General features: G+C 46.7%; 3 protein-coding genes, 2 long non-coding RNA genes and 1 pseudogene across 17 annotated transcripts; 2 read left to right on the forward strand and 4 right to left on the reverse strand.

The window, feature by feature from the left end:
• Positions 1–9,253: 9,253 nt before the first annotated feature.
• LOC120703832 (cytochrome P450 734A4-like) lies at positions 9,254–11,849 on the forward strand. The gene is made up of 5 exons (XM_039988020.1): positions 9,254–9,561; positions 9,630–9,853; positions 9,995–10,242; positions 10,337–10,739; positions 10,890–11,849. Exons 1-5 carry the CDS (start codon positions 9,285–9,287, stop codon positions 11,382–11,384), a joined length of 1,647 nt encoding a protein of 548 aa, XP_039843954.1. The 5' UTR covers positions 9,254–9,284; the 3' UTR covers positions 11,385–11,849.
• Positions 11,850–22,176: 10,327 nt separating this feature from the next.
• Positions 22,177–23,207, reverse strand: LOC120702186 (annotated as a pseudogene).
• A 2,070-nt stretch (positions 23,208–25,277) lies between these two features.
• Positions 25,278–27,864, reverse strand: LOC120703833. Of its 3 annotated transcripts, none has more exons than XR_005687270.1 (5): positions 27,269–27,864; positions 26,979–27,175; positions 26,089–26,125; positions 25,569–26,009; positions 25,278–25,332 (listed from the first exon to the last, which is right to left on the reverse strand). It is a non-coding gene; the product is annotated as an uncharacterized LOC120703833 (long non-coding RNA). The 3 variants fall into 3 exon arrangements; XR_005687272.1 differs by lacking the exon at positions 25,278–25,332 and having other exon boundaries at positions 25,552–26,009; positions 26,979–27,042; positions 27,113–27,175; XR_005687269.1 differs by lacking the exon at positions 25,278–25,332 and having other exon boundaries at positions 25,552–26,009.
• A 250-nt stretch (positions 27,865–28,114) lies between these two features.
• Positions 28,115–31,272, forward strand: LOC120703834. 5 transcript variants are annotated; one of them, XR_005687274.1, is made up of 4 exons: positions 28,115–28,967; positions 29,056–29,786; positions 30,031–30,121; positions 30,876–31,272. It is a non-coding gene; the product is annotated as an uncharacterized LOC120703834 (long non-coding RNA). The 5 variants fall into 5 exon arrangements; XR_005687275.1 differs by having other exon boundaries at positions 28,116–29,151; positions 29,249–29,786; XR_005687276.1 differs by having other exon boundaries at positions 28,117–29,441; positions 29,581–29,786.
• Positions 31,273–33,151: 1,879 nt separating this feature from the next.
• Positions 33,152–35,938, reverse strand: LOC120703835 (BURP domain-containing protein 12-like). Of its 3 annotated transcripts, none has more exons than XM_039988022.1 (3): positions 33,926–35,938; positions 33,700–33,737; positions 33,152–33,613 (listed from the first exon to the last, which is right to left on the reverse strand). In XM_039988022.1, exon 1 carries the CDS (start codon positions 35,849–35,851, stop codon positions 33,947–33,949), a length of 1,905 nt encoding a protein of 634 aa, XP_039843956.1. In that variant the 5' UTR covers positions 35,852–35,938; the 3' UTR covers positions 33,152–33,613; positions 33,700–33,737; positions 33,926–33,946. The 3 variants fall into 3 exon arrangements, with proteins under 3 accessions (XP_039843956.1, XP_039843957.1, XP_039843955.1); XM_039988023.1 differs by having other exon boundaries at positions 33,901–35,938; XM_039988021.1 differs by having other exon boundaries at positions 33,896–35,938.
• A 366-nt stretch (positions 35,939–36,304) lies between these two features.
• Positions 36,305–42,573, reverse strand: LOC120703837. 5 transcript variants are annotated; one of them, XR_005687280.1, is made up of 6 exons: positions 42,051–42,161; positions 41,310–41,728; positions 40,626–40,889; positions 39,385–39,506; positions 39,026–39,170; positions 36,305–38,380 (listed from the first exon to the last, which is right to left on the reverse strand). XR_005687280.1 is itself a non-coding variant. In XM_039988027.1 (5 exons), the coding sequence occupies exons 1-5, from the start codon at positions 42,073–42,075 to the stop codon at positions 39,137–39,139; spliced, it is 855 nt and encodes a 284-aa protein (XP_039843961.1). In that variant the 5' UTR covers positions 42,076–42,161; the 3' UTR covers positions 36,305–39,136. The 5 variants fall into 5 exon arrangements, 4 of the variants coding, with proteins under 4 accessions (XP_039843961.1, XP_039843960.1, XP_039843959.1 ...); XM_039988027.1 differs by having other exon boundaries at positions 36,305–39,161; XM_039988026.1 differs by having other exon boundaries at positions 36,305–39,170.
• Between the last annotated feature and the right edge of the window lie 8,929 nt (positions 42,574–51,502).

The raw sequence follows: 51,502 nt of genomic DNA on the forward strand, positions 1-51,502 counted from the left end.
CTGCGAGTGATGGGCATCCCTCTTCGAGGGGCCTGTGGCGACACCGGACCTCCTCCCAAGCAGGAGGTGGGCCCGGGGCCAGACGTGTGATGATGTAGAGTTCGGACGGCCGGAGTTGGCAAAATAGTACGGGGAGCAGTGCCGGGCACGCTCCATCCCGCGTCGCAGGTCCCACAGTATCGCCACAGTGCCCGGGATGGCGGAGCAGTGACCGGAGTTGGCGGATGGGATTTCGGTCACAGCCATCGTGGAAAATGGCGGTCTGACACCGTCTGTCCTGAGCATTGTGGAGGAGTGGTTGGCACTTAAAGCCTCCGTACGACGGGAGGGTGAGCAGCAGGGCTATTTGTCCCTTGCACCGAGGGGTGGCCTCGAGCGAAGCGGAGATGAGTTACTCCCTCGAGGGTAGGTTCGCTACCCTTGAGCGAGGCGGAGATGTGCCGCCCGCTCGAGGGTAGGTCCGCTACCCTCGAGCGAGGCGGAGATGTGGGGCACAGTCGTGGAGTCTCGACGGGAGCCCTCGAGTGAGGCGGAAACCACCCCGCGGTCCGAGGGGAGCGTGGATGGGCCGCACCGTGTCGGTGGGCCGCGTGTTTGGGCTTCTTTGAGTCCTTTCCTTTCTTCCGGATCGGAGGGAGGCCGTGGGACTTCGTGGGCCCAGTCGCTCTAATATGTGTTTGCGTTTTAAAGCGATCTTAGTACCCCGATTAGGGTATCCCTAATCGTGGTACCCGACAGTACTAACGACCTGCACAGTAGTAGAGACTCACAGGTACCTATGGAAATACATGCGTACTAAGGTTTCATACAACTCCTATAAACGTAATGAACAAATACTTAGATAAACACGGAATACTGAAAGTAAGGGTTATGCTTCGGGGCTTGTCTGGGATTAACACTAAGTCAGTGTTAGTACTATCAAGGTCTTGGGCCCTTCCGACCTTGGACTGGGTCTTCGGTTGCTTCAGCTGGTCCTTCTCTCTTCAGGATGCGTCCATCCAACACCGTCTTGTGGTTCGGTTCGGTTAGCACGTGCTCCACGTCCACGCGTTGTACATCTAGCGTACCTAAATGAGATGCACCAAGGCGGATGTCTGAATGCATGGAAGTGCAGTAGACGATACATAAAAAAAAGGCAAGCAGGGCAGGCACAAAGTCACGCTTGCATGGGCACGAACATGATGCAATGCAATGCGATACGATTAAGAAGAAAGACATGACTGGGCAATCATTTATCGAGTGAACACAACAAACAAGCTCAAAAAGCAAATAAGTTGGTGCTGCAGTACGAGGGTTCATTCAATTTAATTTAGCCTGAAGTGTTTCCTTCAAGAAGCATAACCAAACTTATTTAGAAAAGTTAAGCAAAGGCATAACAAGAAGGAGCAACTATAGAAAGATTTATTTCACTAACACGCAGACTCAAGCAAGTTAAATAAAAGCAACCCACATTCTGATCATTACAGAGTTAACATTATTTACACATGAACAAAAACTTAGAAACTAAATTTACCATGCACAAAAGCATTTATTAGCAACAACACAAAAGATAAACTATAGCTAGGAACTAAACAAAGGCAAAAACATAACTTGTAGGCATGATTTGGTAACAAAAAGTTACCAGCAAGACAAGCTAGTGATAACGCATGCAATAAAAAAATTACCAATAATTATTGATAACAGAAAGCATTTATTCTAGCCTCAACAATACAAACTGAACAAAAATTGATTTACAACATGCACATAGCTTCTGAATCTAAAATTTTTACAGTGAACTAAACATGCAAAGAGTAAGCTACAGCATAAATTTCATAATTTTTGAACATCCAGAACTGCATATATTAATTAAATAAGATAAAATAAGCATTAACCATGATTAAATCAATACATCACAAAAAATTATCCAAACAGAAGATTTAACATTTTTCCTATACATGACATGTCAAAACAAAGCTAACCCAACTGGTTTTATATTTTTCTCATGCTCCTAACTCCCCCGCCACGGCGATGAGCAGCAGCGCCAGCAGGAGGCGCGGGGTAGAGGTCCCCCACCCCCCGCCCCTTTTCTCCCTCACCACCGGCGGAGCGGCCGAGGAGGTCGGACCTTCGCCTCCTCGCCGCGCCCCTCCATCGACGGAGGCGGGGGCCGGAGCCGGGCGCCGGGACGAAGCAGTGGCGGAGGTCCGCGGCGGCGAGCGCGTGGCGGCAAGATCCGCGCCCTCAACCTCCTCGACACCGGCCATGGCAGGCCTTGCGGCGGCGCGTTCCATCATCCGCCCATCCCCTCCATCCCCCTCCCCCCTCCTCTGCCCGGCCGTCCGCGCCCACCTCGGCTCCTCCGCCGGTGAGGTGCGGTTGCCGGGCGGCGGCGGGCGGAGCTGCTGCGGGCGATGGGGACGACGCCGGTGGCGGGCGAGCGCGTGGCGGCGCGCCGCGCGCCGCGGCGGCGGCGAAGTCGGCGCGGCGGCGGAGGCTTTGGCAGAGGGCGGGCGCTTCGGCAGGGCGGGGCGGCAGCCGCTTTGGCACGCAGATGGGGCGCAGGGTGGGTGGGGCGCGGGGAGATAGGGTTGGCCGTGGGCCCCACACAGAAAAAAGTGTGGGCCCCACACGATAAGTGGCGACTTATAAGTTTTAAGCTGGGGTGGAGCTGCTTATTGCTTATAAGTTGGGGTAACTTGTAAGATAGGGATATTTGGCAAAATAAATCATTTTTTGCACTTTTTGACTTATAAGTTAGTGACTTATTTGAAACCAAACAGGCCCTTATTTCTTATAAGTTGGGGTGACTTATAAGCTAGAGATGTTTGGCAAAATAAGTCATTTTTTGTACTTTTTGACTTATAAGTTGGTGACTTATTATGAACCAAACAGCCGTGGAACAGGAGTAAAGAAGAATCTATCCGACTGCGTGATGACTCTTCTGAAAACTTCAGCTCGTCAGCTGCAATGGTTCAGAAGAGTTCAGAACAGATCAGTTCGAGCCAAGAACACGACACACTACCATCACTCTGACGACGATCCTTACATCACCGGCCTCAGTACTAGCTAAAAAGAACATCCTGTTGCACTGCTATTTCTGACGTAAAAAAACCCATACTGTATTGTTCTTCGACCTAGCTGGCACTGGATTGTTGCACTGTGCGCGTACGTTGTGGTTCCTTCAGCGTGTTGCCTTGTGACGATCTCTTTCAGTCTGCTGCTGTGGCGGTGCGTGAAGACGCCGACCGACGACGGACACACGCAGTGGTTGGGCGCACTTTTTACGGGGTGTTTTTTTAGTCTGAATAAAGGCGTCGCGTTTTGACTGATTTCAGGTGGATGGTTCGTCGTCGAGCTTTCATCACGACGCAGGGGATGGAGAAAAACCAAGCCAACCAATTCCTCCGTCCTTTCGCTTTACACGGAAGGGCGGTCTGGCGGCCGGCGCTGAAAAAGCAGACGCGAAATCGCGTCGGCACTCGGCATACGCACTCGCAGCTTGACCCAGCTGCAGCCTGCAGAGTGCCGTCCGGAGCCAGCAGAGATCGACCGCTTCTTCGCTTACTTTGTCAGTGTACTTTGCTTAGCTAATCCTCCAAGATGCATAAGCATGATTACGCTACTATATATAACCGAAAGTTTGCGGCCTTTCTGAAAGTTGCTTTCAGAACCGCGCACTAGAAATTCCCACAGAAAATGGGACATCCTATCATCGATTTGGTGGACTCAATTAATCATCGTTGCCGTTAAAGGCAACCGCCAATGTATCTTGACTGAGTAGGTAATAAGGAGCAGGTCTAGACGGTAGACGAATAAAAAAAAGTTTTCTTCCCTTCAACATGTACATGTTAAACACACCTATAGCAATTGCTCGTGTTGGGGAGAGAGAGAAATGGAGGAGCTAGAAAGATTTAATCATTTTCTATTCTTACTACCAGGCCACAGGCTTATGATCTGGTAGCAGTTACTACCTACTTTCACAATCCTTACAATCTGATCAAAGGGTTGCATTTATTGCCTATTGCCTGCTTTTTTACCCTATTGCGGGTGCCCTAACAAGCATACTAGGCTATAAATTTTCCACATACATATACCGTTGTGAGAAGATTAACCCAAAAGTAGTCACGATCTGCTTCTAAATTTATCATATGTTACATTATGAAAAAAAAATCATCTATGTTGTGAATGACTGACGGTTCCACAGGCACTGGATGGGTCCTAGACTTCATGAAAGATCAATTATAGATTAAACTGAAGATATTGAAACCGGGTCAATCATGCGAGTACAAAGAGCCAACTTTAACGGTATAAATTAAAATGTACCAAAAAAATCCATAAAACATCATGTAATAAAAGAAAGAGAGGAAGGACAGCAATCAATTTATCAGGCGCATATATAATTGGAGTGCCGATAGCTTGGCACGCAGCACTTGCATGATCTATGAATGTAGATAGTGATCCGTTTTAAACTTTGTATGCAAGGACCAGTAGGACAGTTTTTTTTTTCTGGGGTTAATAATAGGACAGATTTACATGCTAATGCTAGCGTGGAACTCCACTCAACTCTGCAGTGCGGGTCCCGAGATTCAATGCGGCCGGCCGGTCGACCTTAAAAGATGAACGATGCGATGCGTATCTCTACTTGTCTACCGCGACACGACGTTACGCGATCATCGGTCTTGACCTACACTAGTTGTAGTGTTCCACAAGCGAAGTGGCGCGGCAATAATGTGTCACCCTCAAGATACTGGATTTGACGCACGTAGTAGCCAGTTGTGTGTACAGATGCAAATTGGTTTCCTTTAAGTGCACTTCCGATTTTTTTAGTTCAAATATTTATACTGCTTCTTCAAAATGATCTTACTATAAAAAAGTAGTAAAAATATTTGAACTAAAGAGGATTAGTGGTGCACCTAGATCACCAAGTTACACCCGTAATTGCACGCGCGTACGTATTTAGTTTCCGAAAAAGGAAAAGAAAGCCTGAACTATCCTTGTTATTCATTTAGCACCCCTCCCCCCCACCCACCCAACAAATTTTGACTCGATCAACTTTCTCAAACTAGTCGTCTAATCTTACCTTCCAATAAGATTTATCTTTCTTTTCCTTTCTCTACATACTTGTTGAATTTTAAGTTCAAATTCGGTGGGTCGTAGGGACACTATAAGTTATGTTAAAAACTCTATCAAGATTTTTTTTATGAATAATTTTATATGTTAGGACCATCTACTTGTTGGAGGAATGCTCTATGATGAGACAAAAACTTGCCTAAAACTCAATTTGTAGAGAAACAACAAAAAAAAGCATATTCCGTTGGGGCTTAGATTGAACCAATTAAAATAGTTTAATTGTTGAGGAGTGAATTAAGCGAAAAGATTATTCGGGGCTAAGTTCGGTTGTTCAGTGTAGTTAAATTGACACTTTTTTATTTAGTTTTGCAGGTTGCCGCTTTCCACTTTAAATGGATATAAGAAACCAAAAAAAAGTACTTAACTAGTAGAAGGCTAATTTCAGTTCGAGCCATCCGAACGAAGTATACACGTGACCCTGTCGATGATTGAACCGTTTGAGGCGTCGCCGGAACTGGTTCCTTGCCATAGGAGGCAGCAGGGCGCGGTGAGCACGATGGCGGCCTCGTTGGCAACGAGATGCGTGTGCGTCAGGGCAAGGTCCTGGACGCGAGGCGACGAACGTGTGTGTGCTTGAGCACGACATGGCCGAGATCGACCGGGCGGCGGGGGACTGACCGATGAGCGGCCATTGTTAAAGATCAGTTCGAGATCTCTCTGCCGCCGATGTCGTGAATAGGCCATTTTCAGTGGGGATTTTATAAGAGTTTTATAGGTACTGTCACGTCAACAAAATTGTTGATATGGCAGGAACATTATGAGAAGTGAGGAAGGGAAGCTTCGTACCATGAGATTCGTTCCGATAATACTCAACTCGGTTACCAAGTAAGCTGTGGTAACTGTACAGTAAAACTGCACTGAGATTAGATCCTGTCTGACACAATGACACATACACCGACTGGTGGCAAAAATACCATTCACTCCTCCAATCCGTTGGGCCCCCAACATCGACAGGCATGCATGAACCCTAGCTAAAGGTAGATCAACGCCTGTACTTAACTTCATCCGAGGCCGAGTACGACAAGCCAAGAGCCCCGTGGTGTCCCGTGCCAACGGGCGACCACGCGCGCACAGGAATGTTCCTCGCAGCAGGCATGCCGGCCGCGCCAGGCCACCGGCGGTGGCAGCGGCAAGCAACCGTCGCCGCGGGGTCCGCGCGCCGAGGCCCGCTCCGAACCCCCAGCGTCGTGCTCCGCCCGCGCCCGGCACCGTCCCGCGCGACGCGGCCCGGCCGGCCTCGCGCCGGGCCGCCGCCGCCGTCTCCAAGCGCCCGCGCGCCAACGTGCGTGCCGCGACGCTACGGGACGTGCCGGCGACACGGCGCCTGTCTTTCCGCGCGCGCCCACCTCGTTTCACGCCGGGTCCGGCGCGGCCGCTGGCTGATCCGTGCGTCGTGATCCGGCCGCAGCGGCACCCCAAAGCCATCGCGCGCGCCACGTCGGCTGGCAGGTGGCAGCACGGGCGGCGACGTGTCACCCGGACCTCCCAAAAGGAGATGCCGCCGCGCCGCCGCATGCGTCAGCGTCGTCCTTGCGAGCTCCGATCATGGCGTGCGAGTACCGGACACTGCTGGCTTCGCAAGCTAGCTATCTCGGTGATCCACTGATCCAGCATTATGGACGGAACGTGATCGATCCCGGCAGTTGGGCGCGGCGCCAACGCGGACTCCATGTGGCGCGGCGCGCGCGCGGCAGCGGCGCCGGCCGGCCGGTCGCCATCTGCCGCCGCCGCGCGCAACCGCCCTGCCCCGGCCGGGCCGGGAAAACCTACCGTTGGGTCTCGCTGTCGTCGTACTTGTTTTCCCTTAGATCCTGTACTTGGACCTTGACATGCCACCTCCGGTTGAGTAACGATGTCGCCTAACAGATTTTCTTCGCAGGATCAGGAAAACCAACTTGGATTATTGATAAGCACGATTAGGCCAACGTAATAATCTGGGCATACATTGTGCGTGTGAAGTTCAGAAAAAGCCTTGTATTTGTAGTAGGTGGCAACTTATTTCTGAAGCTCATTTTACCACTGTGTTATGAGAACGACATTTGGATAGAGTTTGATTTGTTTTTTTTTTCTGAAACGCCATGTATTTGACGGCTGAGGACATTTTGTTTGTTCATACTGCAACTACATATCACACGTAATGCTAATGCCAAGTTGGTTTCTTTTGTAGCAGTAGGCGACCTTGTTTAGTTCTCCTGGTAAATTTTTTGAAATGGAATCTTTTCATATTTGAAGTATTAAACATAAACTAATTATAAAACTAATTGTGGACTAATTAATCCATCATTAGCATATGTTTACTATAGCACTTTATTGTCTAATTGTGGACTAATTATATTCAAAAGATTCGTCTCGTAATTTACAGGCAATCTGTGAAAACCGATTTTTTGGTCTATATTTAATACATCATGCATGTGTCCAAATATTGATGTGATTGATGTGTAAAATTTTTGACGGAAAACTAAACAAAGCCGAGAATTTCTTCTGGTTTGTGACCACAAGAAAGCAAAGGCCATTGTACGAGCTTAGCGTGACTTGGACGACATAACGAGGTGGAGATGTGGGCTCTCGTAGGGGATTGCTTCTTGGTACTTCTGACTTTTGACAAAGATCTGTTCGTCCTTTACCCAAAAAGTTGATAATTGACATGCATATTCTAGGAGTATCTGGCTAGACAAGGAACCGCGAATGTAACGATGTCTCTGGCCTTTGTCTTCGAGTTTACTGCTTTTTTCCCCGTAGTGGTCTAGTGGAACACTTGTACCGCAGCAAAACGGACGTACAAAAGGTCTCACAAGTTTCTAAGACAAGGACTTTCAGTGGTATTGTTATTATGGGATAAAAAGATAGGGCTTTCGGTGATTTTAATTTTCCCCTTTTTATCTTGTGATGATGATGATGTGGAACGTGCTAAAACACAGTAGGACATTCAATCGCTTGGGCAACTGTTGTTTTCTTGTACTAAAACACAAATCGTCCTAGTTCAGTGTAGCAAATGCAAAAAGCGAGAGAAAGAAATCCTTTTTTATATGTTGGATTAATGTATATTCCGGTTTGCTTTCAAATTAAAATTAAACTATTTGTATTTCATCAAAATCGTACCACAAATCAGAGGCTAACTGGTTGCAGACATGCTGGACACATTTCTTTGTCAGATGTCGACCAACTGATGGACATGGTTGAGACGCCAACACCTGGAGATTCTGAAATCAGTTGCGTATCAGTGCCCAAGTACAACTAACCGCTCGCCCTCCTGATTTCAACGAGATAAACGGTCATCAGGTCCGGGCGTTCCCAACCAACACGCTAATCCAAACCCCTCTTTCATCATTAGCAGGTGATGACAATCATCAGGCGCCCCTGACAAAACCACACCAGGATTTTTTTTTTTGCGAAATAAACCACACCAGGATTGGTAGGTCGGAGGAAGACAACTTGTCCATGGCAGGTCAGGTCATCACCACCTTTACCTGCTCTCTCTCTCTCTCTCTCCCCTAGCTCGTCGTCTCGCCTGAGCATTCCACGTCAGCAGGCTGACATGGTCAAGTGCATGCAGGAAGAAGGGCTCTGTTTGGATGTGCTAGGAAACTAGCACGCACACAATCCAAAAAAAGAATCTCGCATGCATGAAGCACTAAATGAAGTCTATTTGCAAAACCTTTTCAGGGATGGGTGTAATTTTTCGCGACGAATCTAATGGCGGTAATTAATCGATAATTTGCTACAGTGATGCTACAGTAACCATCATCTAATCGCGCGGTCAAAGACCTCGTTAGATTCTTCAGGGTCTCTAGCGCGGGGGTTCTGAAGTTGGTTTTATAAACTGACTTTGTTTGACACCGTAATTAGTGGTCAAAATTTACTATTCCTAGCACCTGAACCGAACCAAACAAGGCCGTGCCGAGCAGGCGCAAGCAAGCAAGCCCACATCGTTGACTCCTCCCCGTGTGTGGGGGCCACCGCCGGCAGCTCTGCTATATAACGGCCTCCGGCTTCCCGCCCTCCTGCTTGACTGCTCATCGTCATCGCCTCCAAACAAAACAGCTCTGCTGCGGTGGCCGGGACACGCACCCGCGAAAGCAGGCGCCGTGTTCCCTTCCCTCCTCCTCCTGCACGAGGGGACCGCGAAAGCTCTGCTGCTCATCGGTTTCCGGAAGCAGGGGAGGCGAGCGCGATCGATGGGGGCGGCAGCGGCGGCGGGGGCGTGCCTGCTCCTCCTCCTCCTGCACGTGGCGGCGAGGGTGGCGGACGCGCTCTGGTGGCGCCCGCGGCGGCTGGAGGCGCACTTCGCGCGGCAGGGCGTGCGGGGCCCGCCATACCGGCTCCTCCTCGGCTGCGTCACGGAGATGGTCGCGCTCATGGCGGAGGCCGCCGCCAAGCCCATGTCGCCGCCGGACTCGCACGACGCGCTCCCCCGGGTGCTCGCCTTCTACCACTACTGGAGGAAGATCTACGGTAACGAACGATTCGCTTGCTTGTCCAGCTTCGGAGTGGTGATCGATCGATTAATGGCGGCGGTGCAGGGCCGATGTTCCTGATCTGGTTCGGGCCGACGCCGCGGCTGACGGTGGCGGACCCGGAGCTGGTGCGCGAGATCCTCCTGACGCGCGCGGACGCGTTCGACCGCTACGAGGCGCACCCCGTGGTCCGGCAGCTCGAGGGCGACGGCCTCGTCAGCCTCCACGGTGACAAGTGGGCGCTCCACCGCCGCGTCCTCGCCCCGGCCTTCTTCCCCGACAACCTCAACGTACGCGCACGCCGCGCTATCTCCTCTCTCTCCCCTCCTCCCGCTCCCGGTTGCTTGCTTTTCATCCGATCGCTGTCGGCAATCAATGGCCGCGCGCGCGCGACACTGACACGTGCCATGTTCCTTCCCCTCCGTTCGCAGCGGCTGGCGCCGCACGTCGGCAGGTCGGTGGTGGCGCTTGCCGAGCGGTGGCGGGCGATGGCGGCCGCCGCCGCCGGCGAGGTGGAGGTGGACGTGGCCGAGTGGTTCCAGGCGGTGGCCGAGGAGGCCATCACGCGAGCCACGTTCGGGCGCAGCTACGACTCCGGCCGCGTCGTCTTCCGCATGCAGGCGCGCCTCATGGCCTTCGCCTCCGAGGCCTTCCGCAAGGTCCTCGTCCCCGGCTACCGGTACGTCGGCGGCGTCGCCATTAACCGGAACCGTGACATCACCCACAGGCTGTCTCAATTTCTTTGCTCCGCGACTCGAATCGATTCGCATCAGGTTCCTGCCGACCAAGAAGAACCGGCTGTCGTGGAGCCTGGACAGGGAGATCCGGCGGGGGCTCGTCGCCCTCATCGGCCGCCGCAGCGACGAGGCCGAGGAGGACGAAGACGATGGCGTGGGCCTCACCGACAAGGGGAGCAGCGGCTTCCGGGACCTGCTGGGGCTCATGATCAATGCCGGCGGCAAGAAGGCGCCGGCGGCGATACCCGTGTCGGACATGCTGGAGGAGTGCAAGACCTTCTTCTTCGCCGGCAAGCAGACGACCACCAACCTCCTCACCTGGGCGACCGTGCTCCTCGCCATGCACCCGGACTGGCAGGAGCGCGCCCGCCGGGAGGTCCTCGCCGTGTGCGGCGCCGACGAGCTCCCGTCCAAGGACCACCTCCCCAAGCTCAAGACGGTACACACCCATTTCTTTTTCCCCAAATCAAACCACCAACAAACCGGACGCATCTGCCGTCCCTTTCATTCCCCGAGGGCATTTCGGTAACTCCGCTACGACAAAAAGTCTCACTTTGTTGTGTTGCTCCGTCCCTCCCTGTCCCTGCAGCTGGGCATGATCCTGAACGAGACGCTCCGCCTGTACCCGCCGGCGGTGGCCACCATCCGGCGAGCGACGCGCGACGTCGTCCTCGGCGGCGGCGGCGGCCAGCCCGTATCCGTCCCGCGGGGCACCGAACTGCTCATCCCGATCATGGCGATGCACCACGACGCCGCGCTCTGGGGCCCCGGCGCCGCGCGGTTCGACCCGGGCCGCTTCGCCGGCGGCGCGGCGAGGGCGGCGGCGCACCCGCTGGCGTTCGTCCCCTTCGGGCTGGGGCCCCGGATGTGCATCGGCCAGAACCTGGCGCTCCTCGAGGCCAAGCTCACGCTGGCCGTCCTGCTCCGCCGCTTCGAGCTCGCGCGCTCGCCCAACTACGTGCACGCGCCGACGGTGCTGATGCTCCTCTACCCGCAGCACGGCGCGCCGGTGATCTTCCGGCCGGTGGCCCCGCCGCCCCCGGCCGGCGACGGGGATGGCAGCTTGGTGGCAGGAGGAAGATGACCCCCCGATGTGCATACGAGTAGCAGCACTGACTAGTGAATAGTGATAGACAGAAGAGCCAAGGAAAATTTGAACCGCTAACAAAAGCTTGTCCTGCCGTGTCGTGGCGTGGCGTGGCATGGCCGGCGGCCGGACCTCCATGCCTGGCTCTGGGGCCGGCCGGCTGGTTGCCGGAAATGCCCCCCGTTGGTAGACCAGACCGGACTCCGGAGCAGGAGAGTGGCAGCAACTTTTGGACCTGACGAAGGCTTGGAGCAAACCAACTAACCCCACATCTGCTGTCGGGTCGGTTCCATTTGTTGGCTTCTCCTTCCCCGGATTCTTTCTTTCTCATGAGTGTGTATAGTAGTATGCAGCAGCTGTGTTTGTACAGGTTTATTTGTTCGTTTATTTATATATATATAGGCCGTGTTTAGTTCCCGTGAGATGTAAACGCAAAAATTTTTTGCGACGGAATCTTGCTAATTTAAAGTACTAAATGAAGTTTATTTACAAAACTTTTGCACAGATGTGTTGTAAATCGCGAGACGAATCTAATGATGCTAATTAATAATTAGTAAATGGTTACTGTAGCATCACTATTACAAATTATAGATTAAGTAGGCTCATTAGATTCGTCTCGCGATTTACAACCTATCTATCCAAAAGTTTTATAAATAGCCTTCATTTAGTACTTTAAATTAGCAAAATTCCTTTGCAAAATTTTGCGTTTTTGCGTTTACGGGGTGGAAACTAAACAGGGTCATATTTACAAAAGTTTTGTGCAGTGTATAAGTGTATATATGGGATTGATTGGAAGGAGAAAGTCCGTCCAGCGCAAAAGGAAATGGGGACGGGATCGATCGATCTTTGTTTTCCGTTGCGTTGCACGCGGTATTCCGTTCCGGCCAGCCCTGTGTCTCGTCTACTTTTTTCGCGTGTGGTTGGCGGCGGTCCGGTGCGTGTCGGGTGTGGGCTCCCGTGACCGCTGCTGGCCCCGCCGTGCTGTGCAGACACGTTGGGTTCTTGCCGAACTCGACTGTAGCCGGCGCATCCGTACGCCACCATCCCGCGGTGTCGGGTCTCTTGTCGCCGGCATCGTCTCTGACGCTGATACGCGCTCTCACGTCTCGCGTCAACTTGTGGCCACTCTCTCCGGGCTGCCTTGCAACTGTAGACTTGTTTAGCCCGGCAGTCTCGCTAGCTAGTGAACCCTCACCCTGATCGTCTATTGATCTCGGTGGTGGGTGGATTGGCCTACGACAAGGACGAAGAAACATTGACCATGGAACACGTCAGGATTTTTTTTTAAAAAAAAAACACCACGCAGATGAAAATTTGAGAATTGGCTAATCTTTTTGTGACAACAGTCACGGGAAACCAAACTATTGTACAATTTATAGGTGATCCGTTAAGATGAGATATAGTTTAAAAATTTATAGCCCAATATTATATTGGCTCAGCAGCATACATCTCTGCCATCTAGCAACCTTCAGCCATCATAGCGAAAGGATCTCTAGCTGGCTTGGTTAGATTGCTCTAATGACACTTCTTAAGTCCTGGGTTCGACTCCTGGTGGGAACGAATTTCAAAATAAAGTTAAAAAAATCCCCTCACCGGCTAGAGAAATCAGGGTGGAGTTTTCTCGGTCAGAAAGCCGAAATCGCGCCTTCTTGATACAATACCGTGGGGGGCCGTCAAAACCCTCCGGTCGAGTTTTTCTTTTTCTTTTTTACCTCCAGTCACCATGTTTCTAGCTGCTGCATGGGGGAGTGTAGCTGCGCGAGATGGTTCATCTTGTTCTCCTTTATTCAGCCCTCCTTCATCCCATGCCACTCCTTCTGCCTCTTCTGTTTCCTTCCTCGCTTCCTCTTCGTGGCGCTCCGGTGCGCAAGCAAGCAAACAAGCTCCGTCTTGGCCACTTCATTTCCACCGGAGAAAAAAGGTCGAGAGACGTACGGAGCGCAGGAGACAGGACGTCAGGTACGGCGGGGGGCGCCAGGTCGGCTCTGGAATCCCCCCAATCGGGCAGCCTGCTGACAACGCAGCCGTGACCGGTAAAATCCGCAGGCCGGCGGCCGCGCGGTTACGGACCGGTGGCCCGTCCCTGCCCGTCCCCGTGCGCGTCCAGAAACCAGCCAGCCGGAGCCGGCCCCAGCCGCGCGCGGCAGCCTTTGTTACGGTGCCGGAGGCGTAGCGAGACCGCTCCGGCGGGCGACGGGACGCGACGGCGCGCGATATAGCGGCCAGCCACAGCCACCCAGGGGCGTGCACGCAGCACGTTCCGGTGGATTGACCGTCTACTTCTTGTCGGCGATGACGACTGACGACCACTGCGTGACCCGAGACAACGACGAACGTCGCCGGCCTGCTGGCCGGTCGCCGCCGTGACCGGCTGCTCGCCGGGCTTTCCGAGGTCGTTGCTGCGTCCGATGACCGACCGGCATGCGGCGCGCCAACGGTAGGCGGAAAAAATTGGGAAACACGAAATCTATCGATCGACGGAGAAGAAGAGCGTGCAGAAAACGGGCAGAAAGGTTGCGCCAAAGCGGAGGGGACTGGCGTTCAGTCTTGACCTGCCAGTGCCCAGTAGCGCATTCAGCGAGCGATGCGGAAACGGCGCGTGATCCAGGGGACCGGCGCGGAAACAGCGAGCGAATCCGTTGCGACAGCCGGCGTTGAATTCCGATCCGTCTCCGTCCCCGCTGCAGACCGACGACCAGTCGATCGAGTTCTTCCCGGGTCGACGCTGAGCGCGACCGGTTGCGGTTTGCTGCATCCGCACAAGTCAATGCAGGGAAGAAAAATTTTGGCGTGCGTATTCCGACAAGCAGGGCAGGTCGATCACGTTGTGCGACCGGCATATGAGTACGCTGATGCATCAAGATATAATGACAGCAATGTGCAAGAATAACGACGAAGAAAAAAAAAAGATGTTCTGATGATAAGCAGCGCTTTCACCGTGGTTGCTGAGTCTAGTCACTTGTTACTCCAAATAATGTTTACCAGAGATCGTGTAAAAACCAGACTGGCTAGGGCCATGGCCCTTGGAACAGGTAGCTCTAAACGTGGTACTGGCCACAATACGAGGTCGACGACGACGTCTATTCAATTCCCAAGCTACGTACTCTCTACATCCAGAATTCCAGATCTCCGACGACTCGACTACGGCCAGTCTCGGTGGGAGTTTCATGGACACAGTTACCTAGACTGAGAACTAGATAACCGTGCCAGATGAGTTTCATGGTGATGAAACTCTCCTCACATCTCATGAAACTTCATCCTTCTCTCTTCTTGTCATGTCAGCAAAAGTAGTGGTATTTAATGTCATGAAATCCTCTATGAAACTCCTATTGAGACTGACCTACTACGTACAACAACAGGAAGCTACGGCGTAGAGCGCAGAGAGAGGACTACTAGGCTGCTAGCCTGCTACGAGACGGACGGTCCCGAAGACATCAGCGCCTGCCGTCACCAGCACGCATGCCGGGCGCCCCGCGGCAGCCACCAAGCCTGCCCGGCCGGCCATGGCCGGAGATCGAGTAGAACCTAGCACTAGCACTAGCAGCAGCAGCAGCCAGCAGCGCACGGAAAAGGCGCGCGTCCTCACGCTCGCCGCCAGATCGCTGGTCCATCCTTGATCCTTCCGGGCATCAATGATTGACCGGCCGGGCAGGGCAGGCAGCAGGCCAGAGAGCGCCCCACTGCATGCAGTGCCAGGAAGAGTACTGCAGCCAGCGTCGCGCCACTGCCCACTCTGGGATCGATCGATGATCGACCAGCAGCGTTCTTTCGGCATGCAAATCCTGTATCTGCATGATTGGCAACGCGTTGTTCAGTTGTAACTTGTAACATGCAGGTGCAGCAAGTGCACAGCGAGGGTGCCAGCAAAAGCCTCATCCATGTCTGGACGGAGGGAGGTTAATTATTTATCCAATCATTTTATTTTACCACCGGTGGTTTTAGCCTTTATTTGGTAGGTCGCAGAGCAGAGAAGTGCTATATCCATGTCCGAGATGGGCATGCAGCGTTTCCTCGGCATGTGTCCTTCAATGGCTATGGTCCCCTAGCTAGAGGGCTTGGGGAGGCATGTGCTATAGTAGAAGCAGGATGAGTTCTTTGGCCCTATTTGGATACCAGGGTTAGAGTTAGAGTTGGTTTTTTGGAGCTCATCTAATCCTGAAATATCCAAACAGGAGGGCTAGAGTTGTTTAGATGCATCTAACCCACAAAAAAAAACTATCCCCTCCAAGGGGTGCTTATTTGGGTTAGATTAGATGGAGCCCACCTTTTCTCCTCTCTCTCTCTTGCTAGAAAGAGGCAAAATGATTGAAAAAGTGCATTTATTGTCAATCTAACCCTTCTATCCAAACAACTCTTTGGTTAGAGTTAGTTCATGAATACTCATGATTTAGATACTAACTCTAACCTCTAACTTAGTTAGAGTATCCAAACAGGACCTTTGTTGGCTGTTGCTTCAATTCCTGAGCAATAGTGCTTCCTATCCATAAACTAGAGAGCGATCGAGCCCTTGTGACTCAATTCCGTGATAGATACGACTAATTAATAAGGCCTTGTTTGGATCCAAGTGCTAATGGGTGAAAATGCTAAACTTTAGGAGTTAGGACTAGCTCATCCAAATGGAAAGTGCTAATGGAGTGGGCAAAAATTTAGTCTAGATTTAAAAAATTTAGCACGTGTATGAGTGCTACTAATATGGAGTACGTGCTAAAGTTTAGCGCTCAACTTTATAGCTCCTCCAAACAGGGTCTAACACATTTGCGAAGACTGACGTAGAGCGTTCAGCAAATCTTAGGTGCGTGAGATTCGAATTTGAATTATCTTCCTTTTGTGTAGTGGTTATCTGAAAGAGGCATTCGTTTCAGTTCCTAGGATGGTAGCCACCACATTCCTTGTTTTCGAAGGACGAACAGACTTATGGCTCAAACATGGCGTGAGCTGCGTAGTGCGTAGGAGCAGCAGCAAATTAGCTAGCTCAAGTTGGTCAGACTTTTCCTTTCAGCAAAAGACCTGGGCGACTCAAGTTGATCGGACTTAGTGGTGGAGATCGATATGGGTTTCAAGCTAGCTAGGACTGAAATTAGCCCTGCAATCAAGGAAGACATGCATGCATGTCAGGTAGGAAGCTAGAGAGTGATGAGTAGCGACCCCTTTTAAATTTGGTGGCTCTCACAAGCAGCAGCTCTCACGTCATGTTTAGTGCTCTCCTTTCCATTCCGATGTCTGAAGCAATGCCTGCAAATTACACCACCCTAGCTACAAGTGTGCCGAGGAAACATCACGTGGTCCTTTGAGAGTTCAACAACTGTAAGATGATGGGATGTGATCGATGCTATCGTCGCATGATATCATTGTTCTAGTTCGCCTGTCACAGTTCCAATTGTAAAGTTTTAGGTTTGCAATGAAACATAGCGCATATGCAAAGCTGATCAGCATGCATATAGAAGAGTATCTGCCTGACTCTCATGAATAAAGGAAGTATTCAGAGTGATGAGCTACCTTTCATGATAAACCAACACTGGCGCATGACTCTGAAAACAAGGCTGAATGAAAAACCAATCCCCCTCTAGTGACTGTGCAATAATGATTCGCATACCGCCATGGATTGAATACGCTAGGGGATGCTACGGATGAAGATGAGAACAAACTTGGACCAAACAACTGCTCTTACTTCTCAAGCAGACGCCCCATTCCCTTCTGCATCTGGATCATCTGGCGGTCCAACAAACTTGCAAGACGTGGCATATCATCGATCATGTGCAGTTAACTAAGGGGTTGGTTGTCCTCCGCATCGGTTCTGAATTCTGAATCCCAGCACGTACATGCATGCAATCATCTGTGATTCAGTGAAAGAAACTCATGGTGCAATCATGAGGATGAATTAAGCAGATGCGTGCATTGGGAAGTAGCAATGATGAAGTACATGTTGCCGGGAGAGGCATGCTTCTTGAGCACTAAGAAATGCCATCTACACCAAAACAAGGACAACTTGGTACTACTAAATGTACTAACTGACTATTCCCCAGCTACCAAACAGTCCAGACACAAAAACTGACAAAATTAAGGGGTTACTGGCCCGTGATCCAAAGGACAACTATTTATCTTGCGTGTTCTTATTTTAAGTTATCATCAGCACATGACAGAGAACAAAATTAGCTGTAGCCTTGTAGGCATGACAAGTCCTGAAATAGTGACACTAACTACTCGAACACAGTGGCACACTGGCACTAACTACTACCAAAGTAAGGGCTTAGGGCTGGATGGAGCTGGCCGGCATATATGGGTTAACCGACAGAATGGTGGTTGACCATGGTTTTAACTTATTGGGTAATTAAACTGCAGTATCAAGATCACCATGCATGCCGGCCACTGCTTGCTGTACTTCATAAATCCAGTAATAGGGCACATGAACAATTAGCTAGTTGGTACTACAATACAACTTGATTGATTGATAACATGCATGACTCGTGGTTCAGTTGTTTTGTTTACTGGTAATGATTCCATAGCCGCCTATGGTGGGCCAGCTGACCGATTAATTACCTCTGGGCTGCCCCCTAGATTCTTTCTAATCTTTCACCAGCTAACACACATGCTGCGTTGACAAGAAATTAATCTCACACGTGGGCGGTATTATATGCATACACTCTGAGCTAAACACAATGTGCATGCTATGGCCACGAGACTATGAGTCGGATGAATCATATAGTCAGTACGTGTGGTATCACAAGAACATGTAGGGGTATCAAGCCTTTGCATACCTGCTTGTAACTTGTCAATTTCTTTTTTGGGAAACCATCAGTAAATTTTCATAAAAATATTTTTTTACGGCTTAGTTAGCTCATTGTCTACACATGAACTGGCCTTAACTGAAACCCAGCTCCATTACTCCCGTTGCCGGATGACCAATCTTCCGTTATCCGTCAGCATCAGAGCCCCAGCAGAACACACTGAAAATCCGCGGCTTCTGAAGAGATGTCACTCTCTACTGCTACTGCTAGCGTCTGCGTCGCGCACCCATGTGACACAACACAATCAACACTCGGAAAGCGATCAGCTGACCCGACTCACAAAGGATCAGTCGGACAACGAGTGCCATGGCTTACGCGACCCGCAAACTTTATTTCCCAATCAAGTGCCTAATCATGCCGGCAGCATCATCAGCCTCTCGAGCATCACATGCCGGGCACATGGCAAGACAGGGACGGACGGGCTCGATCGACCGTCAGAAACATGAGCTGCTCCAAACGGACAGGTGAAGTGGAGCTGCCTTATCATGGATGTAGGCTATCTACTCTAGGAGCGAAAGGTACAGGCACATCCCCATGAACTCGATTGCTGGCTGCTTGTGTTCCAGCGGCAGGAGCGAGCAATCCCCGGGTCACCTGGCATGAGACTGGGTGATGGATCAAGGATTAGTTTTACGGCCGGTGTTGCCAGCCACATTCTTGCCTGCGGAGTACTGACACGGAGTGGACTCTGCATGTGCTGCAGAGTAGCAGAAGGATATTGCGCAGAAGCCTTTACAGTGATGCTTCTGTTGGGCCTTGTTTAGATGATTTTTTTTTGATGTAAAACATTATAGCACTTTCGTTTGTATTTGATAATTATTGTTCCATCATGAATTAACTAGGCTCAAAAAATTCGTCTCGCAAATTACAGATAAACTATGTAATTAGTTATTTTATTTAGCTACATTTAATATTTTATGCATGTATTGAAAAATTCGATGCGATGGAAAATCTTGTAAAATTTTAGAATTTTGAAGGGAATTAAACAAGAAGACCTTGGTCAGAAGGAGTTGCCCCGGAGGAGCACAACGGACGCATCAGCAGCTAGCCGAGCAAGCCATCCCAGGCAGGCCCATGACGCGCTGCGGCTGCAGAGGCGGCACGGGGTCAGAGAGCAGAGCACTGAGGAGTTCGTTAGGGTGGTGCGTGGCAGCAACACACCGATGATCATTATGGCTGACGGCGACGTTGTTTGTCGTCGGCGGCGGCGAGCGCAGATGGGCACCACCGGGACCGGCTGGCCGGATCGGAGCGGCAGCCTGGTCCCCGGCGCGCCGGCCGGTCGCGCCGCTGTCGCCTGATCCCCGCACCGGCGCGGCCCCAGCTTTTCTCTGAACCTGCCTGCCGGGCGACGAGATATGCTTGTCAGCTTGTGGAGATGGCTTGGCTCATTGATGATTGATCGATCTCACATGCAGGCTGCAGAGCGCAGAGGAGGCAGCCTTCCCGGATAGAGCTGGGACTTAAGCCGTGCCGTGCCGTGCGGGCCCGGCCCGGTTCTACTGTGCTTCGTACCGTGTCGGATTTAGATTTTTAGACACGATCGGCATATCGTGCCGTGCCGTGCTGGCACGATAAGTCTATTATCAAGCCTAAGCATGGCCCATGGCACGCCGGCACGCCTTCGTGCCGTGCCGGCCCAAGCACGGTCCTCCGAATACTTGCAATTGGATTTATATGCATTGATACATAAATATTACTATTATAATTAGAAAGCACATAAACTATCGATGGTATGAAAATTATATGATTTTTTTGAATTAATAATATTTTCTTTCATGATTATTATTAATTAGAAAGAAAGATTAACTGTCATAAGGGGTTACGTACTGATCGATGGGTTGTTTTCGTGCCGTGTCGGTCCAAACACAACCTAAAATGCGGATCGTGCCATACAGCCCATCGTGCTAAGATTCTAGGCACGGCATGGCCCTCGAGTTCATGTCGTGCCGGCATAGTCCAAAATATTTCGTGTCGTGCCGTGCTTTAGGCCGTGCCAAACAATCGTGCCGCGGTCCGTCCAAAAATGCCACGGCCCAAGTCCCAGCTCTATTCCCGGAACAGGCCGGCCGGGCTTTCTTCCACTTGGCTCGTTGCCTCGTTTACTGGCCTTTCAAGACTGGGACACGTCGGCATGCCTTCCATGGAATGGAATGGAAACCTTTTTTTTTCTTTTGTGAAAGAATCCAAAGCAGAAACATCAGCAGGGAGCATCACTTGATAAAGGAAAGGGAAACGCTTCGTTCCATGACAGATGATTCTATTTGGTGAGTGCTAGCAAATGGATGGACGATGGTGCAGTGAAAAATTTCTTACTTGTTTGGAATGAACACGAAGATAATATTTTTTGCTCTAAGATCAAACAGAAAAATAGCAAAGTTTATAGAGGTGCTCTAGGAAAGGGAAATGCTTCGTTCCATGATGTTGGTTTGGTTTCTTTGTGATGGTGCAGCGTTTATAGAGGTGAGTAAGACCCGTGAACGTGAGCATCTGCATCTCTGTTTCGAAAATACGAACAACCGATTTAGGTACTTGAAGGCCTGATGAGTTATATCTGGCCCAGCTAGCCCATTAGGCGTACGAAGTTTGAATGAGCTCATCTAGGTTAGCCCATTAAGTCTATGAAATTTGGAATTTTTTTAAAAAAGGAAAAAAAATTCATATTTACCTCCCTGAACTATGGACTGAGTTTAAGTTTCTACACTAAACTCGAAAACTGGGTATTTTAGCTCCTCGAACTTGCAATACCGGAAATCTGACCTAGTAGGTGGTTTCTCTGAGTGCTTTTCCTCTTTTCTTTTCTGTTTGTTTTGAATGAAACTTTGAAAAATTATATTAAATCACAAAAAATCAGAAAATGGAAATTTAATTTTGTTGGACTCCACATGAGCATATACATATAGTGAGCATATGATATGATATAATTTAGTAAAATTTGTTTTTTTTTTTACTTTTAGATATACACTTTTTTGCAAATAATTCATATCTATACTTTTTGTGGTCCAATTATGGTGAAATTTTTATGGCAGTCCAATAATTAAATGATTTATATATAGTAAAAATTTTATACTCATTGGATCATGTATGCCTAAGATATAGATTCAGGAGTTTAATTCCAAGCTATATCAGCCTCTTCAGTTTCTCAAGAACAAATGATCCAATGACAATGACATTTTTACTACAACTCAATAATATAATTATTAGCTCACCACAAAAATTTCACTACGATTGGACCACGAAAACTTTAGATATGAATTAATTATAGAAAAATGTATATTTTAATGTAAAAAAACAATTTTACTAAATTATATCATGTCATGTGTTCACTGCATATATCTACTCATGTGGAGTCCAAAAGAATTTAATTCTAATTTTTTCTGATTTACTGTGATTTTTCAAAGATTCATTCAAAACAAATATAAAAGAAAAAGAGGAAAATCAATAAGAAAAACCACCCACGGAGGCAATATGTCCGGTATCGCGAGTTCGGGGAGCTAAAATACTTAGTTTTTGAGTTCAAAAAGTGGTAACATAAACTCAATCCGTAGTTCAGGGACATAAATAGGATTTTTCTTTTTACAAAATAGCAATGTTTCGATGAGCCCTGGCATTTTAAATCTGGCCCGTGCTAGGTTAGCCCATTGAGCGAACGAAATTTGGATGAGCCCAGACCTGATCGGTTGGCCCATTAGGCCTACGAAGTTATAGAAGTACATATACATATGCACATTTCACTAGGTTGGCCCAAATTTGGACTTAGTGAAGTATATACCCATATAAAAATCCCTGAATCAGGGAGGGAAGGGATATACGAGCATCAGTTCAGCAGCCTGGAACCAATCCATCAAACATTTAAATTCCGATCCGATTCGACAATCATATAATTCACAATTGCATCATTTTATTATTAATTAAATAAAGATAAAAAAAAACACACAAATACTACTGCAACACACTAAAAGAGAACAAATACAATATCTTAAACCTTACTAGACTTCTACATGCTAAGTGCTAACGATACCGACGTACGATAACTCAACGGATCCAAGATATATTTTGCCATCATATCGTCTCTCTCCACCGCCTCGGTCGGCCTCACGTTCTTAGGCCCCTTCATCTCTTGCAGCAGTTCACCTTCAGCGCCAATCCTAACGCCAAGCAAGTGTATATCCAAACCAAACGGAAGCTCGAACTTCTCCCGATGCAGCGCCACCCAGTACCCTCCCTTCCCATCGGGCCTCACATTATCGGGGTATCCTGGTAGGTCAGCAAACAGTTCAGACGTGTTTGCCTTAGGTCCTCGAATCCAGTACCTCATTAGCTTGCACGGACCCGTAAGCGCGACGATAAGGTGGGTTCTGTCTGCACTGATGGCTATGCCATTAGGATACGTCACGCCGGACTGGAGCACAGTGACTTGATTAGTCTGTGGGTTATATTTCATGATGCGTCCTGTCGAGTCTCTCGTCGTGGTGACCATCTGATGTTGTGCTCGTGTGTATGTCGTGCTGCTGTCAGTAAAGTAGACATCACCGGTGACTTGGTCGATGTCCACACCGTTAGTGAAGCGCAGCGGCGCACCGCCGGCCTCCTTAGCCAACACCGTCGCCTCCCCGCCGTTTGGCCCGACACGCATCAGACCCATGTAGGCGTCGGCAATGTAGAGATTCCCGGAGTTTACATGGAACCTCAAGCCGAGCGGTCTGCCGCACGAGCTCTCCGTGGCAACCGGTGGGAGGTCGGAGAAGGCGTCGCAGTTGTTCTTGGTGTAGCTCGGGCTGTATGCAAACGTCGCCCACCCGGCACCCTCGCCGCCGTACTTGAGGATGCGGCCGTCGGAGACGCTGACGTAGGGCCCGGCGCCGTGGCCGTCGAACGCGACGCTCTCGGGGCCGATCGCCAGCGTATCCGGCAGCTCCAGCCGCTGGGGGTTCCTGGCGTCGATGGCCTTGGCCGCGGCGGCCGGGGCCAGGAGCAGCAGGACGGCGGCGAGCAAGGCCGCAAGCAGAGGCAGCTTCCACGCAGTCCGCTTCATGGTTTCTACTCCGGCCGGTGAGTTATGCGTGCTAGGTGTTTCTCTCTTTCTATTTTTGATTGATCGCTGTCACGCTTTGGTTTGATTTGTTGGAGAACGGCTTGTCTGCTTCCCGTTTTATTGGGGTCTTCTTCGCCGTGGGCACTCCGAATCGGCGTCAGAACCCGGCAGGCGAACGGACTCCGGGTTCGAGTCCGAGTCCATCTCTTGGAAGGGAGAGAGGCAAGGAAGAGAAACGCTGACAGACTCCGAATTCCAATGCCGAACCCCGAATCTATAATTTGGCATCTACATACTGCAATCATTGTGTGGAACAGGAACAAATGGGAAAGATAGAGTTCAGTTCATCATTTGAAGATCCTGTGAAACATGAATGACGCAAAGTAAATTTGAAAATTTTAAGACCCAGATCTAATGATTAAAAGTAGGAGGAACCTATTACGAAGATATTGACCGGTACCTATTATTTTTTAGACAAGAAAGCACTCATAAGAATAAAACTTCTCAGAAATCTGTTTGGTCAGGCCTTTGCCGTTCTTATTCTAGTGCAGGGAAATGAGCAGATCGGGATCGGCTGGTGATTTGTGATACGCCATGAGGCCAGTATGTTTCTCGGCTTGGAAAGGAAATAGGCCCAGCCTCCTTGGTGCTCATAAAAACGCTATTGCGTGAGCAATGCAAGGTGATTTCAGTAAGTTCAACATTATCACTCAAAATACACTTGAGGAGATGACAGCATGGAGATAGATTTTTCAGCTCAGGACAAAATGAGCATCCTAAAAAGTGCCTGCCGACTATTCTGAAATTACAAGAAGCTCAGAAAAGTGCATTTCCTGTTCAGGTTAGCGGGTTCTCTGAGCAGCTCTAGTGGTTCTGGGCGTCGCCGTACATGCTTTCCACTTTTTTTCCCACGACGTGAGAACCTGAATTTCATCTATTATATTAGTACTAGGTTCATGCCCATGCATTTCTACGGGCAAAATAAATATTAAATCTCATAATGTCATGCAAAAGATCTAAATCAGACGTTGTCTATAGAAAATAAATATATTTAGAAGAATGTGTTTTGCACATGATGTGAGATCATTCAAACAACTAAGTTAAAACGTAATGACAACCACACTTATCATGATTCTAGACTGAGTGTCAATAGAAAGACCAACACAATTAGCAAAGCACTCCTTTATCAATAGTCCTTTAGAACTGATCTATTGTTAAGTTCCAAAGAAAGAAAATTATAATACCATACATTAATATTTCAATCATTCTTGCATCAATGGTCGTGTTTGTTTAGGCAATGTTCAATCACCACATTATTAGTCAGCTCATGCAATACTCTTCGTTGCGCTCTGTGCCACCACTCTCCTAGTGACAAGACAACCAGCAAGATCAGTGATGGCTAGGCAGCTTATATAAACTGAACTATAGACACATACCAACATTTTGCAAATCTAAATTATGCACTGATAAAAGTAAAAATTTTAACAAATTACTTGAATCATGCCTAGCGAGATAGAATAATTTGGAGCACTGCAGAGCAAGAAGGTTATTTGTAACCAGTCATAATTAATAGAAAAAAAAATGGAAAGCCATACTGCAGGCTTAGTGTCTTCAAAGGAGACTACAGCCTTGAATGGAGGAACAGAAACTGAACAAACTAAAAATATTACATTTTTGCAATTTACATCAAGGAGAGGACTTCATACAAATGACCATGGTCCTGATTGGTTTAGGAGTTGACATAGAAATGATTGTGTGATTACTTCAAGATGGACGCGATCTGAACCGCAAGTCAGCAAATAGTCAAGACATCAGACTGGGTGACTGTCATCTCAGATGTTAGTGGTATGTCTGTGCTTGCCAAATGCCAAGTAACTAACCAAAATAAACGATCAGCTAATAGTTTTAAGAGTACTCTAGTTTTAATGAATCAGACTATGTGAGTTTTCACGCACCCCCCACCACGACATCCACCATTAAGGATTTACAAAAGATTCTGAACACAAATCATTTACACCTTCCTCCTGACTAACCTGATGAGGCAAAGCTTGTATGGATAGACCTGGTTGGAGTATGATTTGTGCTGTTTTCAGATGTGTGTTATCTTGTAGCTCCATCAGCCTACCTGAAATAATATAAATGACCAGAGAAAATTACAGTTGAACAAATGATACATTAATTTCATACACTTCTAATAAAATTGAAATAATACACTTCTCATAAGAGGCAAGCTGAATTGTATTTTGGAAAGCAATGTGATTTAGATGCGTGTGTGTTTTTCTCATGTATTGCGATCCATCGACACTTCAACTTAGCTAAGCATATTCACATGAGGCGGGGGGGGGGGGGGATGGGTCCAACCTGGTTTACTCCAGTATCCTGTATTCATGTCCGACATGCTAAAAAACAATCACATGGAAAACATACCAAACATTAAGTCCAGAGCAAAGTCAACTAACATTTTATACTGAAATTTGCTAGACTGAGCATCGACATCCAATTGGATAAACAACAAGGCACCGGTAACAAAAAAAAAAGAGAAACTTGCTAATACCAGAATTTACATGCCTTGTTTTGGATATCTAAAGGAATTAACAAAGAACAAAAAGAAAAGGAGAGAAGAATCTGCTTACATGAACTTACTTCAGCCACACAAACATGCAGAAGCAAACGCTTCTATCATCTTATGGTAATGTTGTTCCAAAAGAGATTGAGATCAAGCAAGAGAGGAGTACCACTCACTGTCATTTCAGACCTAGGTTTAGTGTCACAGAGAAGGCTTGCCCCAACTTTGCTGATCACCTGGAAGAAACAAAATCACCTGTCACATCCGAAAGCACTTTTGGAATGCAATGAAAACCAAGCAAGTTGATCAACCAACCTGGTTATTCTCAGATTTTGATTATGGTTTGGTAACTCTGCTTTGCCATGAGAACACAAACAAATTTCAGGAAAATTTTCAAAAAATAGAAATATAATAATTTAAAACAAAATCTGAGGAAACTATTTTTTTTTTCTATATTGCTCGGTGCCATGCATATTATTGAACAGCAGGTAGTATGCGTATTCCCATTTGTTTGAACCTAGCAACATATGATCAGTGTGGAACACCCATAAATTTAGAAAACACTAACACATATATAGCCTGCCAGCCTCTAGTTTGGGTGTGTGTGGGTGTGTGTGGGGGTCTTTCTGTATGACTCCAACCTTCTTCTATTAATACAATGATACGCAGCTCTCCTGCGTGTTCGAGAAAAAAAATATATAGCCTGCCAGACAGTTGAGGCAACACTTGATTCTTCATGATGACAAAACTGAGGGATCCCAACCAAACACATTTAGCCAAGGACAACCCTATTGTTTCAAATAGCACAACTACATAAAGCGTAAGAGTGCCTTAGCCCCATTCATCTAAAGAGCATATTTAATTAACCAAGAATATACTATGGGTTATGCATGGAGTCATGATCTAACAAGCTACAGAATCACTCTGAAAAAAGGAAAAGATCGACAGATGTGTATTGCATCAAATATCTAGGTATACAGTTGCAGAATCTGGACTGCAATAATCAGAGATAGAAAAGAAATTGCACTTTGTTAGGGCAGTCATTGCTAATCACAAGCTCTAAACTTCCATCTAATGTCAAGCAGTTCTTGATTATAATGTTGTTAACTGAAATTAAATTAACTCATTGACATCAACCAAGAGGCACAAATAATATAAGCAAACAGACAACATACGGCCTACATGAAGAATTAAGAATCTAATACCTGCAGTTTTGTACTGAGTCCTTCCCAGATGCTTCAAGATCAAAGTGTCCATCCAATTCAGACCCTATGTCCAAACGCCACAAATATAATGCTAATTAGTTGAACAAAGAGATAGAATTTAATTAGGGGCTCACATGATTCTACAGAGTTGTGGTCATGATTCTTTGGAGACCTGGTCATCGTCGCTTGATCCCAGTCTTGTCGTTGATGCAGTAGCAGAATAGGACAATGGTCAGAATAGGAGGCATGGGAATGGAAAAACAAAGCAGAGTTGACAATTCAGTGCATACCATCATGACGGTGGAGACGAAGATAGAGGTTGCCGCCGGCAAGAATTGGTGGTGAGGTCGGGGAAAGCCGGCGGCAGTGCACTGGGGCCAACACCCTAGGGTTAGGGTTAGGCACCAACAGTGGCGCACGATCGATTTTGCTGTGAGGAGAGGCAGCCCGGTGATGGGGATACGCAGCAGCGAGCCTTGGACGCACAGCAAGGGTGGAGGTGGCCGGCCTGGAGGTGATGGCACTGCGGCTCGACGGCTGAGCGGTAGGATGTCGACCTCGCGCGGAGAGACGGCAAGTGAGGAGGAGGCCGGCGGCACCGCGCGTCGATCGATCCATGGCAGTCAAAGAGAACCTAGGCGCGGCGCGGCGGAGGCAGAAGCGCGGGGTAGGAGCACGAGGGGCGCGGCGTGGCGGCGGAGGAGGGGCTCAGTGGTGGTGGAGGCTGGGACCGGGGGGCATGGATCTGTGCGGAGGAGGTGGGTCTCTGCCGGCTTGATCCGTCGATCCGCCCGCAGCTCAGGCCCCTTCGACGGACGCGGCGAGGGCGGCGCGAGGGGAAGGGCGGGCGCGGGGTTGACGGCTGATGATCGAACGGGCACGCTGGTCCAACGGGCAATCCTCCACCATCCGAGGACGGACGACGAAGGGGATGGTAGACGAAAAAACGTCACCGTTAGCCTCTTTTTAGTTATATATATAGTAGTCTATTGGGTATCCTGGGTAGGGAATAAGCAATTCCAAACCCGAGCCAGCCCGAAAACCAGATCCGCCCCGTCTCCCGGTCGCCGCTTCCGGTTTTCTGCACCCGGTTCGCCCAGACGATATCCCCCACTAACCGCCCAGCTCCTGCGAATCCCAATACCACCCCCCCCGCCCCCCGGATCTCCTGCCGACGCCGCTCCCCGTGCCGTCGCTCTCCTCCCGGCGCCGCTCCCCTCCACCGCCCAGCTCCCGTCCTGGCGCCGCACCCTCCCCGCGCCGTTGCTCTCCTCCCGGCGGCGCTCGCCGCCTCCGACGGCGCTCCCCCCACCACGGCCACATTTTTTTTGGCTAGTCCGTAGTCCCTCCCAGCGCCGCACCAACCTCCCGCGCCGTCGGTCTCCTCCCGGCGCCGCTCGCCTCCCCCGCCGGGGATGGGGGAGCGCACTTCCTCGGTGACAACGGCGCCGCCGAGGTCGCGCGGCCTACGACAAGGAGGTCGACCGCTGTGTCGTGGGCAAGATGCAGCACAAGCGAGCGAGCGAGCGGGCGCCTAGATTAGCTTCGCCCTTCGTCTTCCTCCACTCCTCCATTTCCTCGCCCCCCCCCCCCCCCCCCGACGGAATCTAGATTTTCTTCTCTCGGGGTTGAATCGCCCGGCTCTGCGAGGCCGTCCGATTTCGCTCGGTGGATTGGGTCCTTCGTACTTCCCCGATCTGTGTCGGGTTCGTTTCGCTGAGCTTGTTCTCATGGGAATGAATTTTGTGCTGCTTCTGTAGGTGCGAGCATTACCGGCTCTCTGTCCCCCCCCCCCCCCCCCCCCCCCCCCCCCGCGGAGACCACTGCTGTGCTTCTATGGCGTTCATGTAGAGCAGTATAGCAGGAAACTTATCTGCACAGGCGCCTTGGTTGTTCAAATCGAGTAGCTGGTGCACTCCTGTCATCTGCTTATACGTGAGCCCAGCGGAACATAAAGTTTCAGACTAACGACCAATCCGCAAGCATCAGGTTAGCCACTTGCTGCATTTGATCATAAAGTTTCAGATATTTATGTGATGCGTGAGTAGCTATGAGATTCAGAATGTTCATATGATAGGTAGCACTATCCTTCTTGACAGTCTAAGGAATTATCTTTGTTTCTTTAAGCACTCCTTCTTGACATGGATGCATAGAGTTTCTAACTTGCTATCAGGTCTGCAGCTTCAGCTTCGTGAATTAAACCTAGGATCAGTCTCCTTAATTCTATTTGTGTTGAATTGTTTTGATGTGTGTTTAAATTCTTCTTGCAGTATAAGTCAGCTGCTTCATGGTCAAAACTTTGCAATTTCAGAATACTACAACAGGCTGTAGCAACTATGTACCTTGCCTGAAGCGCACCTGGTGATTTACATAGAACAATATTACATAATGGTATGCAACGATGTGCCCTGCTTGAAGTGCGCATATACATCAGAGATATGTGAAACTGTAGAATCTTGACAGGTAGTTGCCATCTCCAATCTAGTGTACATGCATGAAGAATTTCATTGCTCAGGGATGCCAATTTAATTTATCGGGTTTCAACTTTAAGCACAGATATTGGCAAACATCTTGTTTGAGAACATTTTCTGAAATTTTGTAGTGACTGCATGCCCCACCTTAACCAAGGCGTGCGAATGCACTTCATTTCTGTTTGGTTTGTGTCATGATCTGATCTGGAAGCATCTGATCTGATAAAATGGCCCTTCAAATCAAACAGGGTGTAAATGTGGCACAAGTCATGATTCGTTTGTTTCCATTTTCAGATGTCATGATAGGTCTTCACCTTCATCTGCCTCAAACATTGAGGTTTGCTAATGATCCTTGTTTGTGAATAGTTTACAGATTTCATAACCCCCCTCTTCTGAATTAATATTGGCTCTATAATAAAATACTTCTTTTACAATCAGGATTCATGTTTATGGATTCTCTCCTACGTCTGAATCACACAAAATAATTCTTCAGAGCAATCGATAATTTGCATGACTGTTTACTATAGCATCATTCTTTCAGAAATGTCATCCCTGATGCGGGTCAGTTGGTTCCTCTGTAGGGTGGTAGTAACAAGATGATGCACAACAATTTGCAGTGATGCAGGATCTAGCTCCCAGCAGAGGAAAAAGTGTGGCGACCCCTCGTTTCAGGTGCCTTGTCCCTTTATATTTTCTTCTATTGTCGCGTTATCCCTTTGTTTTTTCTTCTATTGTCAACTAGCATTGTATTCATTGTGTGAAACTCCACTTGGTGGATGTCGTTAAGGGCTGACTTTTAATTTGGGCTTATTAACTCCCGATTTCAACTTCTGTTAGTGGTTGTAGATCACCATCATCATCCCTTTGCCACAGTTTTGGATAATCAATCAACTAGCAAATTATTAGGCTGATTTTGCTGGATTTGTTGATTATTAGTTAAATTTATTTTTATTGGTTAATTGACAAATTGTTACTACTTACTACAATCATTGTGGTTATGAGCTGTTACCTTCTACCCTGTTACTGCTTGTGTGGTTCTTATAGTCTGACTAGGTATTATGGTAAGCTAGTTTCCCGTAGTGTTTATTTTTTGTATGTGCAGCTAGTACCATTGAATAATATGTCTTACTTTTACTAAGGACTCCTATTTTCTGAACATTAGATGTGTTATCACCCAACTGAATCTTTGCCTACAAAGTATTCTTTGATCTGAACTGTAGTCTTTTGCTCCATCACACATGGGAATACTTGTGACAGGTTTTTATGGTTCACTCACTTCATTTTACAAGGTAGCTAGATTTTTGTGTCTGTGCATGTCATTATTTGTGATGAAGAAACAAACTCCAAGATAGGTTGCATATAGTTAATTTTCTATACACGTGACATTATCTGCAAAAAATGTTCTGTTGTGGTTTTTCTATTGCAGGTGGCAGTGACTAAGACTAGGTCACAACTCACAAAGGAAACTGCAAGAGTGAATACACAAGCTTAGGTTCCAGTGAGCTCAGCATGATATATCCAAGACCACGGTGATAAACACTGTATCATTTAAGTCTACACATTCAACATGTTGTTTTCATGAAAATGACTTTAGTCTACAAATGCCAATGTGTATGTGGTCAGAAGCTAGCTGAAAAAACAGCTACAAGGGACAAGATGGGTCTTAAGGCAGACATAAAAAGTTAAATTTATTGTTCAATTTGTATTCCTTGACTCACCTAGATGCTCATTTGATAACAAGTCTATTTGCAAAATACGTATGACTTTACTGGAAATATTGTAGCAGCACTGCTCTATGGGAATAAAATAATTTGTTGAGTAAAGCACCAGCACACAAGTAATAAATTTTTTTGGAAAATGCACTTCAGTTCGTAAAAAGTGCTTCGCGAATGCAAAGCTCCCTGCGAATCAGGTATATGAATCAATTTTATATAACCATGCATCCCTACCAGACCGTATCTGCGTGGATAAGCAGGACAAAAAAGAAGAAAATCCAAGAAAACCAAACATACGACGCAAAATGAGGTGTAAGTTGGAGAACCAGAAAAACTGGATGGCTACTGGATCGTACGCGGGGACAGAACCGCACGTGCAGAGGAAAAAAACCGCTTGGGAGCGTAGGCCGCAGGCGGAGGGCAGGCGCGATCGCTTGCGCCGCACGCGTCGGAACGGGCTCGGGTATGAAATAGTTATTTCATACCCAGAGTAGAGATTAGCCCTGGCCTCTCTCTCTCTATATATATATATAGATATATATAGACCTCCTACCCTATAGCCGGCTACAAAATACCTATTCTATAGGTTCGGATTAGGTTTATCCCTTTATATATATATATAATATATATAGAGATCTGGTTTCTTGCAAGTAAAGGTCCTGACAAGAAGCATCTGCATAAAATTTGCCTATTACTATTCTTTAGAGCTGAAAACTACAATAAAGGAAAAAACACACAATCCACTCATTCAAAGATGAATGGATACATGGCACTAGACTATGCCTTCTTTGAAAATGTTTCACCAAAGGATTGATGTTTTCAGTTTTCTTGCCTTGCTTCTGGAGATAATAACCAGGAGTAAGAACAGTACTGCTGGTGATTCAGACAAAGCACTGAATTTCCAAACTAATGTAAATACCATTTCTTTTCTACTTATAACTAAAACCTGGTGAAAAATCTGATGCAGAACATGTAACAGGTATGGAACTGTTACACCAAAGGGGTGGCATTGCAACTGATTAACAGATTACTTGATGGGCACACCAGCAGCAAAGTGATGCGATGTATCCACATGTCTTCTTTGTGTAAACGAGCATTCAAATTACAGGTCAAGCATATCTTCAGTTGTTGTGATGCTAACCAAAGGGTGAATAAAGCTACAGTACCCACGAAAGCAGGCAATCCTCTCTGGGACCTTCAGCATGGTGTAGCATGATCAATTTTCTTCCCACCATATCCTTCCAATCCAGGATAGACAGGGGCTAATTATACTTGAACCATAGATCGATGCACCACTTTGTCAAGCTATTGGACTAAATTGAGAAATTTACAAGTTGTTGCATCAATCTGCATGCGCGCACCTGTCAAGTTGTTGTGTGGTGCTAGTAGATGCAACTGATGACTCTAGATGATTATTAATACTTAGCAATGCTAGCTACAAAATAACATCCTTGTACCCGGCCAATTTTTTTTGGTTAAAAACTTGATTTACTTTCTGGGCTGTCACTGCTTATAATTATATATCCAAGTGACAGGTTCTATTGCAATAATCATAGTTTATTTGATTATCTCAATCGCCAATGTGATATGTATTACAGTTGGATAACTCACAATATACAGTAATAATTCTGGCAGATGAGAACTTGTACTGAGTTTGTAATCTACGTCGCAATAGAAGTACGGCGAAGTGAACTGTGCTCCTGAACAAACAAATACAATGCCAGACGTATGACTCCAAAGTGCTGATGAGCACGGCTGAAATCAAGAAATTATGCAAGGAGACGGAAATTCATGCAGCATTCCTACATGGATAATTCTGAATATAGTCCAAGCTCAATACAACTACGTTTAAAAAATCTGTGATGAGCAGAGATGTGGTCATTCCAGCCAATAGAGTTAAGCTACCACGTCAAAGCATTAACCATTCCATCAAGATAACCCAAGCATTCAGGGGAGTAATCGGTGTTCAGTATCCAGGAGGAATAGCTGTTGTGAAAAGCTTCCATTCTCAAATGCCAGAAGACATGATCTAAATGAATCCATTTCCTCGGCAAACTAAAGCCAAAGGAATTTGACTAGATTTAACCCTGACTTGATATATCTAAGCAGACAATAAACACCAATCGCTCCGGAGTATAGACCACAACTTCCGTTTTACAATTAACTGCCCACGAGAATGTGAGACAGATTTTGACTGAAAAGTACAGCAGAAAATCATTGCGAGCAAATAGTTACCACAAACAAATAATTATGAAGCACTATAGAAAACAGGCTGCTATTGAGTATTAGGATCAAGCTAAAAGATTCATGTAGGGCTGCTTTACGCCCAGCTTAATTTTTTCATCAAACGTCAATGTCTCCATGAGTTCTTCATTGATACGTATGTCAGGCTCATACATGAAACCCCCAGTTCTTGTCCCCCGGACGCGGATTTACAGTAAGTATTCCCCTGAGATCAGAAAAATACAAAATTCAGTGGGTATTTTACAGTAAGCAGTTTCTGGTTGGGTAAAAACAAATTACAGGAGCAGGTACCTTGAATTCTTGACAGCCACCTCATCCTTTGGGGAGACCTACAGGTTGTCAAACAAATCACACTGTCATTCACAAGATGCATGCACATACAAAATAACAGTACATTTTAGAAGTTCACATCAAGTCTAGGAAGATTGAAATACTAAAGAGTAAAGAGAGAGAAAAAAAGCATAAGAATAGGAAAAGAGTACTTCACCGAACTAAAGAAAGCAGTGGGTATTTTTACAGAGGCTTATTCACAGGCACGTCAATCCGCGACCGTCCACGTCATGTCGCCCTCAAAGATCCAGTGGCACACCTCGACCTCGCCGGGCTTCCCGCCGAGCGCGACGAACGCGCCGTGCGCGGGGCTCCAGTCCGACGTGTCGAGGTGGCAGATGGCAACGCCGCGGTTGATCTTCTCGCGGGAGCCGTCGGCCGTGGTGATGTCGGCCTCGTACACCCGCACCTCGGGCACCGAGTGGCAGTAGTACACCAGGTACGGGAACAGGCTCTGGTGGCACGACACGGACCGGGTCACCCTGCCGCCGTCCACGCCCGTGACGGCGCCGAGCCGGACGTCCCCGCCGCCGCCAGCCGTGGAGGCCGTGCCGCGCACCACGACGTCGTCGCCCAGCATCTCCACGGCGAAGTCCACGACGTCCTCGGCCGAGGTCGCGCACCGCTTCGTCTCGCCCTTGCTGGGCGCGCGCCGGCACTCGGCCACCGTGGACGCCACGGCTTTCCCCATCGCCGTGTCGAGGGGCACCCCGAACGCCTCCGAGACAGCGTCGGGCTCGAATGGTATCCTGGCGGCGATCTCCCTGGGCAGGAACGCTCGGGGCGGCATCTTGTCCCTGATGTCCGGCATTGGCATTCGGTTCCCGGCCACGAGCTCCCGCTCCCTGAAGAACTTCCCGGGCTCCGGCGACCACCTGAGGTGCTGGCGATGCATCGACGTCGCCGCCTCCGCGGACACGGTCGGCGCCGCCGCGGAGCTGGAGGCGTTGTGGTACTCCTTGAAGCCGACGCCGTTCTCGGCGTAGCCCTTGAAGGTGTTGTTCTCGCCGGCGTACTCCTTGAAGCCAATGCGATGGTTGGCGTTGGTGCCCTCGCCGTATCCCCTGAAGGTGGTGCTGCCCGGGTTGGCCGAGTTCCCGTAGCTCTGGAACTCGGCGGCGCCGCCGTTGGCGCCCTTGGCGTAGGAGGAGAACCTGTCGTCGCCGACATTGGCGTCGTCGCGGTACTTCTTGAAGGTGTCGACGCCTGCATTGGCGCCGGCGCCGTAGCTCCGGAACGTGTTCTCGGGGACGTTTCCCTCGACGCCGTAGCTTGTGAAGGTGTTCGTGGCGCCGTTGGCGGCCTCGCCGTAGTTGGCGAAGGCGGACGCCAGGACGTTGGACTCGTTGCCGTAGGACGCGAATGTCTCCCGCACGCCGTTGCCGCCCTTGCCGTAGCCGGAGAAGCCGTTCTCCCCGTGGTTGGCCTCCTGGGAGTAGGACGCGAAGCCGCGGCCGCGGCCGTTGGCGGCGGCGTCGTAGTTGGTGAAGGTGGAGTCCGGGGAGTTGGTCCCGGCGGCGTAGGCTGCGAAGGAGCCCGAGCCGCCCGTGGCGGCGCCGGCGTAGGACGTAAAGTTGGCGGTGACGAGGTTGCCGTCGGTCTCGTAGGACTCGAAGCGGTCGGCGCGGCCGGACGAGTCGCGCCCGTAGCGGCGGAAGGAATCGGCGGCGATGTTGAGGTCAGGGGAGTAGTTCCGGAACGAGTCGGCCCCCGCGCCGCCGCCGGTGCCGTAGTTGGAGAAGTTGGCGTTGCTGTAGCCCGTGAACGGGCCCGCGGCCGCGGCGAGCGACGCGTCGGCCGGGCCGGGGCAGAGGAGCCCCGCCCTGGAGCAGAGCGCGCGGAGGCGGGCGCGGATGTCGGGCAGCGCGGAGGGGAAGGAGGCGGTGTCGGCGGCCGGGAGCGGGGAGAGCTTGGCGACGAAGAAGGCGGGGTGCGGGCGGTTGTTGGGCACCTTGCGGTTCCAGTAGCGGATGAAGGCCGCCTTCGCCGTGAACGGGTTCACCGCCGATGACGCGCCGGCAGCGGCTCCGGCACCGGCGGCGGCGGCATTGCGCGGGAGGAGCAGCAGCAGGAGTAGGAGGACGGCGCGGGGAGGCGGAGGGGGAGAAGGCATTGCCGAGTTGGAGATTGTGGTTTGGTGGGGAATTTGGGGATGGAGAGAAGAGTGAGAGCAAGAGTGCGGAGATGGAGGGAGTGAGTTCCAGAGTGGCAAAAGGCAGATTTTGGAAATTCTTTTCCCTCCCTCTCTCTCTCTAACTTTCTTTTCAAAAACATTTTTTTCACCTAGGAAATTTGGTTTATTCTCTTTCCCTTAAACATCATAGAAATATACCAGTTCATACAATATTTAGGTGTTTATAATGGAGAAATCTATCCTTCTGAGTTTTAAAACTGTAGCGAAAAAGAAGAAATTTGCATTCGAATTTGATCTTTGAGAGGACGCGTTATTAGCTGTGAGGCCACACGTTTGACGGTAATGGGCATTGTTCTTCTATTTTTCTTTTGCGAAGGATACTGCGCTTTATCGTAATAACAGTTCAGGCAAAGATAGAACAAAAACTGTATATGACCACAGAAACACTACAAACTTGTTGTCACATACAGTGCATAAACATCTGAATTTCATAGGGTTATGACGAGGTTCAAATGCAACAAGGTATGCAAATTTTCCATGCACGCGAGAACAGCGTAGCCGCGGGCACATGCGGCAGCCCCGCATGCCGCCGCAAGTCTTTCACGGGCTTCGCGCTCCGCCCGCGAGCTTTGCATTTGCGTGCGCCGTCTGCCAGCTAATGTGTCGTCCGCATGCATCATGAGACCAATCAGCTAAAACAAGTACAAGCTCAGAGCCATGTCACAGTAGTCTTATGAGCTACTGATAAATCTACGGTGCTCCTTGACCTTTTTGGCGAACCTGCGAACCTCAAACGAAACCCAAGATCATTAACAAAATCCAACTGTTAAGAAATGAAGATCAGTTTTACTAAATGCGCCGTGCATATAGACAGCACATTTGAACACAAATGTAGCAGGCAGGATGAGCACCACATACAGAACCTAAAAGTTCTCTGAGCAACAAGCATATTATGGTTGCATCTTATTTGGAGCAAGGTCCTAAAGATACCATATCTCTAGGTTTTGAAACACTGACCAAGAGCCAGATTGTACAGCTGCCTGCAAATGCTTGGAAAATATTATAATCCCATATCTCCAGGTTTGATAAGTGGATACGTAGTGCACAAGGTGAGAGATCATATGCCTAAGTGTGTTTAATATTGTAAACTAAACCTTAATCTTCAGACTTTGTGAATTGTATATGAAACAACATCAATAGTCATCATTGCAAGACTTAGATAATTGAACTCGGGGCCGTAGCAAGAGCTGAATACCCTGCAAATAAAAGTTACGAGAGACAAAAATTCAGGCACTGTTTAGTTCAAGCAGGGCCAAATCAAGATCTGACAGATAGCAGTGCAGTTTCAAATTTTGAAACAACATGAATAAAAATAACAGTCAATGCCCGTTCTGAAAGAACATAAATAACCTTTCTAACGTTTCAATGTCATTGTACCAACCAAGAAATCATCAGCACACTAGTCAAATAATGAGTCCGAGGAAAAGTACTGGAACTGCAAGAATTTAATAGTGAACAATCAAAGCAAACAAAACTGTGCCAGGCTATTCATTAACCTGGCTGTTGTTCAATGTGATTTGCGATTAACAAGTTAGGAGAGTTCATGCAAGCTACCGATAACAAATGCATCCTACCAAAATTTTGAACTCAGCAAAAGCTGAATTTTGTGCTACCTCTGTCCAGTTCTGTATGTAGATGACAAAGTTACTACCTTACTCATGCATTTGTCCTCAGTGTCAATCATATATGTAAAGAGGAAAAAAAAAGCATTTTGCAGCACCAAGATTCACTGAAAAATCAGTTCACCATTGAAGTACAGATAGCCAATCTTTTGTCAAATCATATGCATATGCAGTAGATAAAGTATGTGAAATAATTGAAGCCATCTATCAAGTATCACCACAAACAATTGCAGAGGAATCAGATTGTGAAAAGGCAAACCTCTTTCTTCTTACACCCCTTGTAATAGTCAAACTGCTGCTGCCACATGCGCTTGTCTTGGTTGGCCTCCAAACTATGGAACCAAACAGGAATGCAATTTCTAAATAAAGAGCTTCTGCAGAACTGCAAAGGGGCTGAGGAATAGGTGACGGCTGCCAGATTGCGGATTAGGGCAGGTGAATAGTCGGGTGCATACAGTTGAGGGAATCCACTATCCTGGTGATGCTGGGGTCAGTAATGGAACTGCCAGCAACGGACAAGCAGACGGTGCCGCTCAACACCCCCCAACCCCTCTCTCTCACCTCGACTTTGTTGTTTGTAGGCTCTGCAGCGCTGCAGGGTCCCATGTGCTATACGCGAAGAGCAACTTCAGCTATGCAGAATGAATTGTGGCGATATGCGAGCTTGTGGTGCGGTCAGTCTGGCAGGCTGGCAGCAAAGTGCGGCCCGCTTGCAAGCCTAAAGGTACATAATCCTACACAACTTAGAAACTATTCGCTTGTACTTATAACATCGACTAACTTGCTTCTGGCTTGCTCATCAGAACCACAAGGTGGACCACCACTTCTGAAAAATGGTGAATGTCATCAATACACCAACAAAAAATTGAAGGACTGGGTGGCCTTAAGCACAATAGTAAGGTTGCCAAGAATTCTCCAGCGAAATACGCCTGGGACTGGTACAATCTTTTATGAACAACAGTGTCTGGATTAGAAACCACATATGGGATATTACTATTCCATTATCTGGCAAAGACTTCCAAGTAAATGATGATCCATTCATGGAACGACATCTTATCCTGATGCATGATTTCTTAGACGAATACCCCCTAATGGTAGTATAGCCAAAGTCTGCTGGTTGAAGTTGAAGATATGTTCTAGCCCTACTCCACATTTTACCATTTCTATGACTTTTAGCTTAAAGATTCTGGCAATCTGCATACTATAACATGTCTTAAAATAAAGGCTTATTAACTTCAACAGAATGAATCTGTGAACTTTATTCAAACAACCAAAAAAACTTCTGACCTCAATAGCTGCTACTTTTGCTGAAGAGTAGGTATCAATTGCAATTTAACTTACTGAAAATTTGTGCACTGTTTACCATAATGTGCATGAAAACAGCAAGACTGTTGGTTGTGTCATTACGTAAAAGGAGTAGTGTTGCGTCCTCAAAAAGGTGTTAAAATAAAAGAGTTGCGGTAGCACTTACCAAAGAGGGAACATGCCCATTCTGTGCAAAATCACGCAACAGACAGATCACCTTTGTCTTTTTGGATCACAAAACCAATCCAGTTTGACCTTTACTATCCAGCAACCATCATTAATTTGGAACCACAATTCTGATCCTGCTTGAGCTTAATTTTGAACAAAAAGATCATAATAAATCTTCAGGTCCAAGTTTGAGGTAAGTAGATACTAGTAGCCACACAGGTTTTGTGTTACTATACTTGTATTTTATAATTAATTGAACTGAGTGCTCCTTAGATCATTAGCCACACAGGTAATGTTGCATTGAATTATCTTGGCACACTATCCTAAAAAGAAAAAAAATGAAAATGAATGAAGTACCAATGTAAGTTCGATGGAAATGTTGCCACATTTATCGCACTGCAAACCATGTGGCAGACTCCTCCATCGACTGATCGACATGAACCTATGGAAGGATGCTTTACAAGCCTCCAACCTCGGCCCTGGAAAGTTCATGAGAAGTATCAGATTTCCTTTCTCCAAGTTTTTGCTGTTGCAAAATTTGTCAAGAACAATCTTAAAGTGGAACTTCCCATTCAAAACAGCTGCTACTAAATAACAGAAAAATCGCATTAGGAATTAGTCAACTCACTAGACAACACAATGTCAAGAGCATATACAGTATTTCACTCTCCATTCTCACAAATTTTCATGACATTCGGAGACAAGTATAGCATAACATGAGTAAGAACTGTTGACACCACAAAGACTACCATTGACACAACTTTACTTCCTGAAGAAGACTTATATTGTACCTTTGAGATAATAGTAGCTGCTTGCACATGCTTTGATCAAAATATTGTAATGTTCAGTCATAAGCATAATCAGGAATTTTTGGTATAATAGTACTGTGTTAAACATCAAAAATAAGCTAATGCAAAGCTAAAAAGAGGCATTTCAGTATGAAGAACATAAACAGATGGAGACTGTCGTAAAATTTCAGAAATCTTCGCATATCTGTAGTACAAAATTTCCCCACTAACTCTTTTCACAAGTAATACTACAATATGAAGTACTCCAACACCTCAAACCCTTAATGAGATTTCCCAACTTACAATAGTTTCAAGATAGAAGATATGAAAATATCACCAAGAAAGTAACTACAATAGCTATCTGGAAGTAACAGCATGGGTAACCAAACTCCTCAATTCAGCTAGATGTTCATCAGTTGAGATGTTCAATGTTAACCTTAGGTTAGTCAACAAAGCCTCTTGCTCCCAGCTAATTGACCCACAAGCATACAAGGCTAACATTGTTGCACGATAAGCATGCAACTCCAGCAAATGGGTTTCTTCCCTTGATCCATCATTATCATGTTCTGATATTTCTCTTTCAGATGTAGAAGCCTCATCATCATCAGTTCTACTACAGATATCTCCAGTTTCGTAGACCAAATTATAATGCTGTGATTTATGGGGGCTACTGTTAGGACTACAGCTAGCAACAGAGGATGATATACTCTCAGTGTCACTAAAATCTTCATCTGTTATAGTACGCCCTTTATAACTAGCATGCATGTATTTTTCACCCAGCATAAAGCATGGGGAATCAACAGCATCTACCTTTTCAGCCAAACAGAAGGAACCTCTATCAACCAGCTTCGAGTGCCTTCCATCTCTTTGCGGCGTCCGCAATCTCTTTGTGATTTCACTGCATTGAGGATGTGTTGTTATAGCAGATGATTTTCTCTTTATGCCTCTAGATGTAGCACCCTCAAAAGCATTCTGGTTTTCAAGTTGAATATGGCAGTCCATTCCAAAATTGCAGCCTAAATTTCCATCTTTCGATCGACCTCTGAATGAACCATCCAAGCATTTTGCGGAATACTGAAAATGATTGGAAAGACAACTCATTAGGATCTAAGGTATTTGCATTAATAAAGGGCGTACCCAGTGCCGTAGGCTTCCCGCACTGTGCGGGGTCTGGGGAAGGGTTGTTTTTAAGCCTCAAGCCTTACCCACACAAATGTGCAGAGGCTGAGGCTCGAACCCGGGACCTTACGGTTACAGACGGTAGGCTCTACCGCTGCACCAGGCCCGCCCTTAATACTTGAGACAAAATTGGAATGAAATTAACTGCTAATGGGTGAACACCACAGAATAACAAAGTTAAGGTAATTCATTGGATGTACAACCAGGTGAACATTTTGATTGAGCAACTGGAATAAGTAATATCATTTTTATATTGATCAATTTATTATAAATAATTATAATCTAATTTGAAAAATTTAAGGAACAAAGTATTACCTTCTGAGTCGCAATCCATCTGTCATCTACCCAAAGCTTCCTCAATCGAAGATCTGATGCCTGTGCAATCAACTCCAGGGAGGACCCAAGGAGCCGTACAATATACTGCTTCTTGCCAATCACTCTCACAACCTCCGCAACCTTCCACGAGTAGCTATCAAAGGCCTCAAGAATACTACCCACAGCCCAGCATACTGGATCATCCGCAGGAGGGCAAGGTCTCATCAACCTTCTTGGCACCCTTTCAACAGCCACGCCAGAGTCAACAGGACTTTCATCGTATCGCACCAAGTATGTGTGCCCGTTGCCAGAGACGATCTCGCCAGGCCTCCAAGAACCAAAAGGCACCTCTGCCTCCTGCAACGCCTCCACCTTGCTCCCCTTGAAGAATCTCATCGGATCGTTTGGCTTCGAGAACTCTGTTGCAAACAATAAATCAAAGATATTATCAATAACCGAAGAAATCGTATAAAAAAATCAGAATATTGAAGAAAAAATTAGATTAACAGGAGTCAAAATACGAATTCCAAGCCCACAAGAGCCCCTTGACGGTTTTCTGGAAAGAAATCGCATCCTTGACGCAAACAGCGCAAAACTAACAACAGACAAATCGAGCGAAGGAACCATTATAGCGCAGGCGTATCGGCGTACCGATCCGTTACTAAAACAGAAGAACAAAATCGAAGCGAATCGGTTGAGGTGGTCCAAACTTGCAACAAAAACATGAGCCAGCGTATCCACCTTGGGCGGACTTAGCCTTGGGCATGAACGCTCAAGTCGAACACCCGATCGTTTGTTTTTTTCTCCTTCGAGAAATTTGAACTCGATTGCTCATGTGAGGAGGTAATAGATCGATCTACACAACAAACTAGTCTCAGGAAAAAAAAAAGAGCAAAAATCCATCCAAGCAAAGTTAAGGCCCCTTACCAACAAACGGACGCAATGGATCGGCAAATCCAATGCCGATCGACGCGGCGGTGGGCGAGCGACTTGCCGCCTGCCTGCCGTTCCTCGGCGGAACCGCCAGAGGCCCGCGGCTCCCGTTCTCCTTCTCCGGCGGGCGGCGGAGGGCCGCTGACGGTCCGAGCGGGGCGATTCTACGACTCGCCGTCGGGGGGGATGGGCTCTCGGTGGATCGCCGGCGAGAGGAACCGCCGCACGGCGAGGAGGATTTGACGAGAGGAGGAATTAGGGGGGCGGTTTCAAGAGAGAGCCGGAAATAGGAAAATTAGCCGATTTTTGTGTGAAAAAAAGGTGTAATTAATTGATGGGAGTGCGGCTGGAGGCGGTTTATATACGTGGGATGGGCTGCGATGGGGGCGTGGTTCCCCCGAGTCCGATCCGAGGCGGCAAAGTCTCGTCACTGCCGTCGGATCGAAACGGCCCGGGAGCCTTGGTTGGGCCGCTGCCAGCCCACCGCTCCCGGCCCGTCTGATCGGGGTTCGACGGCTGAGATCGGAGGACGGAGGGGAGGGGGGTCTTGGTGGTCATCCACCCTGTTGTCATGGTCTCATGGTTGTCGGGTGTGTGCTTTTTAACCACGGCTCTAACTCCAATTTGTTATCCACGTTTAATCTACTTTTTTTAACACGATACATGCATTTCCATAAATACACATATCAACCCTACCTATGTAATCACCTCCAAAAAGTTAAGATTAAAAAGTCACGACAAACATCTCATTATCGACGGCGTGTAGCTTACCACCGAAAGAATAGCATGTTAGGCGATGTCTAACGGCAACAAAATTCCTTTGGTAGCTTTTTTTTCTTTTCTTCAACAAAACAGCATGGTTTAGTTATTTAGCTGAGGTTGCATGATCCGGACGCTCCTACTTGCATTATGTGAATTTAATTGGACTCGTTTGATTTGAAATGAAAAGGAACTAGTCATCGACATATATATGTAGCCCAAATAATAATAAAAAAACACAAAAAAACAATACCATTTCAATTCAAAGGGAGATAAAAAATGAGGTGAAAATCGAATATTTGACTCAATTTTTTTTGGAAAAACCTAATAATGATAGTCTAGACTTTGATGAATCATTATCGGTGTCCATAGTATCATCCTCATCTTACCTGTAAAATACTACCATTTGAATTTGAAGTATTTATATGGTCTTTAAGTTACCTCTACCATTTTTTTCATGACAGGTCACAAATTAAACTGTAATAATATTGTGATACGTTAGCAATATATTAGCATACTCACCGTTACAACTTTGGAGCTCCAAGTATTCGTGAAGATAATGAAGAGATTAGTAGCTTGTTACCTACTCCGGAGTACTTGACACTGTACAAGTGAAGAGTAGATTGACGGTTTAGCATATGTGATGACTGTAATAATAACTAGTAATTTCTTTTTTTTGAAGAAGAAGCACCTCTGCTTCAGGATCAGATGCTAAGAAAGTCTTGGCTAATCTCTGAATTATTCAAAATAAATGAAGAAGAAGAACTGTATTGGAAACAAAGATCTCATGATAGATTGCTACATGAAGGAGACATCAATACTGAGTACTTCCACATAATAGCTAATGGTAGAAAAATAAGAAACCTTATCCTGAAATTGGAAGATGGTGATAGATCCATAGAAGGAGATTCTGATTTACTTGCTCATGCAACTGAATATTACAAAAAATTGTTTGGTCCTGAGCTGGGCAACTCTTTCCCACTAGATCCTGCTCTATGGGATGAAGAAGACAAAGTGAATGAACCTGAGAATGCTTTGTTATGTCAACCTTTCTCTGAAGAAGAAATTAAATTTGCTTTATTTCAAATGAAAAAAAACAAAGCAGCAGGACCAGACAAAATTTCAATTAAGTTCTATCAGACTTGTTGGGATATCATTAAATCTGACATCATTGAACTTTTTGAAGACTTCCACACAGGCAACTTACCTATCAGCAGGTTGAACTATGGTGTTATCACCCTCCTCCCTAAAGTCCAAGATGCTGCCAAAATCCAACAGTTTAGACCAATTTGTCTTTTGAATTATCTTTACAAGTGGATCACTAAAATTTTAACTCTGAGATTAGAAAAACTGGCTGACAAGCTAATTCTCAAGACACAATCTGCTTTTCTCAAAGGGAGAAACATCATGAATAGTGTCATGGCCCTACATGAGATTCTACATGAGACAAAAAGGAATAAAGAAGTGGGAGTAGTTCTGAAGCTTGATTTTGAAAAAGCATATGACAAAGTAAATTGGAATTTCTTGTTTGATTGCCTACATCTTTGGGGCTTCTGTGACACTTGGATCAATTGGATCAAAATTGTTGTAACTGGAGGTACTGTCTGTGTCAAATTAAATAACATTGCGGGTCTTTATTTTGTCAGCCACAAAGGGGTTAGGCAGGGAGACCCGCTTTGACCAATCTTATTCAATTTTGTGGCTGACTGTCTGGCAATAATGGTTAAAATGGCACAACATAATGGACTGCTTTGTGGTTTAGCTGAGAATCTAATCCCTAAGGGTGTGGCCATTTTACAATATGCTGATGATACGATTATTTGCCTTAAGAATGACGTGGAAAAAGCTAGAAACATGAAATTATTGTTATACCTCTATGAAGTGATGTCTGGGTTGAAAATTAACTTTGCTAAGAGTGAAGTCATTTTGGTCAATGGGGACAATGACACACAGATTCTATATGCAGATTTGTTCAATTGTCAAGCTGGTTTGTTCCCAATTAAATACCTAGGAGCCCCTGTTGGGCCTAGAAGGTTACATATCAAGGACTGTGTACCTTTACAAGAAAAAAATCTGAAAAAGCTGTCCATATGGAAAGGCAGCTCCTTATCCATGGCTGGCAGACTAACACTTATTAATTCTAGTCTCTCGAGCACTTTTATATACCATATGTCCATGTATCTCCTTCCCAAAACAACAACTGAGATCCTAGATAAACAGAGAAGGACCTTCTTTTGGCAAGGAAATGGATCTAAAAAGAAATATCATCTTATCCAATGGAAGGTTATCTGTAAAAATAAACATAAAGGAGGTTTGGGCATTAAAGATATTAGGAAAATGAACATTAGTCTACTATCCAAGTGGTGGTGGAAGCTGGAGACAGAGGATGGGTTGTGGCAGTCAATTGTTAAGGCTAAATATATACAAGGCAATAATTTGATTACTACCATTAAACATAAAGCTGATGATTCACCCATATGGTCTGATCTTCTCAAAATCAGACAATTCTACCTTAAAGGGAGGTCTGTAACCACTAAGAATGGCCAATCCACTCTTTTCTGGGAGGATCCTTGGCTACACCAGAAACCCTTGTGCATCCTACACCCAGTGATGTATGATATTTGCCAAGACAAGAACATTTCAGTGCATACCTTTATCCTAAAGCAGGCACAGCTGTCCTTTTCAAGGTGGCTGCCTCCTATTCTGTTTGATTTTTGGGTATCTCTGATAGATGAGATCTATGCCTATCCTTTTGCAAATAGTGCTGATGAAATCTCCTGGAAAGGGGGAAAGAATGGCAAATTCTCTACAAAGTCTGTTTATGACATGCTTACTTCTGGTGAAACTGGTCTCTCTTTCAAGTCTATTTGGAAAGCAAAGATCCCACACAGGATCAAACTCTTTCTCTGGCTACTTGAAAATCAGGTAGTCCTCACTAAGGATAATTTGCTTAAAAGAAACTGGCAAGGGGACCCCTCTTGCTATTTCTGCACCTCCAATGAGAATATCGATCACTTGTTCTTCTTGTGTCCTGTGGCTAAAGTTATCTGGGGGACAGTGGCCCTATGCCTGGGTGCTAATAACATTCCCGAGAATATTTTTCAGTATAAGATCTGGATTACACGCTGGTTACCTCTTGGTCACTCAGTCTATACTTTCTGCTTGGGTGCAGTTTGCTGGGCTATCTGGAAAAAACGAAATGAAGTCTGCTTCGAAAATAAATCACTAAAGCACCCAACTGATATCATTTTATACGTTTGTGCTCTTATGACATATTGGGCAGGGTTGTACGGGTCAGGCATGCAAGGAAAGATCCTGAATGGTGTGAAGATCCTCATCTCCTGTGTTCACAAGGTGATGGCGCAGCAGAGAAGCTCCTCGCCTCATCTCCTGCTAGACGGGCCCTCTCAGCCTCAAGCTTCTATTGAAGATGCGTCGGATGAAGACAACTAGGCGTGTGGCTACTTCTGGAGAAAAACTTGGCTTTCTGTTTCTCTCTGTGTCTGGATGTTGGTCGTTATCTGTGATGTGGGTAAAACTTCTTAGAACGTTTGGTCTAATTCCTGTGCTGCGCTCCTGTGAGAGAATGAATGTCATTCTCTCGAGCCTCTTTAAATTTCTAGTGTCGCTCTGTTAACTCTCTCCTGGAATACCTGTGTATCGACTTTTATTTCCCTGTTGCAATGGAAATGGGGTGATCCTCGTCTCAAAAAAAAAACTAGTAATTTCTTTTCGCTCACGTTTTCGTGGCCGTCAAGCTATACAGTCTGCCGCATGCCATACGCCCATATACTCCTCTCCATCCGGTGCGGCGTGGTGCTGGCTTGGCCGGCACGTTTAGCAGCTGCCATGCGTGTTTTTCTTTTGTTGTTGTTGCTTCTCGGATGACATTAGCTGGTGACGGTTTTGCTTTTGCTTTTGCTTCGTCACCTGGCTTTCATATTCCTTGCGTGCCACAGAGAGGACCCCCACAACAGCAGAAAAAAAAAATCCAAACACCACACACACACAGCACAGCACAAAGATTACCTCTTGTCACAACCTGTTACCTGTATATTCTTTCCAAACAAATTTGTCCACTTAATCATTGAGAAAACGGAATTTTTTTTTGAATTGAACTTAGAAAACGGAATTTTTTTAGATCAAAGAAAACGGAAATTTTGTGGTACTAGTAGCTTTCAGGTCATGGTTTGGTTGGGGGCAACGAATGGCTGCCATTGGCGCGAATTGGCTTGTAGTCCAATGGTAGGACGGTCCAGTGGGACGCTACCCAGCAGGGTTCAAATCCTGGTACTCGCATCTTTTTCTGGGATTTTCCTAGGATTTACCGGTGTTACACGTTAAGTGGTAAGCGACGTTCCCGTCGACGACGAGGCACCAGTGGTGACTTCGGGAATCTTCAGATCTGCCGGTGCTCAGTCCTTCGGAGGTGCTCATAGGGGTAGGATTTGCGTACGTGTATTCATAGGGTGTGAGTGTGCGTGCGTGTTGTGTGCGTCTTCGTTGTACTTGTACTGTGTGATTCTAAAAAAAAAGAATGGCTGACATTGGCCTTTTTTTACTTGTACTGTGTGATTCTCAAAAAAAAAAGAATGGCTGCCATTGGCCTTTTTTTTCTGAAAGAATGAGTACATTGCGTTTCCTGGAGGCGGTTGCCCGTCGGGCAGAGCGGCCAAGTTTAGACGGGGATGCCTCGGCCCGCGTCGGAGAGCGACGCGTGCATCCGGTCCGGGGCTCGGGAAATCATGGCGGTCGGTCACGTGTCGAGGCGGGGGGCACGCGCGGATTTGCTTCACGCATGGAGCAACGCCAGCCAGCGGGCTTATCCCATCGGGTGAGGGTGGATCAGGGTTAACAATTTCGGTGAAATTTCGCCGAAATTTCGGAAAATTTTCCGTTTCCGCTAGTTACCGGGAAAAGAAATTTCGGTATATTTCGGTATTTTTCGTTTTGAATTTGAAAATTTCAAAAAAATTTGTAAAAAATTGGAAAAAATATGATAAAAAACTAGGTGTTTTTCTAAGCAAATATGACTAGAACACACTCAAATCTAAGATCATTTGCTATGCTAAAATTAACATTTGAAACCGTAATTTGAATGACTCGTCATTTTATGTGCAAAAATTTGTTTTCTTCCCTCGACTTCAACTAGACTTTGGTTTATCATGATGTTAATGAGGTACCTATTCAATTTCATATGCATACCTACATCGGTTTAAAAGTTATTTAACACCTTTGGATTGTTGTGGATGCTATGTGGACATGCTTATATGGTTTTGTGTTGGATATATTGTGTGTGAAACAAATAATATGCACTCTGAACTGTGATATGTGCAACATGTCTAAATTTTACTCCTCACCAATTCACTTTATCCGCTTAACCTCCCGGGTAAAATTTAGGCTCAAATTACTCCCCTGAAAATTTCAATTAGTCCAATCTACCCTCTAATATTATTTCTCCTTTTTTTCTCAGCATACAAAATTTATCACAGAGATGCAATTCTAAATGAAAAATATTAGATTCAATTTAGTCCAATCTTACATGTGCTCCTAGGCCCCGGAAGAATAGAAATAAGAGCAATTCTTTTTGAAAAGAAAGAATAAAATGGCAAGTATTACTCGTCTACTCCAATGATGAACATGGGTGCTGTGTGCAGTGAGTCCACAGAATGCTTTAACAATTATCTATATAAATTGAATCCAAAAAATATTTCAAACACTGTCACATGAATTGATAACCAATTCAAATTATGTTTGTCCTGGATTTAAAACAACTTTCAATTGGATCAACCAATGTCCCTGAAAATTTATAGGCATATCCGCAATAACAAGAATAATAAAAGTCCAGTTGAGGCCTAAGAGAGAAAATGGAAGTTGTCACATGAAATGACAAGACTTTTAATTGATAGTTTTTGAAATAATTAAATAACTTTCAAACCATTGCTCAAATGAAAAAGTTCCTGAAACAAAAGTTGTAGATCTCGAAAAACTAAACAAAGTTGGTATTCAAAAGTTTTTCATTTGACCTCCGAAACAGTAGGAAAATCACAATTGACATCATTTTCCGTGGAAAATCACCGAATTTCGGTCGAAATCACCGAAATTTCGGTAGAAATCACCGAAATTTCGGTCGGAATTCACCGAAATTGCGTTTTTTGAATTTGAATTCTCTTTCCGTTCGGAATTAGCGAAATTTGGCGAAATTTCGGCCGAAATTTGTTTCCGCCAGTTGGCGGGATTCGATAAAAAAACGAAAAGGTGAACCGTGGGGTGGATATACCCAGCCCCGCTCTATCGGGAATTTCGGGACGAGATGATCTCGCGGAAGGGGCGTATCGCCACGTAGGCACACGGGGCCCACCTTTTTGTGGTGCTGGGGCTGGCGATCGTGGAGAGAGACCGTTTGGTTTGCAGGTTCGGCGAGTTTCGCCGTCGCTCTCTGTCAAAAAAAAAATGCAGAGAAATTTGGTGATGGGAACGTCCAAAGGGCACCTTGAGAGTGTCGCCTCAGCCCAACCAAACAGGTGCAAATAGATGTCATGTCAAGAACTCAAGATTTTGGTTATGGTTACAATGATGCTGTTTCCAAGCCTACAAATTGATTTTCGAACATATGCCGTTTTAAATTTTCTTAGGGGCATCATTTCCCACCAAACCACCCAATTAAAACTGTTTGATACATAGTACATATCAAAAATTAAACGGCATAAAAGTACAGATAACTGTGGTTTAAACTTGACTGGAAGAGAGAGTCGTCATTAGCTACATACAGAATGACCTGTTCATACGTACAAGTAACACAGGTAGATATGTGAATTACAAGCTGGAGTTGGTTTACTTGCAAGACAATTAGACACAGGTGCTTCGAGTCAGAAGCTTCTTTGAGGCAAATTCAAGCAAGCAACTGCATGCGGGTTGCCCTACCAATAACGAATTATGGCGTTCACATGTATAGAATGAGCAACGAACCACACAACTTGTACAGAAAGAATATTAGAACATGAGCTGTACGCATAGTGTTGGGAAGAAACACCATGCCATTTTGTATACAATATGTAACACTGAGCCAAATCAGCTCAACTCAATATGGTCTCAAAAGAATAGAATGTGCCGTCTTCGCATGCCTATGTATTGCCAGATCATGTCTGATCTAGTTTACCTTTTTCTTTTCCTTTCTGTTTCTGAACTCAGAACGCTACTTCACTTGTATTACAGAACCAGATTCTAGCTGTCAGCTCCACTAAAGCTTCCCAGTTCCCACTAAGTCTCAATCTGCATACATAGCAAAATCATTGACATTAGAAAGTCTTTCAGTGGCATAAAACTCACACAGGAAAGGAACATTTTCATGCTAAACTTTATTGTCAGTGGTGGGTGACCATCAAACCCATTGAAGAACTTGAAAGACCATAATCAACGGAAGTGTGATTTTCCAAATTCATCTTATGCGCATTTCAAAAGACACTTTGAGATGGAGACAGATATCCAGATCAAGTATATGATGTTTTAAACTGGGAATGGGTTCTGAAATAGTAATGATATGGTTAACTTGTCATGTGATCTTGCAGTGTTGGCATACACAACACCATATCAAGAACATGTGCATTCCGTGCCCTGTTGTGGTGCACGGCTACTCTACAAGAAAGCATGTTCTGTACAGCTATATCGTCCAACAAGCTAACATGGAGACAGAAAAAACGATGGAAATAACGACAGAAGGAGCAGACGACTTGATATAGGAAGAAACCTGGGACGCTGGCTGCAGAAAACAGGGCAATGGCCTCAATTTAACAAGGATGGACATCCACAACCACAAACCTGAAGATGCCCGTCCACCGCACGCTATCCCATGTTCTGGCTTCGCAGGTTAGTGGTGCTTGTCTGCTAGATACTTTCCTCCTTGGTTATTACAACTAAGAACTGAGGTTATGCCTTGAAATTTTTCAGTGCATCCATTTCACGAAGCAAAAGGAACACTTTGTAAACTATAAGTAGATTAATCTAAGAGAATAAATGTTTTCCCCGTGTTTCCTGAACTTGCAAGACTGAAGCAGACTAGGAGAGTCAAGGGCAGGCGGGCAGCCACATTCTTCAGTTTCTCTTATTCACATTTTGAACTTGGGTTTTTCTTTCTAACTTGTTGAGCTCTTTCTAGTTAATTTTGCATCGTTAGTACTAGGGGCATGGGATCGATATGTTTGGCACATCGCCCTCCATCTGAAATGCTCCTCTCGCGTCCTAATCGTTGCTGGAACTGGGGCACAATCAGGCTCCGTTTTTCCGGCGCCGAATGATATCATTTCAGGGAAAGCTCCCCCACCACATTGCAGTTCAGAACACGGGCACCACCACCCTCACGCAATCGCCAATTCACCACTGGCTCAGGCTCCGCTGCGAATTGGGGAGAAGAAAAATGGGCCTCCGAGGCGAGGGCCGATGGATGGGAAGTCCGAAGGAGGCATTACCGAGGTGGGTGTGGGAGGACGCCGAGAGCCAGAGGA

This window comes from Panicum virgatum, chromosome 4K (genome assembly GCF_016808335.1).
Source record: "Panicum virgatum strain AP13 chromosome 4K, P.virgatum_v5, whole genome shotgun sequence".
Lineage (NCBI taxonomy): Eukaryota > Viridiplantae > Streptophyta > Magnoliopsida > Poales > Poaceae > Panicum > Panicum virgatum.

Bases quoted from the DNA above. Each gene is read 5' to 3' on its own strand.
- LOC120703832 (XM_039988020.1), top strand. From the start codon at position 9,285: ATGGGGGCGGCAGCGGCGGCGGGGGCGTGCCTGCTCCTCCTCCTCCTG. The intron at 9,562-9,629 runs GTAACGAACGAT...GCGGCGGTGCAG, and splicing joins CTACTGGAGGAAGATCTACG to GGCCGATGTTCCTGATCTGG. The intron at 10,243-10,336 runs GTACGTCGGCGG...GATTCGCATCAG, and splicing joins GTCCTCGTCCCCGGCTACCG to GTTCCTGCCGACCAAGAAGA.
- LOC120703835 (XM_039988022.1), bottom strand. From the start codon at position 35,851: ATGCCTTCTCCCCCTCCGCCTCCCCGCGCCGTCCTCCTACTCCTGCTG.
- LOC120703837 (XM_039988024.1), bottom strand. From the start codon at position 42,075: ATGCCCAAGGCTAAGTCCGCCCAAG. The intron at 41,729-42,050 runs GTGGATACGCTG...TGTTTGCAACAG, and splicing joins CAAGGCTAAGTCCGCCCAAG to AGTTCTCGAAGCCAAACGAT. The intron at 40,890-41,309 runs GTAATACTTTGT...AATCATTTTCAG, and splicing joins GATGGATTGCGACTCAGAAG to TATTCCGCAAAATGCTTGGA.